Genomic DNA, 72089 nt, shown 5'->3' on the forward strand with positions numbered 1-72089 from the left:
GAAAGCGAAATAAATGTTTCAGGATTCTTACCCACACAATCCCACTCTGAATAAAGCCAACATCTGGATGTTCGCACAGTTCTGGGTGTGAAACTTTTGGAAATGGGGTCATGAAATGATTGGAAACAGCCCTGAACAGGTGGATGGGAATGGTGTGGTATATGAGTAATGTCCACAATAAATGTAATTTGGAAAGTTGGGACAAGTCTCCTTGGAGAGCAAAAGGCCGAAAGCTGGCGTTTTAAAACCTTTCCAAGACATGAGTGGGTTAGACGGAGGAAATAAGGAAGGGGGAAATGCATCTACGCCTGAAAGGATCGAGAACGATACGGCAGATATTTAAAGTCATTAGTAAAAGAAGAAAAATGTACATGAGGAGAAACGTTTTCACATAGGGAGTGGTTAGGGTCTGTAAACCCCTGCCTGATATTGACAAAGAGGCAGTTTCAATCGAGTTATTTTTTTAAAAAATCGATGTTTATGTTGAAAGTAAAAGTGTGCAGAGTTTCAGGGAGAACGCAAGAGAATGATACCAGAAGAAAAGCACATTTATCTCTGTAGAGAGCCAGCACAGCTAAGTTGGTTTGTGACACATTTGTAATTCTGAGTGGAATCACAGTTCGACCAACAGAACGTAAAGAGTTAGACCAGGGTGATATTGGCAAAGCCGGGACACATCTCCACAACAGAATCTGAGCCAGCACGTACATGTCACAGGGAGGATAGCACTGTCTGAAAATCCTGCTGGTGTCCTGCGGATCAGACACAGCACACTTCACTATTGTAGGGTCGCCAAGCAGTCTAAGATTCAGGTTCCGGTTTGGCAGGCGGTTTAGGTTCGAATCCCACCGTTGCAATTTCTGCAACAGCTGCAGCATGTTAAAGTGCCGTGGTCAACGCCAAACAAAAATCAGAACAGCAAGTCTTCAACTTGGAGAGTTAACTGCAGCGAGAGGGCAGACTCTCTCAAAGGGGTCAGTGTCCGTGCTGTCATGACGTGTTCGCCTCCCACACGATAAATCATAGGCTCAAGCAGCTCTACTGCTGCTTTATGTTCCAGGCAGGATGAGTTTTTACTGGATGCAAATGGAGACTGTTACTTCATCGCTGTTGTGAAACAAAGTCCTGCAGTGACTCTACTCGTAGTTATTTGGTGTTCTGGCGAATGGGAAAATAATTGCGATGTTATATATTAACTTTCTCTCATTTTCTTCATTTTCGTCCTGGAGACATCAGGGAAAAGTAATCTAATCGAGACTGTGATTGGTGACATTCACTTTTTATGGCCCATTCTTATTATGTTCTGTCTTTCCCTCTTTTCAGCACTTTCTTGGAAGTGGTGATGCACTAAGGTTCCAGTATGTTTGAAAGAGTAGTTTGGGATTGTCCTGTTGTTAGCTGTGAGATTAGTTTATAACTCATGCACTCGGACCGTCTCACATTTAGCATTCATGCTTCTCTGTGTCTGAAAATGCATTAGGTATGCCAGTTTTGTTTGTGTTCCATATTAAATGCTTTCTGTTTCGCGATTCGCTCAATATATTACGAGTTACCAGGGTTTCTGAGGTAATTTCCAGCAGCAAAATCCTCAACTGAGGATCTGGGAATATTTGACAGGGTATGGTCAGTCGGGGCAAAAGTAAGGAAGTTTTTCGTTTCTGCAGTGTTTCACAATACTACCTTTCCCGTGAGCAGTCGAACTATTGCGCCACAGCAAGCGATAGCAAGCAAGGAAAATTGGGCATTGTTTGGGAACAAGAATTCTTTGGAGGGAATACGAAACATGGCAGTGAGGAATAATAAGATTTCTGAGAGTGAAATTGAAATAGAAGTGTTCGAGAATAGATGTTCCGAGAGAAAATGGGAAACAGGAGGCGGAGAGAATGGGAACCACTGTTGGCAGCATGGGAGATCTGAGGCTGAATGGAAAATATAGGTGTGAGGGGGAATGTGAATTCTGAGTGGGAATGGGATACAGAGGAGTGGGATGAAATAGAAATTCCGAGAGGTAATTGGAAATGACAGTGGCATAGAATTTGAATTCTGAAGGGGAATTGGAAATAAAATGTGGAAAAGTTTAGGAATTTTGTGAAGGCATGGGAAATATGTGTGGGCTCGGTGGATGAGCAATGGGAAATGCAGGTGTCGAGCTGGGGAGGGGCGTCTGCATTGGCTGGTCTTGGGAGGGTTGGTGTGGACTCAAAAGGCCAAAACGCCTGCTTCGACACTTTCCCGAATCTCTGACTATCGATCTCTGCCCCAGCTCCGTTCTTCCACTGCAGAAACCTCGTCAATGCCTTTCTTACTTCGAGAATTGACGATTTCATTATACTACATGTTCTATTCCAGAAAGCCGGTTTGTGAAGGATAGAACCAATCATTGCACCACTTAAGTTAATGTACATGGTTGTACATTGCAGGCAAGGGATTTGCATTGCTTTAATTACAGTTTTTGAGAATTTCAATTTCAATTGCTTCATTAATGGAAGAGCCTTCAGTTACGAAGACAGTGACCTTTTTAATTTCTTCCCGTAACTTTGCTTCTGTCTATGTCGCTTTCCTCCTTCAATACCCTCAAACTGTATGAAAGATTTCACATCTGGCCTTGGATCTCTATGAGGCTCAGTAATATGTTTTATTCTATTTCTGTGGAGCGACTTGGCTTGTTTTATCACATGAAAGATTTATTGGAAATGCATATTTTTAAAGATAGAACAGGTGACTGCGAAATAAAATGGTCACAGTAAATTTCAAAAGTGATGACAATGCTTGAAAATCGAAAATTTAAGATGTGCAGATATGATGGGTGTGTGCATGCACTTCTTTAAAAAAAACACTATTTGAAAAGGTATCATCCATGAGATTAATTGGCACAGAATTAAGGCAGGGATAGAAAATTGGATTCAAACGAAGGGTGGAAATTTGAAAAAGGACTTGTGGAAGTTCCAGAGTGGTTCACGTAAGTAGTGGTGTCTGGTCGGGCTTGCTTCTCAGGGCACTTATCTTTTCGGTGTTAATTTCATAATTTTATTATGTGCCAAGAATGTGGCGTTGGAAATCAGAATATTGTAAATTAAAAAGTATGATTAGTGTTTTGGAATAGTTAACGAAGCTGTAAGGAGGTTTGTGAAGAAGCAGGAATTGTTTAAAGATGACAGGTAGAATTGTCTTGGCGGATGCGTGTGTGACAATAGACAATTGGTGCAGGAGTCGGCCATTCTTCCCTTCGAGCCTGCACCACCATTCCATATGATCATGGCTGATCATCCTTAATCAGTATCCTGTCCCTGACCTATCTCCCTAACCCTTGATTCCACTCTCCTTGAGAGCTTTATTCATTTTTTTCTTCAATGAATCCAGAGACTGGGTCTCCAATGCCCTCTGGGGGAGAGCATTCCACACAGCCACCTCTCTCTGAGTGAAGAAGTTTCTCCTCATCTCTGTCCTAAATGGTCTATCTGATATTTTTAAGCTGTGCCCTCTGGTACGGCACTCACCCATCAGCAGAAACATGTTTCCTTCCTCCAGCGTGTCCAATCCTTTAATAACCCTTGATGTGTGTGGCAGTATATTTGTTCACATTTTAGATTAAAAGTACCAACAGCAATTGTAATTTGAGTGGGAGCAGTCCTGCTGCTTTGTAACAGCAAGTTCATAGGGCAATAAAAGCTTTACCTCAAACGCTGTGCGTTTGATTATGGAGCGAATCAAATTCAAGAACTTAGGAGGCGAGATTGTTCAACTAACCCCCACCCCCGTATAATTCTGGGTGGCCTAGTGGTGGTGTCACTCATCCACCTAACCGCACATCTTTGGACTGTGGGAGGAAACTGGAGCACCCAGAGGAAACACACATGGGTACAGGAGAAATGTGCGAACTCCACATACAATTGCTCAAGAGAGAAACTGAACCCAGATACGTATGGCTGTGAGGTAGCAGTGCTAACCACTGAGCCACCATGACACCCAAGGGGAACTTTAAAATCAATCTCCTTTCTTATCCTTCCTTCTTCCTTTTTCATCAACTTAGAAAATAATGTCAGACTGGAATTAATGTTTCCTTTCTTCTCTGGTTTTTCATTCTCCTTCCTCAAAAGTGCCTGAGTGTACATCAAAGCCAGATGGCCAGTTAACCAGCTCCAGACTGTGTGCGCATGGCGGATCGAGTCTAAAATCCCACCAAGCATCTGCAGCTGGTCTGATCAGCCTGTTTCTGCGACACAGTCAGGAAGGACATTTCAAACATGACCAAGATTCACTGACGTTTCCTCAAGTCATTTGATGTGCTTCAAATTCAAATATAACGTGCATTTATTTTTATAATGTAGCATGGCTGAGAGTATAGCACAACACTGAGGAATGGTGATTCTCGAGCCTTTTGTTTTGTGTGAAAGTGAGAATGGCACCTGATTTGGGCTTGCTGTAGGATTCAGTAAGGGTGTTTTGTTACAATTTACTTGTGGGATATAGGCACTGCTGGGTGTCCAGTATTTATTGCCCTTCCATAATTGTTCACAGAGCAGTTAAGTATCAGTGAACCACATTGCTGTGGGTCTGGAGTCACATGGAGAACAGACCAGGTCAGGATGGCAGTTTCCTTCGCTGAAGAACATTAGTGAACCAGATGTTTTTTTTTTCCTCACAATCGAGAATGAAATCATGGTTTTCATTAGACTCTTAATTCCAGATTTTTAATTTTATTGAATTCGTGCTGGGATGATGACATGAGTTCTGTCACAGAAGGTTTTCCCTCCAGTTTTGCTGAATACTGTGTTGCCACCGTCAGAGAGGCCGAAAGCCCAAAGTAAGTCAGCATACGGATACTAGATTGTCTGTTAACATCCAATTATGTCAGTTTCCTTTGGAATCTCTTGAGTTCAAACAGTAAGAGCTTAATGCTGATGCAAGTTTGATTCATTGGTCTGTAACTTCGGTCATGTTGCATCTGTCAAAATTGGAGAAAGAATGGGACCAGCTTTTCAGAAAAAAATGAATGCAATGGGAGTATTCAACAAAGAAAAATCAACTAATACTATTCCTGTCTCTCCAGTTGTATCCCTTTGCCACTCCAGCCTCCCATTTGCTATCCTCAGCTAGCCCAAACCCTTTATATCTCAGCTACATAATCCAGCCTTTAATGAACCCAGCATTTACTGACCACAAATCTGTCTCTGTAAAGGTACATGTATCATGCGACATCATCCACAACTCTCACCAACAGACTTGATAATTCCATCCTCTTTTGGTCAGATGTTTCTCCTTATACTCCATAAATGTGAGCACTTCCAAAGGTCTGCTGCCTGTATTCTGGAAAGGGCTCTTATTGTGAAAACTATCAGTCTTCTCCAATCTAATTGTCACATTTTTGAAAGTCTTTCATGATGAATCCATGCCTTACTTTATGACCTTTAGTCTAACATTGTCCTCCAACCTCTTGTGGTTTTAAGTTCCCTGACTGGTGCACCCCTTCCAGAGTTAACCTAAATTCTGGCCATGTATCGTAGCCTGATTGCAGAATTCCTTTCCAAATCCCATTCCTCTCCTGTCCTTCAAATGCACATCTTTTGCAAGCTTTTAGTCTCTAGCTTCTTATTTTGGCTTTTTTCCTCAATATGTTTCTGACCGTAATTGCACCATTATTACCGATGCTGACTGCCCAAATAGTTCTGCTGTGTGATCGGCTGGTGTGTACGGTGATACTGCAATCTGATTCGTAGATGTGTATGGCTACACTGTGGCAGCCAAGAAGTCAGTGTGTTCATTGCGCGAGGGTTTTGTCAGTGGCATCACAGGTTTGATTAAATTTGTTGAACAGGGTGTGAGAAGTTTGACCAAGTGTTATGCAGATCTACATATATCTCTTATCCACTAATGTAGTGTCCAAATTCAGTTTGTTTTTAATGAGCCCTGTTAACATCCATTGGGTGGATCTTCTACAGAAACTACGTCAGTCCAGAGTGCACTGAGGGATGAACTTAAAAAGCACTCGACTATTGTGGACAAGCTGAAGAAAGAACAGAAGAAACGTCAAAAGGAGCGATTGAAAACACTGGAGGCCAGCCTCATCACACAACTAGAGGTGAAATTGAACCCACCACGACGCTGCAGATTTCAGCTGGGGATGTATGGAACATGCAAACTTGAAGAGATTGCAGTTCAGAACATTTCACATGTTTCCATACTGCGTTCCCAAAACCAAATCAGTATCCATCTCCTTTAATTAAAAATTGTTGGGGGCTATGAAGTTTGTTCTTGACATCTTAAGGAAAAGTGATCTAGCAGATTTCCTTTTTCTGTTTTTTTTTTCTCTCTGCCATGAATAAGCGTTTATATATTCTGCCTCACGTTCATTCAAACCGAATTCCTCAAATTCTTCTTCCTAGCCTCCTCTCTTCCTACTTTCAAGAGCTTCCATTTTCCAATGGGGTCTTGTATATTCTGATCTTATACTTCCTTCTTCCTGACCAATGTCTCACTATTCTTTAATAAAACAGCTTTGGGGCCTCGTTCTTGTTAAATGCTGCATATATGAATTGCTGTGATGTTGAACGATGTGTGCAAGGATTGAGATGAAAATGTGGAATAAATAAACTTGCTTTTGAAATCATTCAACCTACTGTGCTTTTTGTTATCCCTGTTAATCTTTCTTAATTTTGTTGTTAACGGATTTTACAGATTGCTAAAATTAGATTTGTTCATTCAGAAAAGTATTTGTGGTTTGTTTTGTGCAGTTAGCAAAGTAGTGTCATGCATACTTCTTTACATCCCAAAGTTTAATGTCATCTTCTCACCATGTTGCTTTCAGTCGTATGATGGGTTTATTAAGGCGGCACAAGCTGAACTCAGTAAAGATCTTGATGTTGCCAGCTCAAGTTAACCCAAAGCACAGATTAAAACTCTGTACTCGACTGCTACTGAGAAGCCAAAGATTAAACCGCTCTCTCTCTGCAGAGATAGCTTCAGTAATGTATGTTAATTGTATAACCTTATGAAGGGATGCCTCTTGTATTTCCCTTTCATACCCTAGTGGAACCCTTTTTTTAACCAAATTAGTGGGTGACTAAATGGTTCTTTACTTAAGGAGGCCAGAACATTTACAGGGACTTTACAGCCGAGAAACGTGCCTTTTGGCCCAACAGGCGAGTGCAGATATTTAGTCTCCATAGGAGTATACTCCCAATTTGTGTCATCCCATCAGTGTATCCTTCTGTATGTTTCTCCCTGAGGTACTTGTCCAATTTCCCCTTTAACATATTCATGATATTCAACTTAAGCATTACTGGCACTAGATGTCATGTGGTTCCATGTTGTCACCTTTGTCAGCGGAGAATGCTTTGTTTTGAATTTCTAATTTGATTCATTAATGTTAACTTCCAGTTCAGGTCAGCCTCACAAGTGAAAATATTTCTCCCTGCGTGCAGTTTAAGCACCTTCATTTTTAAATTTCACAATGAAATCTGGTTTTAAAGTTCTCCATCCAGTTACTATCTTGTACAGTTAATGGTAGGGCCTTGGAGACTGTTGCTGGAAAAAGAAAGACATCTCGGGATGCAGGTATATAGTTCGTTGAAAGTGGAGTTTCAGGCAGAAATAGTGATGAAGAAGTCGTTTGGCATGCTTGCCTTCATTGGTCAGAACATTGACTGCATGGGTTGAGGCAAGTAGACAAGTCCCCTGGGCTGAATGGGATTTATCCAAGGATTCTCTGGGAAGCTAGGGAGGAGATAGCAGAGTCTTTGGCTTTGATATTTGAGTCGTCATTATCTACAGGTTTGCTACCAGAGGTCTGGATGATTGCAAATGTTGTGCCCTTGATCAAGAAGGACAGTAGAGATGAACCAGTTAATTATAGTCCAGTGAGCCTTACTTCTGTTGCAGGAAATGTTTTGGAAAGGATTGTAAGAGATAAGATTTATAATCATCTAGCAAGCACCAATTTGTTATCGCATAGTCGACATGGTTTCATCAAGGGCAGGTAGTGTCTCACAAACTTCACTGATTTTTTGAGAATGCGACCAAGCATGTGTATGAGGGTAGGTCATTTGACGTGGTATACATAGACTTCTGTAAAGCCTTTGATAAGGTTCCATATGGTAGGCTGTTGGAGAAAATGCATAGACATAGAATTGAGTGTGATTTAGGAGGTTGGATTAGAAACTGGCTTTCTAAAGGAAGGCAGCGAGTGATGGTTGATGGAAAATATCCAGCCTGGAGTCCGTTTACTAGTCGTGTGCCACAAGGATCTGTTTTGCAACTACTGCAGTTTTTCATTTTTGTAAATGACTTAGACGCAGGCATAGTTGGATGGATTAGTAAATTTGTAGACGACTCTAAAGTCGGTGGTGTAGTGGACAGTGTGGAAGAATGTTACAGGTTGCAGGGGGACTTGGATAAACAGCAGCATTGGGCTGAGAGGTGGCAAATGGAGTTCAATGCAGCTAAATGTGAGGTGATGCACTTTGGGAAGAATAACAGAAAGGCAGAGTACTAGGTCAATTGAAAGATTCTTGGTAGTGTGGATGTGCAGAGGGATGTTGGAGTCCATTTACATAGATCCCTAAGAGTTGGCAACCAGGTGGATAGTACTGTTAAGATGTCATATGGTGTGTACAGTTTCATTCGTAGAGGGATTGAGTTCCGGAGCCGCAATATCATGCTGCAACTACACAAAACGCTGGTGCAGCCATACTCGGAATATTGTGTGCAGTTCTGGTGCCCATATTTCGGGAAGGATGTGGAAGCATTGGAAAACGTGCAGAGGTGATTTGCGAGGATGTTGCCGGGTCTGGAGGGAAGGTCGTATGAGGAAAGGTTGAGCAACTTGAACCTGCTCTCATTAGCAAGAAGGCTAAGAAGGGATTTGATGGAAATATACAAGATGATCTGAGGCTTAGATAGGGTAGACAGTGAAGGTCTTTTTTTTTTCCGAGGATGATGACATCATTGTGCACAAGGGGTCATAACTACAAATTGAGGGGTGATAGATTTAAGACAGATGTCAGAGGCAGGTTCTTTCGTCAGAGAGTGGCTAGGGCGTGGAATGCACCAATATAGTTAACTCAGCTACATTTGGTAGATTTAAACAATCCTTTGGTTAAGCACTTGGGTGACTTTGGGATAGTGTAGGGGGATGAGCTGAGAATAGTTCACAGGTCGGCGCAAAATCAAGGACCAAAGGTCCTGTTCTGTGCTGTATTGTTCTGTGACTGTAGTGCTACAAGAGATTTCTACTGTCTTAACCAGAGTGACAGATTTTGTATTGTGGGCTTACGAAATGTCACTGATCTCTACCAAACATGTACGAGGAGAAAGTGAGGACTGCAGATGCTGGAGATCAGAGCTTAAAAATGAATTGCTGGAAAATTGCAGTAGGTCAGGCAGCATAAAAAGAGCAGGAGAATTGACGTTTCAGGCATAAGCCCTTCTTCAGGAATCCTGAGTCGATTCTCCTGCACCTTTGATGCTGCCTGACCTTCTGCGCTTTTCCAGCAGCACATTTTTAATCAAACGTACGAGGTAGAGCCAGGCAATAACATGATGCTGAAACAGGAGCGGAACAGGTAACTTCATACACAACCTTTTCACATATTGTCACCTCGAAAATCGAGCGCCGTCCACAAAAGCACCTCTATATCCCACCACAACACTTTGCCCCACAGTCGTGGTATCTGGTTATGCGCTAGGAGTGCAACCGTCTGTTCAGGGGCCCTGAAACACTTGGTGATGACTAAAATCATCTGACATTGAGAGCCCCACCGCATTGCATGCATTTTCTATCGTTTTAACTCTGTTCCTAACTTCCCTTGTTTTTCCTAATGAGCCTGTTCAAAGATGTTATTACACACACCTGCACAAGCTGTGAATTGAACCCAGGCCTCTCGCTCCAAGATTCGGGGTATTTTCACCGCATCACAAGGCATCGACTCTAACTTTCCTTGTCCCTTAGCCTGTGATTCACGCCTGAATCAACTCTGCAATTAGGAGGAAGGAGCGGAACTGAAGAACCGAGAAGTGCCCAGTCCTCCAAGCAGAGTGAGTGAGGAGCGGGGCCAACGCATTCTCGGGGAGTGAACGCTTCAGGGTTATTCAGAAAGTAAACTGTTTTGCAGGATTGACCATTCTCACTACATAGTGGAGCATAAATCAATGTGAGACTTTAAGAAATAGTTGAGATGTAAATCTGATAACGTACATGTTTCCAATCGATTTTCACAACTCGAGTAAGAAATGTATTTTCAAACTCTCAGAACGATTGGTAATGTACATACCTGGCCGTTATGGTTGAGTTGGGTTGAACAGTCTGTTTGCACTTTGCAAAACAGAATACAAGCATGGACTACTTTCTAAACGGTGAGAAATTTCATAAAGCCAAAGTACAAAGGGATCTGGGAGTGCTAGTCAAGGATTCTCTAAAGGTAAACATGCAGGTTGAGTCCGTGATTAAGAAAGCGAATGCAATGTTGTCATTTATCTCAAGAGGGTTGGAATATAATAGCAGCGATGTGCTACTGAGAATTTATAAAGCTCTGGTTAGGCCCATTTGGAGTACTGTGTCCAGTTTTGGGCTCCACACCACAGGAAGGACATACAGGCACTGGACAGTGTCCAGCGGAGATTCACATGGATGATCCCTGGAATGGTAGGTCTAACATACGAGTAAAGGCTGCGGCCCCTGGGATTGTATTCATTGGAGCTTAGAAGGTTAAGGGGAGATCTAATAGAAACTTACATGATAATACATGGCTTGGAAAGTGTGGATGCTAGGAAGTTGTTTCTGTTCGCGAGTGGAGGCCGTGACGCTAAATGTCTTCGAGGCAGAGATTGATAAATTTTGATTTCACAAGGAATTAAGGGCTACAGGGAAATGCGTGTAAGTGGAGTTGAAATGCCCATCAGCCATGATCAAATGGCGGAGTGGACTCGATGGGCCGAATGGCCTTACTTCTACTCCTATGTCTTATGGTCTTATGGTCTTATGCTAGACACTTCTATGACTGTAACTCGAGAGAGCAATTGTTAATGTCTACGATTTCACCCATGATTCTGTGCGGATATGAATATTCTCTATAAACTCACCGATAATCTCAGACGCATGAGTAGTTTGGTTTCTATGGAGACCATGCGCAGTGTCACATTGATCAGGACAGTGAGAGACTGTGAGAGAGAGAGAGACATGGAGCTGCTTTCTCCGGCAGCGGCTGCAATCGGCTTCAGAGAGCAGCGCCCAGAGCTGGTGTGTGAGAGCCTCCCTGGGAGAAAGGAGCGGAGAGAATTCACAAATCCCGGAAAAAGTTTAAGAAAACCCTCTATGCCCGGGTGAGGAGTTTGCGGTCTCTGATCAGAGGAGTGGCCCAGGATCACGGCGGCCATTTGTTTGAGGGAAGAGGGCGCGCAGGCCTCAGAACTGCCATCTTGAGAAGGTCAAGTTGCGGGGGGCGGGACAATCGGGGTCTGTCGAACAATCAAAGGAAAGGGAAGACCCATTTTTATTGATTAATTCCAAGAACATAACTCCACTGGGCAATCTCGCAGGAATATGCTCTCTCTGCACTGCTGGGATGTTTCACCCAATCAGAACCAGCAGCTCTCCTCCTCTCTCAGCTCCCCTTCTGTCCTTCCTGCAGCATCTGTCCCCTGGAACATTGAGCTGTCTGTCCTGTCCCTCCCTCAGCTGTTGTTTCTGTAATACCTGTGATGTCCCAGTCCCATCTTATATTACTTCACGAAAGACTTGAATGCACCCGATGGATTTTTGTTAACATCAGCATTTGTTTAGTACTCACTTAGAGGTTTTTCATTACATCTTTTTTAAGCATTTATTCACATTCAATCATTTGCAATGATGGGATTTGAACCTGTGTCCAGAGAACATTCGTTGCGTTTCTGCATAAGTTGCCTCACAATAATACCACACGGCCTGCTCACAGGTTGCTTATCCCAGTGCAAATGAATCAAAACCCCTTCTTCCTGCTCACTTATTTGATACTGAAACCTTCTTGCACGCTGGTGACGTCACTCAGTATCTCACCATGAGGTATCCATCACAGTGCGGTTCTAATTGCTGCCTCTGTAAGGTCCTCTCGCTCTTGCAGCTACTTCAGATCCTGAGCCAACAGAATTCTCCACTCCAGAGAGCCGAGGCTGCACAGGCCAGGGATGGAGCTTGGGATTTTCCAGTTCTCTGTGGGACACAGTGCCGTTCGACATGTGTAGCCCTCACTGCATCAGTCTAATTTCCCATTCTGTCCATTCTGCTGTCTCCTGTACGTACTCAGTAAGTTCCCAACTGCTGGGTGTCTCGTCCATCACCTCATTGAAGATAATTGGTCAGCCAGAAATACGAAGGGCAGGGAGATCTGGAGCCATTAATAAATCGTGCAGCGAGGTAAGATCATTCATAGTGTACAGAGCGGACAGCAATGAGAGGGCTTCAAACATTGGCTAACAAAACATGATACAGATACAGTGCTGGAGGGGTATCACAGTACAGACACACACCAGACTCAATCCATACTTGAAGTATTGTTGTACTCGGACAGCATCGGGAGTGTCACATTTATCAATCCAGGCCTGTGCTGTCTTAGTGAGCATCAGTACAACAGGGGGGAAAGCAGGCCTTCCACGTGAGGGTGAGAATGCTGCCTGGGAACTTTCTGCTCTGTGTTCCCTCTCCAACACTGTATCTATGCATGTCTTGTGGATCAGTGACTTTGATCATTCTAACGCCAAAAAACAGATCCTGTATCTGTCATTTCCCCCCCTCTCACCAATCCCTTCACATATTTGAACTATGCTCCAGTCCAGGCTACCATCCATTTCTCTCGAACTCTCTTCAGTCTTGACAGCATGTCCTGATAGTCTCTCCTCCAATAACTGGAGACGTAGGGTCTGTTTCTGGGCTGCATGACTCTTTAGCTGAACTTGTCCATGCTGCCCAACTTTCCTAAATGTGACAAGTCACGTTTCTCTGCATTTGGCCCATGGCCCTCAAACCATCTCCTCTCCATGAGTCTGCCCAAGTGCCTTTTCCATGTTGTCATTGTACTTGTTTTTACCATTTCCTCTGACAGTCCGTTCCATCTATGCACCATCCTCTGTGGAACATATTGTTCCTCAGCTGGTTCTTTAAATCTTTGCTCTCTCACCTCACACTTATACCCTTTGAAGTCATCTACCCTTGTCTGTTCACCTTACTTATGGCTCGCACGGTTTTACAAACGTGTATACGGTCACCCCGTAGCCTCCTCTGCCCAGGAGAAATATTGATGACAATGTTACAAATATCTCCAATTCATGTACTCAATGCTCTGACCCATGAAGTGCACCAAATGCTGCTTTCACCACTCTGTCCACCTGTGATGCCACCTCCAAGGAACAATGTCACTGCACCCATTGGTCTCTCTCTATTCGACCTCACTGGCCAGTGCCCGACCATTAACTGTGTAAGTCCTCCCTAGTTTGTCTTAACAAAAATCCGACACCTGAATTAAATTTCATCTTTCACTCCTTGGCCTAGTGGCCTCATTGATTAAGACCCCCTTCAATAACTGTAATCCCTGCTCACTATCCCACTAATCCTGGTATCCACAAACATACTAACAGGGACTCCTATATTTTCACTCATATCGTTTCTGTAAATGATGCAAAACAGTGGTCCCAGCACCAGTCTTTATGGCACACCGCTGCTCAGAGGCTTCCAGTCTGAACATCAACCCTCTACCACCACCCTCTGCCTCCCAAGAATTATGAACCTGAACCCCGAGGTGTCTCTGTTTTAACATACTACCGAAGGTCCTGCCATTTATTAAATAGGATCTACCCTTGTTTGCTGTACCAATTGCATTACCTTACATTTATTCAGATTGAACTCCATCCAAGGGTTTTAAGCCATTTCACCCAGATCCTTAATCTCCATTTGTAATCTTAGCAAACCTCCTTCACTGTCCACTATTCCACCCTCCAGTCTTCCAGTACATCACGCACATGGTGTCAATGGCACAAATATATTAGATCATCTTGCCTCAATTTCTTCCCCAGCTTCCCAAATGTTCTGAGATACTCTGGATCAGTCCTGGGAATTCATCTACCTTTGAGGTTTAAAGCCTCCTCTTCTATAATGTGGACTCATTTCAAAACATAGAGTCATAGAGATGTACAGCATGGAAACCGACCCTTCGTACCAACTCCTGCATGATGTTTCTAGGTACATTTGCCAGAACTTTGCCAAAATCCCTGCAAACCCTTCCTGTTCATATACCCATCCAGATGCCTGTTAAATCTGTACCAGCCTCCATCACTTCTTCTGGCAGCTTATTCCATACATGTGCCACCCTCTGTGCGAACCAGCTGTCTCTTAGGTCGATTTTAACAGTTCTACACATACTTTAAAGCTATTCCCTGTAGTTTGGACTCCCCAAGTCGGGAGAAAATGTCTTGACTATTCACGCCCATCATGATTTTAAAAACCGTTATAAGATAACTCCCCCACCTCCCATGTTCAAGTGGAAATCGCACCAGTTAATTAAGTATTTCCCTGTAGCTCAAACCCCCCAACACTGGCAACATCATTGCTCATTTTTTCTGAACCTTTTCAAGTTCCACAGCATCCTTCCAATGGCACTGAGACCAGAATTGCATACAGTATTCCAGAAGTGGTCAAGCCAAACACTGTGTTGTTCCCAGAGCTCCTCAGTCTTTATCCACAGTAAGTCGCAAAATGAAATATTTGTTTAGGATCTTGTAGTTTCACACACCATTGGCTTCGTTGATCATTATGGATACTGGTTTTGTTAACACATGTGTAAACTCTCTTTGGATTCTCCTTAACCCTATCTGCCAAAGCTATCTCATGACACTTTTTGCATTCCTGATTTCCATCCAAAGTATATTCGTGCAGCCCCTGTGATCCTCAGGGATTCCCTTGATCCAGCTGGCTCTACCTGACATTGCTCTCTTCTTCTTGACCAGAGCATGAACAGTCAGCCAGTGTTTCCTCATTCTGTCAGCATAGAGCTGCACACTAACGGGAACATGCATTTTATCTCTCATTTAAAATATTCCCACTTGCTAGCTTCCCTTTACCTGCATATAGCTTCCACTTTTCAAAATCATTATGTCTAACAACATCAAGACTGGTCTTGCTCCATTTTCTAACTTGAACTTGTGGACCCGCACTGTGATTCACCAAAGCTATTTATAAACTTATACAATTATGGTGACTTTCCAAAGTGCTCCCCCACTAACACCTCAGTCCTGTTACCTACTTTGTTTACCAAGGGGCGGGCAGGTTTAGCCCCATTCTCCAGTTGGGGCGTTTACTTATTGAATGGGAGTTTCTGGAACGCACTTAACAAATTCTTTCCATCCAAATATTTAACACTGCAGCAATCCCAGTCCAGGTTTGGAAAGGTTGAAACCCCTACGATGACAACTCTCTTATTCTAACAGATATCTGAGATCTCCTGACAGAATTGCTGCTCCATCACCCAATAACTACCGCTGTAGTATAATTTCAGTACAATCATAGCAAACTGATGAACTTCTTTTCTCAGTTCCACTAATATTGTTTAACTGGGTGATTCCATGTGAATATTCTCTCTAAGCACTGCTGTGATGTTTCCCCCAATCAAACCCATCACCGCTGCTCCTCTTCTGCCTCCTGTTCAATCCTTCCTATAGCATCTATTCCATGGAATAATGTGCTGCTGCCAGTCCATCTGTTGTGCAATTCTACAATACCTATTATATCCCATTTCCAGGACCCCATCCGTGCACTGGGTTCATCTGCCTTAACTGTTGAGGGCCCCACAGCCCTGCCAGACTAGTTTAAATCTTCTCGAGCAACTCCAACAACTCACCCCATCAAGATATGGATCACCCTCCCGCTCCCAGTTCAGGTGCCTTCCCCACCCGGTCTATTTGTGCTGACACCTTCAGGGAACTAAGGACTTGGACACCAAGACCCCTGTGTTACTCAATACTCCACAAGGACTTCTGTTAATTCTGTCTAACCTTCGCTTATCATACCTTCCACAGGATTTGACCTCACACTGATCAGAAGTAAACTACATCTGAGTTTACTCTGCTCAGTTTATCATCTGATCGATTTTAGACTGGAACTTGAGACCAACCTCCTGACTGTAAACAACACCCTCACCTTTTATGACATCTGCAAACCTGCTAATGATAGCTTCTGCTTTCACATCCAAGTCATTAATGCACATAATAACCAGCAATGCTTCCTGCACAGGTCCCTGTGGTACACCGGCTGGTGAAAGGCTTCCAAATACAAACACAGGCCTCCACCAGGTGCGGGTCCAACTTGCCAACTTGTCTTGGATCCAATGGACTCTTCCCTTTTGGACCGTGTCCAAGACCTTTCTGACCTCCATGTAACCCACATCATCAGCACTGCTCTCCTCAATATTTTGAGAGGCCATTCCAAAACATTCAACTGAATTCCTGAGGAGGCATCTTCCTCTACCAAATCAGTGATGACGCAGCCATGTTGACCCCTGCCTTTCCAAGTGTTGATACATCCTGTCCCTCAGAATTGTTCCCAATAATGTCCTTGCCACTGATATCTGACTATCTGCTCTGTAATTACCTGACCTATTCCTGCTGCCCTTCTTGAACAGCTGAACCATATTAGCTATCCTCCAGTAATTCTGCACTTCACCTGTGGCCAGTAAAGTATTACATATATCCACCAGGGCCCCAGCAATCTGCTCCCTTACCTCCAACAGCACTCTGGGATGCATCTCATTGAGCACTGGGGATTCTTCCACCTTTTTGCCTGTTAAAACTTTTAATACCTCCTTCTGATTGATCTTAACATGTCCCACAACCTCACCATCCCAACTGAAATATCTAGCTACAATGCCTTTCTCCTGTGTGAATACAGATGGGAAGTATTCATTGAAGATCTCACCTACTTCCTCTGGCTCCATGCACAGATCGTCCCTTTGGTGTCTAACAGGCCTCACTCTTTCAACAGTAATCCTCTGACTCTAACTGTACTGATACAATACCTTGTGGCTTATCTGCCAAGGATATTTCATAACCATTGTTTGACCCTCTTTTCTAAGGACCCCCGTGCCCTCTCTATACTTGTAAAGGGCTTCACCTGTGTTTATTGCACTGTATTTTCTTTATCAAACTCACGATATCACTTGATCAGTATTTGCTTGATTTACTGCCTTTGCCATTCACTCTTCAAGGAACACACTGGCCATGGATCCTCATGGTATCACTTTAAAATACTCCCACTTTGCAAATAAAGCCCCAACTGCTGGCATTTCCTCCCAGTCTCTGTTTGTCAGATCCTGTCCAATGATAGCAGTAATGACAGGAGACTCCGTTATGAAGGGGACTGACAGGAGATTGTGTGGCTGCAGAACCAGGATGGTGTGCTGCCTCCCGGGTAACAGTGTCAAGGATGTCTCTGAGCGGTTACAGAACTTTCTGAAGGTGGAGAATGAGCAGCCAGAGGTCATTGTGCACATCAGTGCACATGACAGAGGTAGACAAAGGGAATGGGATCCTGTAAAATGAGTATCGCGCGTTAGGTAAGAAGAAAAAAAGCTGACCTCAAGGGTAGTGATCTCCAGATTGCTCCCAGTGTCACTCACCAGTGGATATAGAAATAGAAAGATCGGTCGGATGGATGTGTGGCTGAGGAGCTGGTGTACGGGCAAGGGTTTTCAGTTCTTGGATCATTGGGATCTCTTCTGGGTTAGGGGTGCCCTGGACAAGGGGATGGGTTGGACTTGAACCAGAGGGTCACCAGTATCACTGCAGGGAGATTTGGTAGTGTTACTCTGGAATGTATAAACTAGTTAGGCAGGAGTTTGGGACTCTTAATAAGAGAGGGACAATTGAAAAGTCAGGGTAAAATACATTAGCCATCAAGAGCAAGTTTCATATTCAGGATATGCTGGGGCACAGTCAAGGGAGGGAAAAGACATTTGGTTTAAAGGGCATTTATTTCAACACACGAGGCCTGACTGGGAAGGCAGACGAGCTCAGAGCATGGATTAGCTCTGGGGACTGGGATATTATAGCCATAACAGAAACATGGCTGAAAGAAGGGCAAGACTGGCAGCTCAATGTCTCAGGGTACACAAGCTACAGGCGTGACAGAGGGACAAGTAAGTGAGGAGGGGGAGTTATTCTTTTGATAAGGGAGGACATAAAAACAGTGCTGAGACAGGATACTCTTAAGGGGTCATCAAATTAGGACACATGGTGAGAAGTTAGAAACAAAGAGCGGATGGTCAGTCTACTAGAATGGTGTTCTAGCCCCCCAAATAGCCAGCGAGTACTAGAGGAGCAGATGTGTAGAGAGATTGCAGGTACCGATAGAAATAATAGACTGTACTGTTTGGAGATTTGAACTTCCCCTGTATTGACTGGGACACTCAGTGTGTAAAAGGCCTGTATCGGGTGGAATTTGTTCAATGTGCCCAAGACATTTCCTAGATCAGTATATAGAGGGCCCCACTTTACTCAGGCGGGAGCAACTGGACCTCCCCTCAGAAACCGAAGTCGGGCAAGTGACTGAAGTGTCAGTCGAAGAGCACTTTGGCTCCAGTGACCACAACCGTCTTCGTTTTAACATAGTTGTGGCAAAATATCAGACAGCTCCACAGATTAAAGTCTTAAACTGGAGCAGGGCCAGGTTTGGGGCCATTAGGCAGGATCGAGCAGAGGTCGATTGAGTGAATTAAAAATCACACAACACCGGGTTAGAGTCCAACATGTTTATTTCAAAACACGAGCTTTAAAAGCGCAGGTGATCATTCTAAAAGATAAAATAACACTAAATTTGTTTGATATTACATTCCATGACACTACTACACTGTTGCTATAAATTCTATGTCTTATGATTGGGCTCCACAACCACCTGATGAAGGAGCAGTGTTCTGAAACCTAGTGCCTCCAAATAAACCTATTGGACTGGAAGCTGGTGTTGTGATTTTTAACTGTGCCCACTCCCGTCCAACACAGGCTCCTCCACATCAGGCTGCCATCAACTGAGTGAGTCTGTTTGAAGAAAAAGGAATGGCTGGTAAATTGTAGGCTTTTAAATGTGTGATCTCAAGAACCAGCGTCAGTGTGTCCCTGTTAGAGTTAAGGGAAAAGCTGGCAGGTTTTGCGATCCGTGGCTCATGAGGGATATTGAGGCTCTGTTCAAGAAAAAAGAAAACAGCATCAATTGTCTTCAATGTTTCTGTCTCAACGTAACCTCTTCCAGTCATAAAGACACGATCACTCGCTGGAGACTCGACAATCCTTTCAAGACCCTGCAGCACTTCCAATCTGCAGAACCCAATGAAAGCCTGTGACTCTCCTAATCGAGATTCAACAAGACTCACTATCTGTGTGACATTCTCCTGTCGCCAGCAGCCCTCCCTATCAATGTAAGTTTCTCCTGTATCTCTATGCATTTACTCCATAACCTTCTCCAGTTCTTTCACCCCTATCTGTGTAAATGTCACCCTCCCCTACAAACCTTCCCAAATTGACCAAACCGGAGGATGTTACTTATGCTTCCTTATCTGTGAAACTGTATCCAAGCAGAGTTACTGTCCTTCTGGAAGATCCGTCAGACTCCACACCCTCCATGTCTAAATAATCTGCAGAAGTAAAACTTCCAATATCTATGAACATCTTCAGTCACGACTACCCTCCATATCTCTGTTTGGTCCTCCAGTGTATACGGCGCGCTTTATAGAACTTAGAACATAGAAAAAAATACAGCGCAGTACAGGACCTTTGGCCCTCGATGTTGCGCCGCTCCAAGCCCACCTAACCTACACTTACCCACTATCCTCAATAAGACTATCCAATGCCTGTTTAAGTGCCCAGAAAGCGGGAGAGTCCACCACTGCTACTGGCAGGGCATTCCATGAACTCACAACTCGCTGAGTAAAGGATATACCACTAACATCTGTCCTATACCTACCACCCCTTAATTTAAAGCTATGCCCCCACGAAATAGCTGACTCCATACGTGGAAAACGGTTCTCATGGTCAACCCTATCTAAACCCCTAATCATCTTGTACACCTCTATCAAGTCACCCCTAAACCTTCTTTTCTCCAATGAAAACAGCCCTAAGTGTCTCAGCCTTTCCTCATACGATCTTCCTACCATACCAGGCAACATCCTGGTAAACCTCCTCTGCACCCGTTCCAGTGCCTCCACATCCTTCCTATAGTATGGCGACCAAAACTGCACACAATACTCCAGATGCAGCCGCACCAGAGTCTGATTCAACTGCGACATGACCTCAGGACTCCGGAACTCAATTCCTCTACCAATAAAAGCCAGTACACCATCTGCCTTCTTCACCGCACTATTTACCTGGGTGGCAACTTTCAGAGATCTGTGTACATGGACACCAAGATCCCTCTGCTCATCCATACTACCAAATAACCGACCATTAACCCAGTACCCCATCTTTTTGTTACTCTTACCAAAGAGAACCACCTCACACTTACCTACATTGAACTCCATTTGCCACCTTTCTGCCCAGCTCTGCAACTTATCTATTTCCCGCTGTAACCTGACACATCCTTCCTCACTGTCAACAACTCCACCGACTTTCGTATCGTCCGCAAACTTGCTCAACCAACATTCTAGCCCCTCCTCCAGGTCATTTATAAAAATGACAAACAGCAATGGTCCCAAAACAGATCCTTGCGGAACACCGTTCGTAATTGCAATCCAAGATGAACCTTTACCAGCAACTACTACCCTCTGTCTTCTTCCAGCCAGCCAATTCCTAATCCAAACCTCCAACTCATCCTTAATGCCATACCTCCGTATTTTTTGCATTAGCCTACCATGGGGAACCTTATCAAACGCCTTAGTAAAATCCATATACACCACATCTACATCTTTACTCTCATCGACCTCCTTAGTCACCTTCTCAAAGAATTCAATAAGGTTTGTGAGGCATGACCTGCCCTTCACAAAACCATGCTGACTATCCTTGATCACAGTATTCCTATCCAGATGTTCATAAATCCTATCCCTTACAATTCTCTCTAAGTCAGTGCCCACAACAGAAGTGAGACTCATCGGCCTATAGTTACTAACGTTATCCCTACTCTCCTTCTTTAACAAGGGAACCACATTTGCTATGCTCCAGTCTTCTGGCACTATTCCTGTAGACAACGAGGACATAAAAATCAAGGCCAATGGCTCATTTTAATCTCCTCCCTTGCTTCCCAGACAATCCTAGGATAAATGCCATCAGGCCCAGGGGACATTTCTATTTTCACCCTTTCCAGAATTTCCAACACCTCTTCCCTACATACCTCAAAGCCGTACATTCTAATTAATTGTGACGCAGTATTCACATTGGCAACAATGTCCTGTTCCTGAGTGAATACTGACGAAAAGTATTAATTCTCCCCAATCTCTTCAGCCTCCACACGCAATTTCCCACTACTATCCTTGACTGGACCTATTCCTACCCTAGTTATTCTTTTATTCCTGACATACCTATAGAAAGCCTTAAGGTTTTCCCTAATCCTACCAACTAAGGACTTTACATGTCCCCTCCTTGCAGCTCTTAGCTCTCTCTTCAGGTTCTTCCTGGCTACCTTATAACTCTCAATCGCCCAAATTGAACCTTCACGCCTCATCTTTACATAGGCCGCCCTCTTCCATTTAAGAAGGGATTCCAATTCCTTATTAAACCACGGCTCCCTCACACGACCCTTTCCTCCCTGCCTGACAGGTACATACTTATCAAGGATACTCAATAGTTGCTCCTTGAACAAGCTCCACATATCAATTGTGCCCATGCCTTGAAACCTACTTTTCCAAGCCACGCATCCTAAGTCGTGCCTCACCGCATCATCATTTCCCTGCGACCAGCTATAACTCTTGCTCTGTAGTGCACACCTATCCCTCTCCATCACTAAAGTAAAAGTCACTGAATTGTGGTCACTGTCCCCAAAGTGCTCACCTACCTCCAATTCTAACAACTGGCCTGGTTTGTTACCCAGAACCAAATCCAGTATGGCCTCACCTCTTGTTGGTCTGTCTACATAATGTGTCAGGAAACCCTCCTGCACACATTGGACAAACACCGACCCATCTAACGAACTCGAGCTATAGCTTTCCCAGTCAATATCTGGAAAGTTAAAGTCCCCCATAACTCTGTCATTTGTTCCATTCACCCGCACTCTGGGGATTAAAAAGCTTTTTATATCCACCCTGTCTGTACATCCCATGATTTTGTAGACCTCAATCAGGTCCCCAGTCAACCTTTGTCTTTCTAATGAAAATAATCCGAATCTATTCAAACTTCCTAAATAACTTGCCCCTTCCATACCAGACAACATCCTGGTGAACTTCCTCTGCACCCTCTCCAAAGCATCCACATCCTTTTGGTAATGTGGTGATCAGAACTGCATGTATTATTCCAAATGTGGTCGAAAAAAAGTCCAATACAACTGTAACATGACCTGCCAACTCTTTTACTCAATATCCCATCCAGTGAAGGAAATCATGTTGTATGCCGCCTTAACCATTTTACTGTCCTGCGTTGTCACCTTCAAGGAACAATGGACCTGAATACCCAGATCTCTCTGTACGGCAGATTTCACCAGGAGTTTTCCATTTAGTTTGGTTTTGAATTTGCATCTTCTCAAATGCATCACCTTGCATTTGCCTGGATTGGACTCCCCATCTGCCATTTCTCTGCCCATCTCTCCACTGCTGTGTTCTCTGACTGTCCCCTTCACTATCTGCTACTCCACCAATCTTAGTGTCATCTGCAAACTTGCTAATCAGGCAAACTATTCCTTCCTCCAAATAATTTATGTATATCACAAACAACAGTGGATCCAGCACGGATCCTGTGGAACAGTACTGGGCACAGGTCTCCATTTTGAGAAATTCATTTTACCATAATCCATGTGCATGTCCAAGAGTTAAGTAAATGTCCCTAATGTAGCTATCTCTACCACCAACGCTGGCAGTGCATTGCACACATCCACCACTCCGCATAATGCACCTACCTCTGACATCTCCCATAAACATTCCTCCAATTACATTAAAATTATGCCCCATCGTAATAGCCATTTTCACAATGGGAAAATTCTCTGGCCACCCACTCTCTGTACGCCTCGCATCATCTCGTACACCTCAATCAAATCAGCTCTCATCCTTTTCATTCTAATGGAAGAAGGCCTGGCTTCCCCAACATTTCTTCATTAGACCTACCCTACAATCCAGAAAACATCCTGATAAATCTCTTCTGCGCTCTCTTCAAAGTTTGCACATCTTTCCTATAATGAGGCGACCAGAACATAACTCAATATTCCAAGAGTGGACTAACCAGGGCTATATGGAGCTGCAGCCTCACGTCACAGGTCATAAACTGAATCACCTTGCTAAAGAATGATAAGACATCACACGCCTTCTTCACTCCCTTTCCACACAGCTGGCATATGTGAAGGATCTATGGACGTGGACTCCAAGATTTTTCTCTTACTCCACACTACCAAGAACCCTGCCTTTAACCCAATAAACATTATCAGCAGAAACCTTCAATCGTAAACCCTCCCTATTTTGGAACCTTCCTCCAATCCCCACAAAACCCATAAACTGTGAAACGTCTTCCAGTCCCTACAATCCTCCTTAGCTCTGTAACCTCCTTTATTAGCGTGAACTGTCAAAATTATCGAAGCCAATTTTAGCCACTTCAATATTACTAATATCTGCAAAATCCTCCAATCCTGATATTCCTCCCTAACTCTGTAACCCCCACCATCCCACAGTACCCTTCTAGGGAATATTGCAGAAGAAGGAAGAGTTTTAGAGTCCGGGTCATGTTACGAGGTAGGAAGGGCTGCAGAATCTGGAGGGTGGTCCAAATATAGGAGGGGATAAGGATTTTGCAACACGTTAGAGGGAGCGAGATTCATAGAACCCGCAGGATGAGACCGGGAATGGGTTGTGGAACCTGAAGGATATTTTAGTCTGAATGACTGATTTATTTTTGATTAGACTTTTAGGCCGACCTTGATGACCTAATTTTGGAGATGTTTACCAGAATGTCTGTGCACAGCTTCAGATTGTCAGGCTTGGAGATATGAGTTCAGATGTGAATCTCTTTGCCCATTCTGTCTGTGTGCCTGATACTTACCTGAAGCTGCTCTGATGGAAAGCACTCTCCGTGTATCTGGTGGCCTCCAGATCTACATGGCTGACCAGAGCTCACCTCATCAAAGCCTTCATTTAGAATGTGCTTTATTTTTTCATTATTTTCAAATGGCAGTTTCGTGAGATGCCGGAATTGGGGATTGGGAAAATGAAACCTTTATCATTGGAAGATGGGAAGCCTTCAAAAATTAAATTCGGGCTTTCCAGAGACAGTATACGGTATTCCTATTAGGTTGGAAGGAAATGCTGGTGGGTGTCGGGTATGCTGGATGACTAGAGAACTGAGCTTTTGGTTTAGAAAAAGAAGAAAAAAATTGTCACGTATAGACTCGAGAAATCAAGTGAATCCTCAAATTATAAAGCCAGGAGCAGTGTAATTAAGAGGGTATTCAGGAGGGTAAAAAGGGGACACGAGATAGCTCTGACAAATAGGGTAAAGGAGAATCCAAAGGGTGTTTATCAATACATAAAAGACAAGAGGGTAAGGATGGAGAAAATAGGGGTTTATCCCCTGGCCTGAAGGCCAAGGTAAAGTGGAGCATTTGCCAGGCAGTGACAATGAAAATTGTACTGGAGTACAATTCTGTGGCTGTTGGTAATGACCCAAATCACCTCACATAGGTCAGTGCTGAGTTCTAGATCTCTTCGAAATCTGTCCCGATTAGCACGGGGATACTATCTCTCACATGTGAACACGCGTATACACACACACACTATTCACAATGTGTCTTTGTCTCCAGAAATACTGTGTGCGGTAGTCTTTGTTCCCAATATGTTCATCGATCAATGTCTCTGCAGCCGTGGAGAAGATGAGGTCAAGTATGTTTCTCCCTGTCAGTCGTTCCTTCCCCACCCGGTGCAGACCCAGTCTCGCAGCTATGTTCTTTTTGACACGACCATCTAGATCAGGAATGTTGCTGCTGAGCCCCTCTTGGTGATGATTTTGAAATAGCCCAGCCAGTATACATTCTCCAGCTCATTCACTTTGTCAGTGCGTCCTTCAAGTGTTCAATATAGAGGGACACTGATCCATCAGCTGAGGGAATGGAGTCAGCAGGAAGTTTCCGTGTCTGTGTTTGATCTGACACGTGAGGCTTCGTTATGTCACATTGTTGCTTGAAGAGTCTGTAGGACGTCTCTCCCAAATTTAGCCCTAGCCCCCAGACATTAGGAAAGAGGGATTTCCAGTGTCTGCAGGGCTTTTACTTTTTTGTCACTATCAATCGAAGGGCCTCTTCTGTGCTGCATGACACTCACTCTATAACTTTTATGATTGGATAGTCCAAAGTCTCACTCCTTCAGTTCCTCCCAGTGTCTTGTCTATTCCACAGCTTTCTACAATATTTTCTCTATTAAGACATTGCACAATTCCATTTTAATACTATCTACATGTATCTCTGTATCTTTCCCTGTCATCTCCTCCTACATCCATTTGTATCTCAGTACCCTTCCGTATCACTACAACATTTATATCATACTACAGCCCCATTTATCACTGTACACTCCACCAGCCATCTACACCCCTCCCTATCTCTGTAAACTCCAGCTGCTTCACCTCTCCCCATACCCTGTGAATGAGTTCAAAAATATCTCACTAACCTATTCTAGCATGCACAGGCCACGCTATTTCTGTAATACCTCCAGTCTTGCTTTCCTATTTCTGTAACATCTCCAGCGTTCCTCTCCTATCTCTGTTACATTTCCAGCCTTGATTTCCTATCAGTGTAACATCTCCAGCCTTGCTTTCTTCTCTCTGTAACATCTCCAGCCTTGCTTTCCTCTCTCTATAGCATCTCCAGCCTTAATTTACACTCCCTCTGTAACATTTCCATCCTTTCTATCCTCTCCCTGTAACATGTCCAGCCTGGCATTCCTATCTCTGTAACATCTAGAACCTTGCTTTCCCATCTCTGTGACATCTCCAGCCGGCCTCTCCTATCTCTGTAACATCTCCTGCCTTGCTTTCCAACCACTGTAACCTCACTGGTATTGCTTTCATGTCTCTTTAACAGCTCCAGCCTTGCTTTCCTATCTCTGTAACATCTCCAGACTTGCTTTCCTCTCTCTGTAACATGAGCTGAAAATGTGATGCTGGAACAGCGCAGCAGGTCAGGCATCATCCAGGAAACAGGAGAATCGACGTTTCGGGTATAAGCCCTTCTTCATTCCTGAAAAAGGGCTTATGCCAGAAACGTCGATTCTCCTGTTTCCTGGATGCTGCCAGACCTGCTGTGCTGTTCCAGCAACACATTTTCAGCTCTGATCTCCAGCATCTGCAGACCTCACTTTCTTCTCTCTGTAACATCTCCAGCCTTGATTTCCACTCCCTCTGAAACATTTCCATCCTTTCTATCCTCTCCCTGTTCCTTGTCCAGCCTTGCGTTCCTATGTTTGTAACATCTAGAACCTTGCTTTCCCATTTCTGTAACATCTCCAGCCGTGCTCTCCTATCTCTGTAACATTTCCAGCCTTGCTTTCCTATCTCTGTAACATCTCCTGCCTTGCTTTCCTATCTCTGTAACATCCCTGGTCTTGCTCTCCTGTCTCTTTAACATCTCCATTGCTTTCCTATCTCTGTAACATCTTCGGACTTGCTTTCCTTCACACCTCAGTGAATTGGTTTTTAAACACCTCAGTGAATTGGTTATATATTTGCTCCTGCATTTTCTTCTTTCTGAGGCTCTATAAAATATCCCCAGCAGTGTGTCTGTCATCGTTTGGAACCTCACCTCGACCCATAAAGCCTCATTTGAAGACATGTCCAAGGTATTGTCCCTCCTCACTGCAGTAACTGTTCTTTAATAAATAATGCAACACTACGTCCTCTGTAACACCCTTTTCTGTCCTGCGTATAGTTCCAGTACAACAGTATATTGAGTTGTTAACCATGACATCTCTCAAACACGTCTCTGTGATGGCAAAAATGTTCCACCTCCAAATGTCAACTCATGCTATTATCACGACAGTCTGTCTGGTAATATTGCCAGTATTTACGTAAGCTGGAATATAACACCTGGAATACTCTGTACCTCGGAGTTCTTCAATCATTCACTATTTGTTATCAGGCTGCCCAAACCATGAACCAAAATTGTAACTCTGGGACTGAATGAACATTTGTTGAATTGTAATTTCTTTATTTAAAAACTGTATTCATGAAGTGCAACTTTCCAGAACTCAGCAGTCAGCTTTACATACAATGAGCTTCTGATGGTTAATTCCCCGCTCGAGGTGCACAGTAGTGGAGAAAGTGAGGACTGCAGTTAATGGAGGTCAGAGTCGAAAAGGGTGGTGCTGGAAAAGCATAGCAAATCAAGCAGCATCCGAGGAGCAGGAGAGTCGACGGTTCGGGCATGAGCTCTTTATCAGGAAGGGAATGGTGCATTCCTTTTTCTTTGATTCAGTGATTCGCAGGATGTTGGGAACCATACTTGTTCAGGAAGGCAGCACTGTATATTGCACTGAAATGGAAAGCATTGAATCAGTTGGTTGGACAGGGTGTAGACAAGTTGAGGGGAAGTACAGACTGATTGAATTGCAAACATAAGGATAGATAAATATGTTGGATCAGATGGGGTATAACCTAGGTTGCTCTAGGAAATGATGGAAGAGATTGGGGTGCCTTTGGTGATAATCTTTGTATCCTCGCTTGAGTAGTGGTAAATTATTGGAGAGTGGCAAATGTTATTCCCTTGTTCAGGGAAGGAAATAGTGATAACCCTGGGAATGATAGAACAGTCAGTCTTACACCAATGGTGGGTAAAGTATTGGAGGCAATTCTGAGAGACAGGCTTTACAATTTCTTAGAAAACAATAGTTTGATTAGATATAATCAGCATGGTTTTTGGGGAGCACGTCATGCCTCACAAATCTTATTGAATTCTTTCAAGATGTGAAAAAAAACATGTTGGTGAAGGAAGATCAGTGGATGTGGTGAACAAGAATTTTAGAAAGGCATTTGATAAGATTCCTCATTATAGGCTCATTCAGAAGGTAAAGAGGCATGGAATGCAGGGAAATTTGGGCTGTCTGGATACAGGCGTGGCTGGCCCATAGAAGGGAGAGGATGGTAGCAGATGGAAAATATTCAGCCTGGAGCTCAGTGACGAATGGTGTTCCACAGGTATCGGCTCTGGGACCTGTGCTCTTTGTGACTTTTATAATTGACTTTGCTGAGGAAGTGGAATGCTGGGTTAGTAAGTTTGCCAATGAGATGAAGGTTGGGGGCAGTTGTGAATAGTGTGGAGGGTTGTTGTAGGTTGCAATAGGACTCTGACAGGATGCAGAGCAGGGCTGATAAGTAGCAGATAGAATTCAGACTTAATAAGTGTGAAGTAATTTATTTTGGAAGGTTGCATTTGCATCCAGAATATTGGGTTAAAGGCAGAATTGTTGGAAATGCGGAGGAACAGAGGTATCTTGGGGTCCATGTCAATAGATCTCACAAAGTTGCCACCCAAGTTGATAGGATTGTTAAGAAGGTGATGATATGTTGGCTTTCATTTTCGGGGGGTTGAATTTAAGAGCAGCGAGGTTAATGCTTAGCTCTATAAAACTGTGGTTCCACCACACTTGGACTATTATGTTCAGTTCTCGTTGCCTCATTATAGGAAACATGGGGAAGCCTCAGAGAGTGTGCCGAGCAGATTTACCAGGATGCTACAGGACTGGAGGACATGTCTTAGGAAGAAAGTTTGAGGGAGCGAGGACTGTTCTCCCTGAAGCGAAGATAGAGCTGTCTTGATAGAGGTGTACAAGATGCTGAGAGACGAAGATTGAATAGCAAGAGTCTTTTCAACAAGGGGCGTAATTTTAAGGTGATTGGAAGAAGGTTGTTATTTTCTGTGTAGGGACAAGCCAGGGAACTATAGACCGGTGAGATTGACAGGGGTGGTGCCCATGTTGTTGGAGGGAACCCTGAGGAACAGAATGTACACATATTTGGAAAGGCCAGAACTGATTAGGGATAGTCAACATGGCTTTGTGAGCGGAAAATCATGTCTCACAAACTTGATTGATTTATTTTGCAGAAGTAAAATGATGATTGATGAGGGCAGAGTGTATTTGAACTTCAGTAAGGCGTTCGACAAGGTTCCCCATGGGAGACTGGAAAGCCAGTTTAAATGTCATGTAATGCAGGGAGAACTACCCATTTGGATACAGAACTGGCTTAAAGGTAGAAGACAGAGGGTGGCGGTGGAGGGTTGTTATTCGGACTGGAGGTCTGTGGCCAGCGGAGTGCAACAAGGATCAGTGCTGGGTCCCCTACGTTTCAGCATTTATATAAATGATTTGACTGTGAGCATAAGAGGTATCGTTAGTAAAGTTGCAGATGACACCAAAATTGGAGGTGTAGTGGACAGCGAAGAAGGTCACCTTGGATTGCAACATAATCTTGATCAGATGGGCCAATGGGCTTAGGAATGGCAGATGGAGTTAATTGACATACATGCGAGGTGCTGCATTTTGGGAAAGCAAATCTTAGCAGGATTCATACTCTTAATGGTGAGGTCCTAGTGAGTATTGCTGAACAAAGACACCTTGGAGTGCAGTTTCATTGTTCCTTGAAAATAGAGTCACCCGTAGATAAGATAGTGAAGAAGGCGCTTGGTATGCTTTCCTTTATTGGTCAGAGTATTGAGAAAAAAACGTTGGGAGGTCATGTTGAGACTGTACAAGACATTGGTTCGGCCACTTTTGGAATATTGTGTGCAATTCTGGTGTCCTTCCTATTGGAAGAAGTTGTGAAACTTGAAAGGGTTCAGAAAAGAAATACAAGGATATTGCCAGGGTTGGCGCACTTGAGCTAAAGGGAGAGCCTGAATAGGGTAGGGCTGTTTCCCTGAAGCTTCGGAGGCTGAGTGGTGACTTTATCGAGGTTTATAAACTCACGAGGGGCATGAATAGGGCAAATAGACAAGGTGTTCTCCCTGGTGTAGGGGAGTCCAGAACTAGATGACATCGGTTTAGGGTGAGAGGGAAAGATATAAAAGAGACCTAAGGGGACACTTTTTCACGCAGAGGGTGGTACGTGTATAGAATGAGCTGCCAGAGCAAATGGTGGAGACAAGTACAATTTCAACATTTAAAAGGCATCTGGATAGGTATACGATAGGAAGGGTTTGGAGAGATATGGCCCGGGTGCCGGCAGGTGGGACTCAATTGGCTTGGGATATCTGGTAGGCATTGACAGGTTGGACCAAAGGGTCTGTTTTTATGCTGTACATCTCTATGACTCTAATTTAGAAATGACAATCATTTAGCATGCACTGTCAAATAAATGAATGGTTTATGTTATTAAATTTGAGCAAACTATAAGTTGAAAACTTGCAATTTTTAGAATGAATAATAAAGCACGAAGAACAAAGAAAATTCCAGCACAGGAGCAGGCCTTTCGGCCCTCCAAGCCTGCGCCGATCCAGATCCTCTGTCTAAACCTGCCGTCTGTTTTCTAAGTATCCCTCTGCTTCCTGCCCATTCATGTATCTGTCGAGATAAATCTTAAATGATGCTAACACAAAATACTCCAAATACGGTCTGATCAGAGCCTTGTAAAGCCAAGAAATCCATTCCTGCTTTAATATTCAAGTCCTCTCAAAAGAAATACCATCACTTTATTTGTCTTTCTGACAGGATAGGCCACCCGAAACAATGAACGTATGATGGACATTAATAAACTTGTCATGGAGTTATAAAAATGAACAATGATTAAAGCATGCTGGCAAATGGATCCCAGCCTTAAGTAATGTCTCTGTGCTAATTCATAGCTGCAGAATCCAAACAGGCTACAGATCCCCACAGATGGTTTGCAACCAAACCTGACAGCGAAAGACCCTGCAATACCCACCTGAAGATGGACTTTAATGAGACAATGGAATCTGCCAGCCCTTAGTTGGGACTGATTGATCTGGGTAAATGAACTTGATCATTCCATTGGAAGATCCTCTATACTCTTCCAAGGGCTTGAAGACTTGAAAGGATAAGAATCACAGAGTGCGGTAACTGGAGAATAACCACTGAGAAAGAAGACAACACCAAGACCATCGGAAGAGTAAGAAGGCATCACCACGTGAAGCGTGGCCAATTTGTAGTGTGGTAGTACACAATCAGTCAAAGTTAAGTTAAAGCATAAGGCAGTTTGCAGTATTTTTCATGACTTTATAGTAAACTTCATTGTCCTAACATTGATCATGCTCAATAAACAAATATAATTATTTGTAAGAGTTGAGTCAGTTCTTTTGCTGAAAAGAAGACTTTAAACACACTGTGCAGCAGATACAACACCTTCCCAACTCAACATGCAAGTTTACCTTGAAACAATCCTATACGAGAAGTCGCAACTCTATTTGGACTTCATACTTCTGAATTTTCTCTCCATTTTTAAAATAGTCCATGCCTCTCTCCCTCCTCACAAAGTGCATCACCTCACGCTTTTCCAAGATGTACTCCATCTGCCACTTCTTTGCCCACTCTCCTATCCTGTCTCAATCCTTCTGCAGCCTCCCTGCCTCCTCAATGCTACCTATCCTTCTACCTACCTTTATATCATCTAAAAGCCTAGCTAGAATACTTTCAGTACATTAATGTAGATCGTTAATGCTCAAAGTAAAAAAAAAATGCGCTCCCAACACTGAGCCTTGTAGAACAACAGTTGTCATCGGCTGCTATCCTGAGAAGGACCCTTTTGTTCCCATTCTCTACTTGCTGACCGACAGCCAAGCTTCTGCACACACTAGTAACTTGCCTCGAACAAAATGGGGCCTTATTTTACTCAGCAGCCTCCTGTGCGGCACCTTGTCAAAGTCCTTCTTGAAGTCCAGGTGGATAACAACCATTGGCTTTCCTTTGTCTCACTTGCTTGTTACATCCTCAAATAACTCATACTAATTTATGAGGTATGACGTCACATTGATGACACCATACTGACTTTGCCCAATTTTACAATTCACTTGCAAGTATTCAAAATCCCATTCTTCTCAATGGATTCCAGGATCTTACATGCGACTGAGGTTAGGCTTAGTGTTCTATCACTTTCTGTTTTTTGCCTTCTTTCCTTTTTAAAGAGGGTGTCATGTTAGCAACTTTCTAGTATTCTGAGCCTCACCCTGATTCTATAAATTCAAGAAGGATCACCACAAATGTATCCACCATTTCTTCAGCTATCTTCCTTGGAACTCTGGGATATCATCCATCTGGTTCAGTTTATTTCCCCATTTAGTTGTTCGATTATTTTCTCCTCTGTCCTCTCGCTATCTTGAATTTGTGGGATACTATCCGTGTTTTCACTGTTAAAACTGACATGAAATAATTGTTCGGTTTCTCAAACATTATTTGTTCCCCATTACTATATCTCCAGCATCGTATTCCGCGTCCCGATATCCATTTCTGCCTCACTTTTGCACGTTGTATATCTAAAAAAACTCTTACAGTCTTTAATATTACTGGCTGGTTTACCCTCATATTTAATCTTCTTCCTCCTATTTCTTATTTTGTTGCCCCCGATGGTATTTTTAAGCTTCTAAATCCTCTGGTTTCCCATTGCCATTTGCCATGTTATCTGATTTCTCTTTTGCGTTTACGCTAGCCCTGATTTCCCCAGTCATCCATTGTTGCTTCATCCTCCCTTTAACACGCTTCTTTCAGTTTGGGATGAATCTCAGCTGCGTCTCTTGACTTACTCCCAGAAACTCCCGCTATTACTGTTCCACTGTCTTTCCTGGTAGCCTACTCTCCCAATCAATTTAACCCAGTTCCTCCCTCATGCTTTTGCATTTGCTTTTATCCAGTGGTAATATTGTTAACTCTTCTTTCTTCTTCCTGACAAATTGAAGACGAGGTTCACAGATATTATGATCACTGCCTCATAAAGTTTACTTTACCTTAAGCTCTCTTATCAAGTCTGCCTCATTGCACAACATTAAATCCAATATTGCCTGTTCCCTTGTTACCTGCACCATAAGCTGCTCGAAAAAGCCATCTTGTAGACATTCCACAAATTCCTTTTCTTACAAAGCACTACCAACCTGATTTTCCCAGTCCAGCTGCATATTGAAATCCTCCCAATCATTATAACTTTGCTTTTTCTACACGTCTATTCTACCTCCTGATGTGTCCTCTGCCCCAGCTCCTGACTACTATTTGTAGACCTGTACATAACTCCAGCTATGTTTTTTTCACCTTTGCCGTTACTCCATTCTACACACACTCATTCCACACCATTTGTCCCTATTTTGAGTTTTGGGCACTGAGTGATGGGACTGCATTGTCACAAGTTCATAGTTTAGACATTGATTAAAATATTACATTGTCAATTCCATTGGAATGTGGCCACAATCTATTTCTTTGTGCAAATATTCTGTCTGTATTAGGGAGGATTTCAGACAATTGAAACTGTTAGAAAAGCAAGATGTGAAGAGGATTTGAAACTATAAAGAGATTAAGGTAGGTCAAGTGAACAGAAAAATATTGTTGTATGGAGTATTGTAGGGAATATTGTTTGTGCGCTCATAGATGTTGGCGGGTTGAATTAAAAGGCAGTCTATTATTTCAATGCAGAGATTGGCTTGAGGCATAGAGGAATCGGGCACCTGGATGACATAATAAAACATTTATGTGTGCATAAAGCTTTGAGGGAGGTAAGATAAATGTAGAAACTTTCTGAAACAGAATATATGCAAAATTACAGAAAATTTTCAACAGTTTTGCAGAGTAGTGGCAAGACAACATCGAGAGAACAATGGTCATACTGACATGCAAATCATTCCAGAGAACATTCATTCAACTGACTCCTGTATAGAACGTTTATTTCAGGAGGACATCTTGAACTGACTGGCTCTGGATTTGCTGGAGTTTAGGTGAACAACATGTGATCTTGGTAACGCCAAAAAATTCCAAGTAGTCTTTGCAAGTTGAATTCTAAAACAATATTTCAGCTTGTGTGAGTGGACTGGCTGTAAAACTGAAGAATGTCACAGTAAAGTAAATGTTGGTTGTTTTAATTCTCTCAAAGTGCCGTGTATTTGTGAACTCTCTTCCCAGGTAGCAATGGAGGATAAACATTGAACATTCCTAAAGCAGAGATAGGCAAATTCTTGACTAAGAACGGTGCACTAACAGTGTAAGGGCAAAGGAGGAATAAGAGGGACATGTCGTAAGTTTGCAGATGAGACCAAAATTGGAGGTGTAGTGGACAGCGAAGAGGGTTATCTCAGATTACAACATGATCTTGACCAGATGGATAAATGGGCTGAGAAGTGGCAGATGGAGTTTAATCCTGATAAGTGCGAGGTGCTGCATTTTGGGAAAGCAAATCTGGACGTATAGACTAAAGTGTATAAACAGGGCTTATACACTTAATGGTAAGGTTCTAGGGAGTATTGCTCAACAAAGAGACCTAGGAGTGCAGGTTCATAGTTCCTTGAAAGTAGAGTCGCAGATAAGATCGTGAAGAAGGCGTTTGGTATGCTTTCCTTTATTGGTCAGAGTATTGAGTACAGGAGTTGGGAGGTCAGGTTGCTAACATTGGTTAGGCCACTGTTGGAATATTGCGTGTAATTCTGGTCGCCTTCTTATCGGAAACTTGAAAGGGTTCAGAAAAGATTCAGAAGGATATTGCCAGGGTTGGAGGATTTGAGCTATTGGGAGAGGCTGAGCATCTGGGTCTGTTTTCCCTGGAGCATCGGATGCTGTGGAGTGGCCTTATAGAGGTTTACAAAATTATGAGGGGCATGGATAAGGTAAGTAGGCAAAGTCTTTTTCCCATGCTCGGAGAGTCCAGAATTAGAGGGCACAAGTTTAGGTTGAGAGGGGAAAGATATAAAAGGAGCAACGTTTTCATGCAGAGGGTGGTGCGTGTATAGAATGAGCTGCCAGAGGAATTGGTGGAGGCTGGAACAATTGCAATATTTAAGAGGCATTTGGATGGGTATATTAGTACGAATGGTATGGAGGGATATTGTCCGGGTGCTGGCAGGTGGGATTAGATTGGATTGGGATACCTGGTCAGCTTGGACGGGTTGGACCAAAGGGTCTGTTTCCATGCTGTGCATCTGTATGACTCTATGACTGTGTGATTGAGGTCACAATCAGATCATCCAATATCTTATTGCATGACGGAGCTATATTGGTGACTTACTCCGGATGCCAGTTTCTGCATTTCTGTTGTCTTTCGATACCGAAAAATTATGAGATGGTTCTCATGCGTATGAAGACTTTTCCTTTCAGATTATTGGGCACAGCTTTCCATATGTGACTTTTAAACAGCACTCAGAAGCACTCAGGGAAGTTTCATGGTTTTGGATAAAGGTCGGGAGCATAGCGCAAAGTAAAAGCCTGCCTTGAAACTGTTTTAGAAATCAGATTGGGTCGAATGGATAACTTTAATTCTGCACATTCCTTTCAATTCTTCTTGTGAGGTGAGTTTTATTAGCAAGGCCAGCATTCTGTTTCCTATGTCTAATTTCTATTCAGAATATGGTGATAAACCCCAGGGGTTCTTGTGGTGCAGGGACACTAACAGGTATGTAAAAAAGAGAGAAACGGGGTTCTGAACCATTTGCTTGTGAATGGAGAATGATAGCTTCAAGTCGGTGTGCTGTGTGACCTTGGAGATTGTATTCCTCACCAGTTGATACACGCAAGCTATGGAAATAGTGAGAATATATTCTCTGTGTTCAACAATTAAAGGGAGAGTCATACAGCATATAAATAGACCCTTCAGCCCAATACATCAATGCCAGCCAGAAAACACGAACGGATATTATTCCCAGTTACCTGAAGAAGTATAGCCTACTATGCCCTGGCAGTTTTTGCTAAATGTTGCATTGCCTTGTATTATCTGTGACCTAAGTGTTTTTTGTTCTTTTAACATATGCACAAAATGGTTTCATGGACGTAGATAACACAACTATAAAGACAGCAGCAAGCTCATCAGATCAATAAAATTTTCAAAAATTATAGAAAATCCGATTGTCTTTTCAATTGATTTGGGATTCTAATGGAGCTAGACCAGTAATAATTGCCCTTGAGACGTAACCGGTCCATTTGATGTTGGTCCATCCAAGTGGCTGGTAGATGGAGTACCAGTAGTGCATCTCATGTGCTGGTTTGGAGTAAATATTACTGGTGGTAGATGGACTGTTACACAAGCCGCCATGCTGCGATGAACAGCTCGCAGGAAAACAGGAAAACTGACTCATTGTCAAAGCGAACACATAGGATGCAATTTATTATATTTTCTAAGAAATAGCAATCTTGCAGATACAAGTCGATATAATAATGAAGGGAAGTCTGTTTCTATGTTATTGGTGTCCTTAAAATAATGGTGTGAATCAGCTGGAATAATGTTGGTGCTGTCGTTGGAGGATTCTTGCACTGAGCATGTGAATTACCATGGAAGTTTTCATAGATGGCTGGGCTGTCCTAGATTGGTAAGTGCTGATAATCCATGGGATGAGGCTCGTTTGTAATTTTGCCACTTACTGAGCACAGTTTGTTAGAACAAATTAACAAATACCTTTTGTTGGAGCTTCAGAACGTATCAGAGCTTTCCTGGCTGCCACCACATGGAATGTATATAAAGACAAGGACTACTGAGTCTGCACAACCCAGTGCTAATGCAAGTGCTTTATAATTTTTTTTGAAGTTACCTTCCTGAACCATCCTGTAAGGCAATGCATTCTAGACTCAGACCATCCTCTAGATTCAAAACATATTGCACAACTCCTCTGTCAATATCTTCTCTTTCACTTTAAACATGTGTTTCTTGTTTTTGACCCTTTGACTAAGGGGAACTACTGTTGTCTGTTCACACTGCCCATACCTCTCATGCTCTTATACACCTCTGTAAGGTTCACCCCTAACCCTTTTCTGCTACAAAAGCAAGACTAGACTATCTTCATGGTTTGAGTTCTCTCTTGTCTTGTTACTTCTTCCAAAGTGCAGCATCTCACATATTTCGGTGTTAATTTGTATCTGGCCCTCTGAACGATCCGTTTGTACTCTCCAAAAATCTAACACGTTCCTCCTCACCGTGACCCATCCGGCTAATCATTGTGTCATCCACAACATTGTTTATCATCCTCCAACCCCCACCCCCCATTTCCCACATTAATATCATCAACATTTATGAATATCAGAAAGAAACCTTCATTTCCTTCCTGTTCTACAGATCTATTGCAGAGGAAGAAATGGAAATTCCAGTCTCTTGTTTTTCATATTTTGGTGAATTGTCAGCGTGATGTAGTTGAGGTCTTTTATGACAGAGCCACAAATAATATTTTGGACATGGAGCTGAATTCTGCTTTTACACTTCACCCCTCTGCATGTATTATTCATAAGGCTTGTATATCATTAATTTTGAAAGAGCCTTTGGCACTGTGCATTGAAACGTTGTATATGGGCCTGCAGCTTATTCTATAAAACATTCACTGCAATAGTCAGAGCTGAAGTTTTTTTTCATTTACAGGATAGACGCAGGTTCATTCATTAAGTTTGTGTGAAAGAGCAGGAGGGAGGAGGATAAAGATTAAATTAAATTCTGTATTATAAACACGCTATAGAAGATCAATTCACATTCTCATTTCTACGTTGAATTGGAAACAAATTAAAAGAACAAGCACCACAGTTCTGAATATTGTTTTAACAAGTGACATCATTTTGCAATAATGCATTGGGGAAAAAAGAAAATGTCTGCACTTGATGGAGATACAGAAATGCAGAGTGAATGTACAGAATGAACAAGAATCAAGTGTTAATAAAAACTTATGAGGAGCATTTTCTTAATTTTCAAAGGAAACCAGAGACCAATGTTCTTGCAGTGATGTTTGATTTTACATCAATCTCACTTTTTCAACTCCATGCTTTTCCTGCCACTGATGTTTTCTGCCACACCTCCTCCTCCCCCTTCCTACTCTTTCCTTACTCACCTACTTCCCTTACATTGCCCCTTCCGATGCTACATAACCTTCTACTGACCATCTCCCTTCACCCTTCTCGCACTGTCTGTCACTCCACTTCCCCTGTTACTCCCACTTTCCCTGATACCCACCCCCTCCCCGCCTTTCTCTTTTTGCTGTCACAGTAGAAGCTGTTGATTTCTGTGCGACTACTTGTTATTAGTGAATGGTGAGCTTGGAATGATCAATGTCAAACAGCTTCCGATAATAGGATGTTTGTCACTGTCTTATGCACCGTTAACAGGATAGTTTTCTTCACTGTTGGTGCAGATTGGAGCTTTTTCCTGTCCGTCAGTCACAATGTTTAACCAAACAACCTCATCACCAACAGGACAAACAACTTCTGACAGAATCGGAAGGCCATCTATCAATTTTCTTTTGAATTTTGTGAGGACATTGTTCTAACAGATAGTGTTCTTGTCTTTTGCTCTTTATTCTTTCAAGTGATCTGACTGTGCAATTTGAGGTGAGATCAGAGTGACTGCCCTTTCAATCGAAGCAGGACTTGACTGAGGGCGGAATCAAAGACCCTGAGCAAAACTGTGGTTAATGGGAATTAGAGAACATTCTGCACTGGTTATGGGAACAATGGAAAAAGCAGTCTCTGCAAGTTATCTTCCAAGTTGCATATCATCCTGACGAGGAACTAATTTGCTCTTCCTTCGCACGTATTTGCTAAAAATCTTGGAATGTCCCTACAACAGCTCTGTGTGGATCTGCATTACTTGAATTGAAGAGGTTCAAGTAGCAATTCTCTGGCGACTTATCCAGAGCTACTGGAGATGACAAACAAACTCTGCCCTTGCTAGTGCTTTCCAAAATCCTGGATGAATATGTCCTATTAAAGAAAAAAAGATATTTTATGTTTGCACATTTTCATCTAACGTCTCGGAAAGGTAAGGCCTTTCTGGATGAGTGCGAAGCCAGTGACATCAGGAGCATGACAAGACATTGATAACAATTGGAATCGTTAATTCAGTTAGTTATTTACAGATGATTGATTGTGTGATGTCAGTGTCACTGAGGTCAACATTTTCATAATGCGTAACGGTCCTCATTTTTAAACTTTTCATTCAGAAGCCATAACCAAATACTCGAGAGCCAACAGAAATGGCAGCTTGACTGCTCCTTTTCAGATCAGACAAACATCCACAGTCAAAAAGACTAAGTTGAAAGTGCTGAAAAACTTAACAGTTCTGAGCAGAGAGAAAAAGATTTACTTATTGAGTCGAATATGAGTTTTTCCCAATAGGGTAATATCAGGCTTAATATTCTAACTCTGTTTCTCTCTCCAGATACTGGCTCATCTGCTGTATTTTGCCACTGTTTTCTGTTTATATTACAGATTTACACTTCCCCTAGTATTCCCTTGCACAGTGATTCATTGGGGTGGGGGTGGGGGGACGAGGGTGGGAGTGGCATGGTGTCTCAGTGATTAGCACGGATGTCTCACAGTACCACTCTCCACACTCAAGACTGTTTGTATTGAGTTTTCATGTTCTGCCCCTATCTGCAAGTGTTTCCTCCAGGTGCGACAGATTCCTCCCACATTCTAAAGACTTTCAATGGATTGACCATGCTAAATTTCCCATCTAACGCACTTTTGAATAAAGACAAACACACAGATACCATAGATCTGTGGGGAAGTGAATTCAACTCAATCGGTCCTCAGAGAATTTCTCCTTATCCCTGTTCCTACCGAGGTTGGAGTATCATTGTTTCTTTTTCTGGTCCCACTCCTCCATCGGTCACGACAAACTATCAGTGTAACCAAGTGTATGATATGGCAAATGATATCAGTCTCAGACTGGGTCAGGTACAGTGTTAGGAAAATATCAGGCAGGTTTCTTAAATTTGTAAAAATAATTCATCCAATATAAAAACAAAGTTACTCAAAAAACGATGGAAAGATAAATGACATATAGTTTGGACATTGACAATATGTGTATCATAATTTATTTTCCTATAAACCTGAGACACACACACACACACACACACACACACACACACACACACACACACACACACACACACACAGACACACACACACACACACACACACACACACACACGTCTGAAAGCAAACAGATGAGAAACAGTCTGCAGAATATTAGTTTGGAAGAGCTTTGTAGAAATAATAGTTGATTTCATGGCAAAAGGAAAATTGAGATGGTCTCAATTGTTCTGCCGCACAGATGCTGCTGGCAATGGGGTTTCTTCCTGGAACAGTAGGACTTGGCTGAATTCCCTTCTCTGCTGGCAGTGGGGAGATTCCAATGAATCCTCAAAAGGAACCCTCCATGAGTGATAAAGATGACTGATGGATTTTCTGCTCTCTGTTAAAAAGGCATACAGTGTGTTCGGTTTCATTTGTGGAGGGATTGAGTTCGGGAGCCACAATGTCATGTTGCAAATATACAAAACGCTAGTGCGAATATTGTGTACAGTTCTGGTCCGCATATTACAGGAAGGATGTGGAATCATTGGAAAAGGTGCAGAGGAAATTTATCAGGATGTTGCCTGGTCTGGAGGGAAGGTCTTATGTGGAAAGGCTGAGAGGGGGTTTGACAGAGACATACAATATGATCAGAGGATTAAGTAGGGTAGACAGTGAAAGTTTTTTTTTTTCCCGAGGATGATATCAGCTTGTACGAAGGGGCATAATTGCAAATTTAGCGGTGATACATTTAAGTCAGATGTCAGAGGTAGGTTCTTTACGCAGAGAGTGGTAAGCGCATGGAATGCCCTACCTGCTAATATAGTCAACTCAGCCACATTACGGAGATTTAAACAATCCTTAGATAAGCACATGGATGATTTTGGGATGGTGTATGGGGATGAGCTGAGAATAGTTCACAGGTCGGAGCAACATCGCAGGACGAAAGGCCTGTTCTGCGCTGTGTTATTCTATGTTCTATATGTTGCTGTCCAGATGAACAAGTAAAGCGATGGAGCAATGACTGTGGCTTCTCAGACAAGTTACATTTTCTCCCTCTCTGAGCTGAAACATACAATAACGTTACCCGAGCACTAACTTGAACCATATAAGGTCTGGTTGAACATTCCCCTGAATGCATACCCCATCCTTGTTATCTGCTCCATTTCGGAGTGATTTGTAATTTATCATTTGAAAATATTTTTATATGTGGTTTCATAATTATTGCACAATAATTTCATGTCTTCAAAGTGCTGTGTTAAAATGAATATATTGTTTTATTAAATTAAATCCTTAGTTTTATTCTCTCATCCCTCTGCGAGCTCAGTACACTCTCCTCAGGGTCCTTTATGATTCAATGTGAACATCTCTTAATCTCAGGCCTGAAGTGCCCTGACCTTGCAGACATCGTGAGGGGCATGCATACGGTTACTTTTCAAAGTCGGAGGAGTCCAAATCAGCGGGCATAGATTTAAGGTGAGAGGGGTAAGATTAAAAAGATACCTGTAGGGGCATTATTTGTACACAGAGCATAGTGTGTATATGGAACGAATTGGCAGTGAAAGTGTTGGAGGCTGGTACAATTACAACATTTAAGAGGCAATGGATGGGCATGTGAAAAAAAACACATTTAGAGGATTATGGGTCTAATGCTGGCAAAGGTTACTACATCAGAATGGAATATCTGGTCAGTGCAGATAAGCTGGACTGAAGGGTCTGTTTCCGTGCTGTATGACATTATGATTCCATCAGGCCTTCATTCTAGCAAGGAGTAAAGTGAAACATCAGTGAAAAGCTTCTAAAACCATTGCATATTTTTCTTTCAGTTTCTGGGTTCATTACTAGACACGATACATCAGATGTAGTCTCAGCATTGTCACGTACAAATGCAGTAATACATCCTAATGATTATACCCAATAGACTTTACATAAACAGCAAGATCTGATACCCTTTTCTAAGTATTGGCTGAATCTGCTGACTAGGTTTATGTGCCTCGTGTACCAGAATGCACTAATCCTTCAGTACCAATGAGTTCTGTGATTTTCTCTCCATTTAAGTAGCTTACTCTTATTTTCTCTTTTCAACACAACACTGACTTCACTTAACCCACATCATACTGTTTTCTGCCAAAGTTTTGCTCTCTTACCCCCCCCCCCCCTCTCTTTATCCCATTGCAGAGTCTCCATATCCAGTTAAATTACCATCTTGGAGAATGAACTAACTGAGCTCCAAGCCAATCAGTCCTCTCATCCAAGTCATTGGTATAGATTGTAAATAGTTGATAATCTCACACTGATCCCTGAGGAACTCCACACAATTACAACTTTACAACCTGAATATCCCGAATGTTTATTCCCTGATGGTTAACCGCGTTTCCCCTGTTGCTGGGCAGTAGGCTAGAAAAGTTACATGGCCTCATCCTACACTGCGTAATGTACTTAGCGAGTTGAATGACTTCAATCTATTCATGCGTAAATCCTTATAGGGCAGAATGGTCTCCTCCTGCCTGATTATAACGATGCTGACTGGCTGAATGGGATTTTTTTTTTTACCTCTGTAACATTACAGGGTGCTTGAGAGAACAACACATGGGTTAGGAGCAGCAGCTAGTCATTCAGCCCCTCGCGCCTGCTGCACTATTCAGAATGTGCATTGTTGATGTGATTGTAACTAAACATCACTTTCCTGTCTGTTCCTAATAAACATGGATTCTCTAGTTCATCAAAGTTCTATGGAACTCAACCTTGCATGTTTTCAGTAACACAGTCTTCACTGCTCCCTAGGGATGAGAACACCACAGATTACACAACCCTAAAGAGAAAGGAACATCCCTGTCTGAGTCTGAAATGGAAAGGTCCTTATTCTCAAAATGTGTTCCCCTCAAATAAACCACCACTCTTTTGATGCATAAGGAGTCAACAATTAGAAACAGATATTGACCACTCAGCCCCTCAAACCTGTCCACATGCCCATTAGCTCTCCTAAACCAAATACTTACCAAATTCAGTCTCCACAGACCTCGAGGAAAGACAATTCCAGGAAAGATCATATGAACAATGAACAATGAACACTGGAGCGGAGTGAGGCCATTCAGCCCAGCTTTTCTGCCATGACATGTGGTCACGGCACCCCATTTTCCTGCCTTGTCCGATGAACCAATGATAACCTATTAATTAAAGAATGTATATATCTCTGTATTAAGGGCAGTGTGTGCCTGTATGCTGGGTTATGTTCGTGTGTTTGTGTGTAAATGTCCATATCTACGTGCGTATCTCTGTGGGCCTGTGTTATGTGTGCTAGTGTCAGTATCTCAGTTTGTGTGTACCTCTGTCTGCATCACTGTGCAATGTTGTTGTTGAATTAAATAGATTGAACTTGGAATCAAAGTCTTCTTCCTCCTGTCTCTCTCTATCTGTCCCTGTTGTTCATTGAGTTCATAGAATCGCTACAGTTTAGAAACAGGCCCTTCGACCCAACAGGTCCACACTGACCCTTCGAAGAGTTACCCACCCAGACACGTTCAAATGCTATCCTACATTTACCCATGACGAATGCCCCTAACCTACACTTACCTGGGCACTATGGACAATTTCGCATGTCCAATTCACCTAACATCCACGACGTTGAACTGTGGGTGGAAACCACAACACCCAGTGGAACCCATGCAGACACAGCGAGAATGTGAAACTCCACACAGACAGCCGCCTGAGGGTGGACACGAATGCAAGTGCCTGGTGCTGTGAGGCAGCAGTGCTCCCCTCTGAGTTTTGTGCTTAGATTCATACCATACCTCCCTCTGCTGGATCCCCATACCACTGCATCGATGGCACAGTTTGTAACTCTGAGAAGATAATAAATCCTTTTGCTGTGAATCTGTGAAATTGCATGGCCGTTTGATTTTTCAAATAGTAACTTTGAAAACACAGAGCAGATTTTCTGCGATACTAAGTGATGTTGTTCCTGCATCATTACCACCAGTACTGGGCCTTTTTCAGGAGTTTTCAATACATTCTCACGTAACTTTTAAGCATTGCAAGTCACAAGATGAGAAATAAATTAATCTCATCTCCTGATAAAATGGTTCACTCGGAGGTGAGCATTTCCATTGTGTGTGTGTGTGTGTGTGTTGATGATGTTGTCAGTTTGGATGGTGCTGTGAGCTGCTGCCCTCTCTCCCTCCCAGACTGAATCCTCGAAAGTTATCACCCTATGCCGCTGTCACTGCAGTAGGGTGGGAAGGCCAACTGAGGGAGAGATTGTGTTATTTTAAGCAAGGCAGAGACTGCCAGAGCTGCACCCATATACAGATATTCAACAAGAGTCAAGTACAGACACACAGGTACAGACGTTGTGGGGGAGATGGATATTGGGCACTCCACCACCCGGCTTGGCACTTTCTGTCCTATTCCAAGCTGTCTCTCATGGAATAGGTGACGACGAGGGATGGAATGAGGGTGGGATTGGGTGACCCTGCAGTTAGTGCTGGTGTAGGTGGAGGGGGAGAGATGGTAACGTGTTCAGAGGGAGTCGGTCAACAGTGTTATATCTATGTGGTGCTATTAGTGAGGGAGATATAGTAGAGGGGAAAGAGAGAGCGAGAGAGGGAAGATGATGCATGCTGCAGTGAGAGTATGGAGCATGAGCCTTGTTCAGGGGTCGGTGCTGTAACAGATATACAGTGACTGTGAGGGGGCAGGGAATATAATGACCCTTATCCTGACAGTGCGGGAAAGGTTATTGATGCTTGTCCTGTATTGCTGGACATTTCTTCAGAAAGCAGACACTGCACTGACCTGGGTGATGAGCTCAGACCAAGCTCGATGGGTCTGCTGGTGTGACCCTCTCGGGGAAGAGAATGGTCCCCCTCCTTTAAAGCACATTCACCAGGACCTCCGTGCCCCTGTCGACAAACTGTGGTGTAATTGCCCCTTATCTGCCATGCTCAGGGCAAACTGTGCAAGGCAGCTCCAATCTGAGAAAGCTCAACCATGTGCAAATTGGCCTTTTAAGACGGCACCAGTGCCAGGCGTCACAGAGTATTCGGGGCATCCAGGTTATAGTGAGTACCTCCTGCCATTATGGGAGGGAGAATCGGGCTGGCATTAAATAAGAGGGACAACCTGGGGTGGGGTGGGTAGTTAATGAGGCGAGATTCATAAGCTAGCACCAGGGATCTGGCTCAGCATCGTGAGGACAATCCCTTTGTCACACTCAATGAAAATTTCATTGAGTCAAATTATTGTTACATTCAACCCAACGATTCGAAGACTCTGCTGATCCCAAACCTAGTTACAGCGCTGCAGCTGCTTGACCAATACTCTCCATCACAGAGAAGGAGCTAAAGTCACCTTACATTTTGGAGATAAGGCAGTGGGGAGGGGGTGGTTGAGGTATCATTGGGGAGCACTTTATGCCAATTCATCATAATTCTATTAGTTTTAAAATAGAGATTGAAAAGGGTGAACCAGGTCTAAAACTTAAAGTTCTAAATTGATGAAAAGCCAATTTTGGTGATATTGATCAAGAATTTTCCAAAGTCGATTGGGACAGATATTCGCAGCCAAGGGGGTCAGTTGAGAAGCGGGAAGTCTTCAAAAAAGAGATGTCAGGAATACAGAGACACTATGTCTCTGTTAGGGTAAAGAGTAAGGATGGTACGTGTAAGGAATGCTGGAGGATTGGAGAAATTGAGGTTCTGGTCACGGATAAAAGGGAAGCATATGTCAGGTATAGACAGCAGGAATTGAGGGTTTTTTTCTTAATTCATTCACGGGATGAGGACGTCCCTGGATAAACAAGCATCTATTACCCATTCCTAATTGCCCAGAGGGTAGTTTGCTGTCAATCACATTGTTGTGGGTCTGGAGTCACATGTAGGCCAGACAGGTAAGGATGGCAGATTGTTTCCTTAAAGTGTGATCCTGAACGAGATGGACTTTTCCAACAATTGGAATGGTCATCATTCGCCTCTTAATTCCTGATTAAATGTGAATCACGAAAAGAGTCTGAATGCAACAGAGTATACTTAAGAGGGAAATTGGGAGAATAAAAATGGGACATGTGATAGCTTTGGCAAATAGAGTTAAGGAGAATTTCAAAGTAATTCTATAAACACGTCAAGGACAAAAGAGGGACTGTGGAGAGAATAGGATATCCTTTAAGATCAGCAAATCTGCCTTTGTGCAGAACCACAGGAAATGGGGGTGGTACTGATATAATATTTTATATCAGTATCAGTGCAGGAGGATATGGAAGCTAGAGAACTTGGGAACTAAGTAGTGACATTTGGAAAGTGTCTATAATACAGAGGAGCTGCTGGATGTCTTAAAACATGCAAAGTAAGGAAAATGTCCTGGCTTTTATTCAATGCACGCTCGAAATCTGTGGTAAGCTAGGGAAGTGATTGCTGTGCCCCTTGCTGTCATCAATAGCCACAGGTAAAGTGCCAGAAGACTGGAGGCTGGCTAACGGGTTGCCACTACTTAAAGGATTTTAGAAGGGTAATAAGGAAAAGCCAGTGAACCTGACGTTAGTGGTGGGTGAGTTGTTGGAGGGGATTATGAAGCATAGGATTTTCTCGCATTTTGAAATGTAACGACTGATTAGGGATAGTCAATATGTCTTTTTGCAAGCAACATTGTGTCTTACTGATTTGACTGAGATTTTTATGAAGAAGCGATTCAGAAGATTAATTGAGATAGAGAGGAATACATTGTTGATATGGAATTCAGTAAGGTGTTGAGCAACATTGTGCATGGTCATCTGTTAAACAAGGTTGGTTCATATGAAATACATGGAGAACTAGCCATTTGGGTACAAAACTGGATCAAAGGTCGGAGACAAAGTGGTGATAGAGGGTTGAAATATCCTGGCACAGGTTTGCAATGCTCCCCTGCTGTGCAGATAATCCAGTTTATCGAGTTATCCACTAGTATGGTCTGCACAGCTCTGTACTTTAGCCGTTACCTTACCCCAGTTTATGGTGTCTGGGCTGGTTCTGTGAGGCAGATTCAGAATTTGAGGCAACAGACCAGTCTAGCGGATCTGGGAATGTCTCTATTCAATGTTTGCTTTCTTGGGCTTGGACTCACCATTGTCTCACTTATCCCGTTATTCCAATCTCCCATCTCCTTAGCCATATTTTCAGTAAGTTAGCAGTTAATAAATCACTTGGTTTTTTTTCTGTATCTTTCCCTGGCCTTAGTTTTTGACTCCCTCATGCATTGTGAAGCTCAGAAACATTGAGATGGCGTGTGTCAGGCTGTTGTTCACTTCCCGATGTGTCCCACGTGGTGCTCCATGGACAGGGGTGTTCCAGCAGCTCTGACTCACGTGTTTGAAACTTGGTATGGGACTGCCCGTGGAACGTCTCTGTTTGTCTCTCTCAGTTGATTGTGCGTCAGTAACACGAGGAAAATCCTGGAGTATAATTGTAAAGGAACAGGCATCTCGCTTGTAGCTGCGCGACTTCTGACTGCCTCCTGTTATTGAAAAGTTAGTGGTGATGCTGGGAATGGTTTGCTGGAGGTTGTGCTGTGAGTTGCCTCAGATATTCAGGGAGACCTGAGGATTTGGTGACCCGACTCTGGATGGAGCATGGGGACTGTAGTTGCAGGATCTGGGTCTGTGACATGAACAACAAATGGAACAGAGGCTGCAGAGAGGAGACGCTCTGAAACCATGGAATGAGTGCATGTGGAGAAAGCCATCTGCTGTATCTGCCTGTGTATTCGCCTGGACAAGCACACCCACTCACTTTCCCCGTTACATACACTGATGCACACTCTCCCTATCTGCTCCACACACACACACTCACACTCCCCACCTCTCACATTGCACATGCGCACTCCACTCTGTCACACATGCATGCACTGACAGCCTCTCTCTCTCGCTCCCGCACTCGCGCACACACTCCCCCTCACTCTCTCTAACATACACACAGTGTCTCTCTCTCTCCCCTTCACACAGACACGCCCCCTCCCTCACACATATGCACACACATGCATGCAAATGTAAATCTGAATTTTTATTTGCCCATTTGTATTTGCAGACGCATTTTATTTTGTTCCAAATACATACAATCTGTAGACAGTCAGTCAATGTGATATTTTACAAACTCCTACTTTGTACATAAAACCAGTCTGACTCCAGGTGAAGACACAGACAGCATCCAAACAAGGCCTCATGCTTAGAATACTTTGTCTGACCACAAGTGTTACTGCATTTACCTGAAGGTACCTCCAGGTAGTGACTTGAAATTAATTCTGCGATTTGCATATTAATCAGTCAAACTTGCACCTCCAGTCAAAACGATTAAATATTTAAGATATTTTAGGTGTGTACAATTCATAAGTTATAAAACCCTTTGATCTTTTCCTAATAATTTATATGTTTAAGATCTTACTCTCTCTTATACCTGATGAAGGAGCAGCGCAATGAAACCTTAACTTTACAAATAAACCCATTGGACTCTACCCTGGTGTCGTTTGATTTTTGAGCTTGTCCAACCCAGTCCAAAACCAGCGGCTCCATATCATAGCTTTTACTGGTTAGCTAATCCTCTCCTCAGCAAGTAAATTGTTCCTAACCCCATGTGTTCTTGTCTTGCACATTAATCTTCTGCGAGGCGCGTTATGCACTGATGTCTGGAAGTCCAGATATAATACATCTATATGATCCCCACTTTCTACCTTGCTTGTTACATTTTATTTAAGGAAAGATAGTCAAATCATTCAAACATGATTTATCCTTCATTAAAACTATGTTGACTGTGCTGGATTGTGGCCTGACTTTGGAAATCTCCTGTATTAATTCCTTCTAGACAGATTCGAACAATTTGTTTTCACTCCCAATGGTTATTCAACGTCCTTAACCTTTCTATAACCTCGACATTCCCTTTCACAATTCCTGTGTAACAGGCACAAGGCTGTAAAGGATCTGATCCAATAGCTGTGTAAGAGGCATGAGTAGCTGACTGGACTCATTCTATTCCTGCTTTACACACTCGCTAGCCTGAATGTCCTCCTGGTGTTCCTGCATTATAGTTTCAGTGGACTTGCATGTCCTTCTCCTGTTCCTGACCAAGCTGCTTAAGATCTTAATGTCCACCTCCTGTTGTTCAATGACAGGTTTAGGGACTTATGGAATCTGCATGCACAAATGTCACTTTTCAAGGGCTGAAATATGCTGACAAGTTGTGTTGCCCAAACTGGGTAGCTCAGTGGTTAGCACTGCTGCCTCACTGCACCAGAGATCCCATTTCAATTTCAGTCTTCACTTTCCTCCCACAGTTCCAAGATTGCAGGTTAGGTGGATTGGCCAAGCTAAATTCCCATAATTAAGGGCTACGGGGAGATCGCTGGTAAGTGGAGCTGAAATACACATCAGCCATGATTGAATGGCGGAGTGGACTCGATGGGCCGAATGGCCTTACTTCCACTCCTATGTCTTATGGTCTTATGGTCTTATAATGTCCGGGGATGTGAAGGCTAGGCGCATCAGTCATGGAAAATGCCAGGTTATAAAGATTAGGTGGGGTGTGTGGTGGGGATTGGATGGGAAGGTCTTCGGAGTATCAGTTTGTTGTTGATGAGTCAAATGGCCTGTTTCCACACTGCATGGATTTTATGATTAACACTTTTTTTTTGCAGAAATCAGTTGAGAAAGTCTTTGAGTTCATTCCAACATGCTTTCCTCAGTGACGAGATTAAATCGGTGTGCACTACTCCAGATGTGATTTCACTAAGTTCCTGCACAGCAGCACCAACACTTCACCAGCCTGTTGTAAAGTTCCCACGAAGGTTAGAGCTGTCTCAGCTCTCTGGGGAATACACAGCATTGCTGAAAGATCATTTTCCTTCTCTACTCCACCAGCATAATGGGAGATCTGGTGACAATGTCACAATGACACTTATGTATAACGGGTTAAGTGTGGCGAGATGATATCAATGTTGAGATATGCATCGCCAACCATCTCGCCTGAATATACCATTAACTTCACCAGAGCCCACGTAACTCAGATTGCACAGAATCTGGTAAGGTGGACCTTAGAAACAGCAAGGAGAAGCAAACATTGATCAGAGCTATATATCAAAATCAAAATTATGATGCAAATGGTGGGTATGGTCTTAAACAGGAAATTAGATGTACAAGTTTGTGGGTACTGCAGTAATAATGGACAGCTTCAAATTAAATTTAAAGAGTGTTAACCCAAGTGAATGTTAATGCTGGGAAAATGGATTTCATGAGCATCTATGAGATGGGTTGCTTGAACGATATGTTGAACACCGAACTAGAGATCAGGCTGTTCTGGAATTGATGATATGTGATCAGAAGAGTTAATTGAAGACTTTGTTGTAAATGAGCTTTTGGCAATAGAGATCTTAATATTTTGAATTTAAATGACATCTGAATACAAAACAGTTTGTTTTTCTTCTATTACTGTTACATACCTGAGATGGAAATGTGTTGCTGGAAAAGCGCAGCAGGTCAGGCAGCATCTAGGGAACAGGAGAATCGACGTTTCGGGCATTAGCCCTTCTTCAGGAACGTCGATTCTCCTGTTCCCTAGATGCTGCCTGACCTGCTGCGCTTTTCCAGCAACACATTTCCATCTCTGATCTCCAGCATCTGCAGACCTCACTTTCTCCTGTTACATACTTGAGTCATGCAAGCCATCAAGATACGAGGATAAAGTTAGCTTCAGTGAATTTGAAAAGTACATTAAAATAATTTAATGAAATACAGGCAATGTATCTTATTTATACAAACACTGTAAGGTTTGTAAGGACATTCTCGAGATTAATCCCTCAGATGACAACATTGCCTGATGAGGGAACTCCGCCTGTGTTCCAGAGAGTTTCAGAGAATGAGAGGCGATCGAAATGAAACGTTAAAAAAATCACAACATGGGAGTGACGAACATGGGCATTGACAAGTGAGAGCAATACTAGCGAGAATCCCAAGATATTCTACAAGGACACCAAGAAAAACAGAATAACCAGTGAATAAAAGGGCCCATTAGACACCAAGGGGGCAATCTGTGTGTGAAGCTGGAGAAAATTGATAGATTGTGACATGAGAGCTTCACATCCGTTTTACTTGGGAGAAGAAGGAGGCAGGTGCATATTTCAAGGAGACTGGACTGGGAAGCTCTGAGCAGATTGATATAAGATGCGAGCAGGAAGTTTTGGCTGGTATAAAATTGGACAAGTCCCCACGTCTGGAAGAGATGTATCACAGGCTGCAGTGGGATAGAAGGGAGGAAATGTCCCGACTCAAATGCTTAAATATAATCTGATCACAATAGAGTTGCCAGAGTTATGGAGTGCAACTTTTACAGGAAGGGTTGGTGCAGGTAGACCAGGGAACTATAGATCAGTGAGTATCAGATCAGTTTCAGGGAAACTACTGGGGAAAACAGGGAAGGAAACAATTGATCTTCATTGAGCGAGGCAATGTTTGATCAGGGATCATCAGCATGAAGTTCTCAGAGGGTAGTTATGCTGAACAAATTTTATTGTTTTTTTCGAGGAGGTCGTTTATATGTTTTCTTTTTCAGCAACACCTTTGACAAAGCCTCACATGCGAAACTGACAAAGAAAGTAAAATCTCATGGTATCAAGGGTAACTTGGTAAGTGACATTCAAATTGGTTTAGAGGCAGGAGAAAGAGGGTGGTGGGAGAAGACTGTTTGTGTGATTGGAGACCAGTGACCCCTGGTGTACTCCAGGGATCAGTGCTGTACTCCTTATTATTTGTGTTATTCATAAATAATGAAGATGTGAATATGGGGGGGGGGGGGGGGGGGGGGAGAGAGATGGGGAGTGTGTGATTCATAAGTGTATCTTTGACACAAAATTTGCCGGGTTGTTGTCAATGAGTGGGAAGGTCTTATGTTCCAGGAAGATACAGGTGGAATGGTAAGATGGGCAACTCAATGGCAGACGGAATGTAACCCTGGTAAATATGAGGTGATGCATTTTGGAAGCAGGAACCTGACAGGGGAATACACAATGAATGGCAGCACATCTGGAATCTCAAAGGGTGCTTCTTCACACATGCCTGAATGTGACTGGCCAGGGTATTAGATAAGGTCAGAAGGCATTGGGAAGAGTAAATAGCCTTTACTCATTGGGACATAGATTATTAGAGCTATACAGGACTTTGGTTCGGCCAAGATAGAATACTGTGTGTAGTTCTGGGAGCCACATTACAGGAAGGATGTGGTTCCACTGGAGAGGGTGCAGGGGAGATTCACCAGGATGTTCCCTGGGATTGAGCATATCAGCTTATTGAGCATATCAGGAGAAGCAAACACTGGGAGATGTGCATGGAAGTCAATACTGCAGGAAAAACTTTGCTTATTCTATAAACAGGAAATTAGATACACAAGTATTTGCAGGAAATAGTCAACGGGTCTGATTACATCTGAAGGATGAAAGTCGAAAAGTGGGCCCCCCAAAGAGCACTGCCGGTCAAGCAGAATCCGAGGAGCAAGAAAGAATATGTTTCAGTCATAAACCCTTCATCAGGAATTCAATTTAGAATTCACTGCATTTGCAGACGTCACTTTCTCTCGTCGGAAGAGAGCAGAGTCAATATTTCAAATCCAGGGAGTCTTCATCAGAAAAGTATTGGTTACTGCTCTCCAGTGTATAGAGCTCTTTATTTTATTTTAGATCAGCAATTATCTTGCATGCTGCAGTATTAATGGGACACTTGATCTGGAAAGGAGGGGAAGGGGTGAGGGCAGATGTGCAGGCAATGTGTCATTCACAGCTTAAGGGCCTGAGCATTAGAATGTGAATCCTGGAGTGAAGGTAAAGGAGGGTTTGTCAGAGGCACCACGCTGAAATTCGATATCATCTGAACAGGTGTGACAGCTCCAGAGAAAATGGGAGAAATCAGTCATTCGCTTCAATGGTCGTGAGGTGGCAAAGTGGCTAGTAATACTGCTCTATAGCACCAATGACCTGGGTTCGATCCCACCCTTTGGTGACTCTCTGTGTCGTGTTTGCAATTTCTTCCCGTATTGGTGTGGGTTTTCTTCGGGTGCTTGGTTTTCCTCTCACAGTATAAAAATACATAGGATAGATTCAGTGGCCTCACTAAACTGTCCCACAGTATCTAGGGATATGCAAGTTAGGTGGATTGACTAAGGGAAATGGAGAGTTACTGGGGTAACGTATGGGTGTGTTGGTTAGCAAGTTATCTGGAGGGTCAGTGTGGACTCGATGGGCCAAATGACCTGTTTCCACACTGCAGGGTTTCTATAGTTTCTATTTTTCTGTCTGTGTTTGGAAACACTTCCCATGGTCCTGCCTACAAGTGCTGACCCAATTTGGCTCAGAAAAATGTTACACCATCCGTTTGTCTGACATGAACTCCATCAGCCACTCCTCGGCCCTTTGGCACATCTTATCAGGGCCCAGGTTTACTCTGAATTAACCATCTTCACTGTCCACTTCCCTACCAATTTTGGTGTTATCTGTAAACTCACTTATCATTCCTACTAATATTCAGATCCAAATCATTCATATAAATGACAAAATCCATTAGATCCTTGTGGTACATTGCTGGTCACAGGTCTCCAGTCCAAATAAAATATCCCACACCAGCATTACCTTCATCTCTTACCTCCAAGAGAATTATCTTCAACTCTCCCTGTATTCCATGTGATCTAACCATGTCTAACAGTTCGCCACGCGGAACCGTTTTGAATGGTTTATTAAAGTCCATATACTATGCCACAGTTATATTTGTGTGCCTTCATCAACCTTATTCGTCACTTCTTCAATAAACTAAATCATATTACTGAGACAAGGTTTCTCACACACAAAGTCATGTCGACTATTGCTAATCGGAATTTATCTTTCCAAACACAAGTAAATCCTGTCCCTCAGAATCCCCACCAACAACTTACCCACCAATGACATCAGTCCCACCGGTCTATAGTTTCCTCACTTTTCCTTACCAAGTGTTCTTAAACAATGGCACAACCTTAGCTGTGGCTGTCCATGGTAAAAAAAATAAATCTCAGCCATATATCAAACAATGTCGTCCCTAGCTTCCCAGCAGATTCTGGGATACACCTGAACAGGTCATAGAACACATAACAGTGCAGCACAGTACAGGCCCTTGAGCTGTTGGTGTTGTGCCTGCAGTTTCTCCTACTGTAAGAGCAGACTAGCCTATGTGCCCTTCATTGTACTAACATCCAAGTGCCTATCCAAGAGTCACTTAAAAGGTCAGAGGGAGTTATGCACCTTAATGCATTTTAAGATGGCCAGCTCCTTATTTCGAAAATATGGACACTTTTTAAGATATCACCATTCATTCCCCCCAATTCTCTAACTTCCATATCCTACTCCACAGTAAATACTGATGCAAAATATTTATTTAGTATCTCACCAATCTCCTGTATTTCCACACATAGGTCACTTTGCTGATCATTAAAGGGCCCTGTCCTCTTTCTAGTTACTCTTCTGACCTCAATGTTTTGTAGAATCTCTTTGGATTGTCCCTTACCTTATTTTCGAAAGATATCTCATGCCGCCAGCTTACCCTCCTGATTTCCCTCTTGAGTATTAACCTACAGCCTTGATACTCTTCGATAGATTCATTTGATCCTTACTGTCTATACCTATCATATGCTCGCCATCCAGCATTCCTGACACTTACCAGCCTTGCATTGTTCATGAACCGGAACGTACCCTCGCTAGACTCTGTAATCTCATTTGTGAATGCCCTCCATTTTCTTGCCACGAGCTTCTCACAAGCAGCTTTTGAAATTGCCAATATAAAACGTTCAAAGTTGGCCTGATTCAATTTAGAACTTTGCCATTTATGTCAGGACTGTTCTTCTCCATAAGTGTTTCAAAACTGGTAGTTACAGTATAACAGGCTCAAGAAGCAGAATGGCCGCCTCCTGTCCCTCTGTAACAGACCGGAGAAGCTGAATTGCCTCCTACTGTCCCTCTGTAATAGGCTCAATAGGCTGAATGGCCTCCACTGTCCCTCTGCAACAGACCGGAGAGGCTGAATTGTCTCCTCCTGTTCCTCTGTAATAGGCTCAATAGGCTGAATGGCCTCCCCCTGTCCTCTGCAACAGACTCGAGAGGCTGAATGGCGTCCTCCTGTCCATTTGTAACAGACCCGAGAGGCAGAATGGTCTCCTCTTGTCCCTCTGCAACAGACCCGAGAGGCTTTATGGCCTCCCACTGTCCATCTGTAACAGGGTCGAGAGGCTGAATAGTCTCCTCCTGTCCCTCTGTTACAGACACATAGGGACAGAATTACCTTCTCCTATTCCTGAGCACCAGTCTCAATGCTCTGAATGATGTCACAAGGTGCACCACTGCACAACGCCAATGGGCAATAAATATTGTACACTGATTTATTGTCTCTGGAAATGTCCCCACTAGTCACCTTATGCAGCTGGTCTGTTTATTTATCACTATCTCCCTTTATAAACAGTATGTAATATAAAGAGTCCTGCAGTGTCCTTGCACTACTCATACACGGAAGAAAGAATAAGAAGATTGAAAGATTTATGGCCCATCCCTAGGCAACGCCCATCTATTCCACCCAGACTGAGTAAACGTTCCCTTTCATTGAGATAGGAAAAGTGACATAAAGAAGGGGTTAACTGAGCCTGTTTGTACAGTGTTTGTGATTAATGCCAGTCCCCATGGATTGTAATTATCCCAGTGGAGGGGTTTCATGTTTTAATGATAAATGGGTTCCGTTAAATGTGCTATTCCACAGTATGAGTGGGAGCACTACCGACAGCATCGACAGGGATTGGCAGCTCAAGAGGGGCAGTGGGGGGAGATTAGAATCTGAGCACAAGTGTCTGGAATGTTCCAACAATGAATCAGAATCTGAAAACATTAGACTGGAATGTTCCAACAATGTTTCACAATCTGAGAACATTAGGCTGGAATGTCTCAAGAATGGACAAGAGTTTATATTGGGTTGTTTGGTTTCTTTCTACACATTATGATCGAAGCCCAATATCGTGGCGGATCGAATATGCACTTTACATTATTCAATATTTTTATTATTCAATCCTGGATTTTGTTGGTGTCCCTGGTAAGTCTCAATGTTCAGTCATTAATTTTATAAATCATGACTGACTGTAAAACTGGCCTTTCATTGACTCTACTATCATTGTCGCTGTTATTGTTCCTGCTGAGACTCTAAATCCAGATATTCACTTTACAAACCATTACTAACCGCAGCAATAAATTGTTAATTCACTCTCTCCTTCCTTGTTTCTGGCAGCGTTACTCATGGGTCTCTATGTTGATCTGTCCAGTTTCATCTGTGAAACATGATTCGTTGTATCACTGCCCATGCTGTTCAAATATTGAAAGTATTGAGGTCACTATGCTCTGTTCCGGTTACAGACTGCATTTCGTTCATCTGACTACATCCCATCCCCGGCCAATACTGAGGCTGAAATAGACAGATGACAACAGTGGTGATCCCTTTGACTATGAGACAATTCCTGACACCATACCCTGACCATTCCTATTTGTAACTCTTGATAACTCCAACATATAAATCACTGGCTCATCCCAACTGCTATTTCAAGCATGAGCTGTGATGTACAATCTTTAAGATGGCATTCATCTGTTGCTGACGCTCACAGCTTCATTCCTGCAGAAACGTATCTGAGTCAATACTCCTTGGCTTGTAACTGAAATCACACAAACATGACCAGGCTGGCAGATAGTCTGTTTTACTGAACAATGCACTGTCATAGCCTGCACAACTCTCTATGCTGGGCAGATAGTTCAACTTACTGAGCAATTCACTGGCATGGTCTGCACACCTCCCTATGTGGGTAGATAGTTTAGCTGACTGAGCAATACACTGGTACAGTCTGCACAGATCTCAACGCTGGGCAGATAGTTCAGTTTACTGAGCAATACATTGGCATAGTCTGCAGAGCTCCCTATGCTTGGCAGATAGTCCGATGTACTGAGCAATACACTGGCATGGTCTGCACAGCTCCCCATGCTGGACAGTTAGTCCAGTTTACTGAGCAATACACTGGCATAGTCTGCATAACTCTCCACGCTGGACTGTTGGCTTGTCCCAGTTTATAGTGTCTTGGTTTGTTCTGTGATGCAGATTGTAAAATTGATGCAATACATTATATCATTTTATCTGGTAGTGCCTTTATTCATTCTTGTGTTTGGACCCTCAAAGGTCTCACTTCTCCAGTTAGTCCCACTGCCATGTCTTTTCCCCCATATTTCACCAATATGGCCTATTTCTATCTTAATTATGTTTCTATCTTTAATGTGAAATTTTCTGTCCCTCCGTATCTTTCTCTGGCCTTGGGTTTTGGCTCCCTAGTGTATCGAGTGCTGACATTGTGAAACTCAAAAACCAATGAGCGTGTGTGGGCTGTTGTTCACTTGTCCCATGTTCCATGTTATATATGCAATCCTGCAGTGCTCTTGCACTACTCCCACACACATGGAAGAAAGAAAAAAGGTTGATAGTTTAATGGTCCATGTTAGACAGGAGGGATTCAGCAACATTGACTCACGTCTTTAAAACTTAGTCTATGCCTATCCATTGAATGCCTGTGTGTGTCCCTCTCAGCTGATTGCCCCTCAAGTATTATTATAAATGAGCAGGCATCGAACTTGTGCCGGAGGCTGAGGGGTGACCTTATCGAGGTTTGCAAAATGATGAGGGACATGGTTAGAGTAAATAGACATTGTATTTTCCCTGGGGTTGGGGAGTCCAGAACTAGAAGGCATAGATTTAGAGTGAGTGGGCAAAGATATAAAAGAGACCTAAGGGGCAACTTTTTCACACAGTGTAGTACTTGTATGGAATGAGCTGCTGGAGGAAGTGGTGGATGCTGGTACAATTGCAACATTTAAGAGACATTTGGATAGGTATATGAATAGGAACGTTTTGGAGGGATATGGGCCGGTTGCTGGCAGGTGGGACTAGATTGGATTGGGCTACCTTGTCGGCGTGGACAGGTTGGACAGAAAGGTCTGTTTCCATGCTGTACATCTCTATGACTCTATGAAGATATTCTGACTGACTCCTGTTATTCAAACTTTAGTGGAGGTGTTGAGGACGGTTTGCTGGAGGTTGTGCTGTGAGCTGCTCCAGACATTCAGGGAGAACTGAGGATTTGGTGACCCAACTCTGGATGGAGCATGGGGACTGTAGTTACAGTATCTGGGTCTGTAACATGAACAACAAATAGAGCAGAGGCTGCAGAGTGTGGAAGCTCTGAAACCAGAGCGTTAGTATGTGTCGGGAAAGGGGTCTGCCAAATCTGTCTGTGTCTTAACGAGGACACACACACCTGCCACCCTTGCACGCACATGAACACACACACAATTTCTCTCTCTCTCTCACATACACACATACACGCTCTTTCTCTCTCTCTCTCTCACACACACACACACATGCACGCTCTCTCTCACTCTTCCCCCACCCCCGTGCAAACATTCCGCATTTCTCACATGCACGCACTCATAAATCTGTGGGGTGAAATTGAATTTGCAGACTTGTATTTGCAAATGCATTCTATTTTGTTAACAAAAAAAACATGCACTTTTGTAGGCAGTCTGTCAATGTGGCATTTTATAAAATCCTGCCTTGGAAATAAAACCAGTCTGATTCCAGAGGACAACACAGACAGACTCCAGAAAAAAGCCTTCCTTGATTTTGTTCTGGGGAGGTGGCATTTTCGCAAACGTAATAGATTTCTTTCTCCAAGTGAAAATTGATAGTGAGGAATAGGCTGTAGATGTTATATAATGGACTTCGGGGGGATCCAAGATGGCGGAGACCCAGCAAGACTGAGTCTATAGTGCTCCTCCCAAGACTTGGGTACAGTGGGTCACCCACCCCTACCACGCTCACCAAATCATTTATAATAGTTGTGTAATTTAATTAATTGTGTAACATTACATTTAAACAATTTAATCCTAAGTAAAAATGACTAAAGGGAAGGGAGCCCACAGCTCTCAGCAAGCAGGAACCCCTCCCCCACCCTCTCCAGCTGCAGCAGAGGCGTCCACAGCCGCCGCGGGGGACTTACCTACGGTAGCAAGCCTTGCAGAAATGATTTCCAACCTGGATTCGAAGATCGATGCCTTTATTGCAGAATCCAGAAATCGTTGGGACTCGCTCTCGGCCGCGCTGCAGAAGCACGACGGAGAAATCCAAGAAATTGAACGCCGAATCGGAGGGGCGGAACTAAATGCCGCGACCTCCGAGACTACCTCTCAATCGGCCGTGGATCAGGTCCGGACTCTCGAGCAGCGAGTCCGGACCTTCGAAAATTATATTGACGACCTCGATAATCGAGGTCGTCGAAAAAATATTTGTTTGCTGGGCCTTCCCGAACGGGAAGATGAAGGCCAGCTTACAGCATTCCTGGAGCAGTGGGTGCCACAACTTTTAAATCTGCAAGCTGGATCAGGCCAGGTCAGGGTGGAATGGGCCTACCGGGTCGCAATACGCGGGCCCGTCTCGAACCAGCGCCCGCGCCCGCTCCTGTTCCGGCTGCAGAGCTACAAGGAGAGGCAGATACTCCTAGAAGCCTCTAGAGATCTCGGAAAAGACCCCAAGCTATGATCTATAAAGGATCCAAGATCATGCTATTTCAGGACTTTTCCCCGGCTCTGATTCGAAAGAGGAAGGCATTCAACGAGGCGAAGAAGCATTTAAGGGACTTAAATATTCAGTACTCCTTACGCTACCCAGCGACGTTACGCTTTAACCATGAAGGATCCGTATATAACTTTGGATTACCAGAAAAGGCTAAGGAATTCTTGGACTCTATTAGATAAACTTAAGACATAATGGATGTTGGTCTGCCTTTCCCCCCGCTTTGGTTTATATCCCCCCTTTTTTTTCTCTTACCTTACTGTTTAACATTATCATTGGGGGTGGGGAGAGGGATTTGAATTTCTCCCCCCCCCCCCCCCCCCCTTGGGGTTGCTTTCTGTTATTATTTTATGTATATGTGTGAGGGATGAATGTATATGTGTGTGTATATATCTTTTAAAAGCTGGGGGTGTTGGTTAATGTTGGTGGGGGGAGGTGGTTGCCTTATTCAATTTTACCTCTGTCTCTAGGAGCGGGGTTGTTTTCCCATTGTTATTTTGTATTATTATATTTAATTATTATTTGTTGAGGTGGTACTTTTATAGTTATATGTTTATATATGGTATTAACATTTCCAAATATACCCAGGTGTTGGTATGGGTGGGGGTAGGGTGTTCACTGTTAACTCTAGCTTTGTATTATATTTGAATTCTCCTCATTTTATTGAGGAGTGCCTGGGTCAAGGGTGGGGCATTGGTTGGGAGAGGATATGATGGACTTTTGGAGAGGAAGTGACACCCCCTGGGAACAAGGAGGAAAGTCTCCACTGAGATAAGTTTTATAATTTTTTTATTTAGAAATAGTTTTGTTATTGTATTGTTGTGGGTGTGTTAAAGAGGTTTTATTTTTGTAAATTTTTTATGTTCTACGCTCGGGATGTTCTGGATAGGGTTCGCCCTCCTGAGGGGTCTCGGATTGGCCCAGAGCATTATGGTTGATCAGTCGTTTAAGTGGTGCACCTGGAATGTCAAGGGGAGTAATTCGCCAGTCAAAAGGAAGAAAATATTATCAAATTTTAAGAAGGAAAGAGTTGATACAGCTCTCCTACAGGAGACACACCTGTCAGATAAAGAACACTTGAAATTACGACAGGGTGGATTTGATCAGGCCTTTTTTTCTTCTTTTAGCTCAAAAAGCAGGGGAGTTGTTATTCTTGTTCGGAAGAATTTCCCTTTCAAAATCCTAAAGCAGATAAAAGACTAATCTGGACGATATATCTTGATCAAAGCCCTTTTAAATGGAGAGGATATGGGATTTTAAATTTGTACTGCCCCCCGGCACACCCCTTTAAATTTATAACGGAAGCCTTTTCAAAATTGATGGCTTTTGATGCCCGTCATATAATTATAGGGGGAGACTTTAATTGTATTATGGATCCAGAAATAGATAGGATTCCCAAGAGTACTGCAGGAGTATCTCCCAGATCTAGACAATTGATGGATCTGAACAAAGAATTAGGATTAGTAGATGTATGGAGATGTCTTCATCCACAGGGCAGAGATTTTTCTTTCTACTCTAATCCACATAAATGTCATACCAGAATTGATATGTTTTCTGCCCCCCCGAAATTTTAAAATTCCATATCATCCTGTAAAATAGGTAGTATAGCAATTTCCGACCATGCTGCTGTATATATGGAAACTAAGGCGAGGAACAATGGGGCATTCCCTCGGCATTGGCGTATGGACCCCTTCCTAATGAAAGATAGTAAATTTGTAAAGTACTTCTCTCCAGAATTTAAAACTTTTTAAGAAATTAATTCAGGTACAGCTAGCAACCCGTCAATGATGTGGGAGACCATCAAAGCTTACACGCGAGGCTTGATCATCTCCAACTCAGAGACCCAGAAGAAATTAAAGGGAGAACAACAGCGTCTGCTTGAAGCCCGCTTAAAAGCGGCTGAAACAGCATACACTGATAGACCTTCTATTATTAAATTGCAAAGGATTACAGCTCTTAGGACAGCACTAAACACTACGCTTACTCAAACGGCTAAGAGGGAAATATTATTTGCAAAGCAAAGGTTATATGAATATGGCGACAAACCGGGTAGGTACTTAGCATTTCTTGCAAAGAAAAAAAGGCCCCTCAGACGATTACATCTATCAAGGATTTTTGACTCATGATCACAAAAAGATTAATGCGATCTTTAGAGAATTTTATTTTGAGTTATATATATCACAGGATTGTGAAGATATGACGAAGAAGATGCAGTCATTTTTGAAAGATTTGACTTTTCCAGGCCTAACTCCGGAACAAGTATCGGTCCTAAATGCTCCTCTTACACTCCAAGAAATACTTGATGCAATTAGGCAACTTCAGAATGGTAAGGCACCGGGCCCAGATGGTTTTCAAGCTGAATTCTATAAAGAATTTACAGAAATACTGGCTGGTCCACTTATGGACATGTATAACTATGCATATAGTCAGGGCTATCTCCCGCCTTCGCTGAAAGAGGCAAATATCTCTCTTATCCTTAAAAAAGGAAAGGACCCAGAAGATTGTACATCATACAGACCAATATCCTTGCTAAATGTAGATTTTAAAATCCTCTCTAAAACTTTAGCACTGAGACTGGAAAGGATACTGCCACATATTATAAAGGAGGATCAGACGGGGTTTATTAAGGGCCGCAGATCATCCAATAATGTTAGAAGGGCTCTGAATATGATTCAAGCCTGTCATCAGGGAAAGATACCAGGAGTAGTGGTTTCATTAGAAGCGGAAAAGGCATTTGATAGGGTCGAATGGTCATATTTGTTTTACACATTGGAGAGGTTTGGCGTTGGACAGGTGTTTACCAAATGGGTCTCAACATTGAATAGTGATCCCAAAGCAGTTGTGGTTACCAATGGATTAAGCTCGGATAGCTTCAGTGTGGGTCGGGGCTGCCGTCAGGGATGTCCCCTCTCGCCATTGTTATTTACGCTAATAATTGAACCACTAGCAGAAGCTATACGAGCTGATCCTAATATAGTGGCCCCAAGGATTGGTACAGGTAAACATAAAATTACCCTTTATGCAGATGATGTTCTTCTATTCCTCAGTAACCCTTTGATGTCTGTACTTCGCCTAATCCAAGTTATCAATACATTTAGTGCATTCTCAGGCTATAAAATTATTTTTTCAAAATCGGAGGCTATGCCAATGTGTGGCCTTGCTATGATACCCCGCTTAGCGGACGGATCCCTTTTTCCCTTTCGCTGGTCCCAGGAGGGCTTCTTATATTTAGGCATTTTTATTACTCCAGTATTTGGTCAGTTGTATAAGGCTAATTTTGTGTACTTATTGGAAAGGATAAGGCAGGACCTCCAGCGATGGGGAGACCTACCAATTTCCTGTTTGGGTAGAATAGCACTAATCAAAATGATTGTCCTGCCCCGTCTCCTATATCCTATGAGAATGCTTCCGGTGATGCTGCCGAGGACGGCTTTATGTAAATTATATGGCTGGCTGGGTTCCTTTATCTGGAATCATAGGCGGCCCCTCATTAAGCTGAAGAAGCTACAGCTTCCACAGGCAAGGGGTGGATTGGATTTCCCATACTATAGGAAATATCAGTTAAGTTCCCTATTAAGTTACATAGCTGATTGGGTCTTTTCTGATCCACAATCAATCTGGTTGGACATCGAGGCCACTCAAGTAAAATACCCACTTATTAACCTTTTATTCTCAGACAAGAGGAAAATCATTACAGATCACTGTAAAAACCCTATAATGCGAAATACAATCAAGGCTAGGAATATAATGCGGCAAAATGAGGGCGATTCACATAAAACATCCCCCTATACACCGATAGTGGGAGCATGTGGATTCCAACCAGGGTTAACAGATGCCACCTTTAAACTCTGGAGATCCAGGGGTATCTCATGTCTAGGGGATCTATTTAAAGACGGGGTCCTGATGTCTTTTGAACAGCTGTGTCAGAAATTCGGATTACCCAATGGAGACCTCTTTCGATACTTCCAAATTCGAGATTATATACAGAAGAAGACTACGTTATCAGATAGTCTTTATAAATCCGATAGAGACTGTAGTGTCCTACGACCAGTGGGGGTATTTTCCATCAGTACTATTTATCATTTACGACATGATGAATATCGGGAGATATGGATAATCTGCTTAAAACATGGGATCAGGATTTGGGACTAGAAATCTCTACAGAAACGTGGAATGATATTTGGGAAAATGCTAGAAGAATTACTATTTGTAACAGAACCCATGCTATCCAGCTGAAGATACTTCATAGGGCCCATATAGCACCGGTTCAATTGACAAAATGTAAGGCAGGAGCATCTCCAATGTGTCCTAAATACAAATTAGAGGTGGGGACTCTTGTACATTGCTTATGGACCTGTCATAAGATCCGTAGATATTGGACTGAAGTAGCAAGTACCCTGACAGAAAGTTTAGGAACGGAAATTAAAGTGGACCCTGTATCTCTCCTCTTGGGCTTTTCGAACTTTCCCTCCCTGGACACGTACGGGAAGAAACTATTTTCTATTCTTTCTTTCTGTGCAAGGAAAAATATTTTGGTGAACTGGGCGGCTGAGGGCCCCCCTGGAATTTCAAATTGGCACAGACTAATTATGGAATGTATTCCCCTTGACTTCCTTACAAATATGGTGCACCGAAAGACCGAATTATTTTATAAAATATGGCAGCCCTTCTTGAATTACATAAATACAGATATTTCGGCTATCCTAACAAGGGCTTTTATTTAACTGAGATTACAAATCTGGCTGGTCCGGGGCCCTCGGTGGAGGAATCCCACACGAATACGGGTTTTATTACATCTGATGCTAACACATTCCGAGCATGTAAGTGACTTAAATATACACTCTGGTTAGTTGTAGGTTAGATTAGTAGATAGTTGAGTTTTGTTTGTTTTTTTCTTTTTTTCAGTTTTTCTGTTTTGTTTTTTTTGTTAACTTTTGGCTATTGTATATTTGAGCTAATTGTATATCAATGTTTATATCTGAGAGTTTTGTTTATTTTTGTAAACTTGTAAAAATGTTAAATTTCTAATAAAAAAATCTATTAAAAAATAATGGACTTCGGTAATGTTTTGATGAGATAAGCTGATGGAGAAGGTGAAGTTGCAAGGGACCCATGGTCTACTACCTAAATGGACGGAGAACAGGCTGGGCAGCAGCAGACATCGAGCAGCAGTGGAAGGGAGTTTCTCACAGGGTTTAGTGCTGGTACCACTATTGTTTATGATACACATAAATGAACTAAAGGAAGGTAAAGGTGGTCTGATTAATAAGTTTGCAGATGCAACTAGGATTGGTGGAGTAGCAGAAAGTGAAGGGGACTGTAAGAGAATGCAGCAGAAAATAGATCGATTGGAGAGTTGTGCAGAGAAATGGCAAATAGAGTTCAGTCTGGACAAATGTGAGATGATGCATTTTGGAAGATCCAATTCAAGAGTGAACTATAGGGTAAATGGAAAAGAAGGCCCGGGCAAAATTGATATACAGAAATATCTGGGTGTTCAGATCCATTGTTCCTTAGAGGGGCATGTCGATAGAGTGCTCAAGAAGGCATACAGCATACTTTGCTTCCTGCATTCCACCATTTTAAGAAGGGAAGAAAAGGGAAAGTGGCGAAAAACAGACTAGTTAACTTGTCATCCACAAGAGGGAATCTGTTGGAATTTATTGTGTACAAGAGATGACAGGTCATGTTGCAGTTGTGTATGGCTTTGGTTCGACAACATTTGGAATAGTTCGTACAGTTCTGATCGCCACTTTACCAAAAGGATGTGGATATTTTGGAGAGGGTGCAGAGGGATTTCACCAGGATGCTTCCTGGTATTGGAGGGAATTGGCTATGAAGAGAGGTTTGGTAGATTAGGATTATTTTCATTATAATGACAGAAGTTCGGAGGACCTGTTTGAGTTCTACAAAATCATGAGAGGTATAGACAGGGTGGATAGCAAGATGCTTATTCCCAGAGCTGGGTACTCAATTCCTCAGGGTCAGGAATTCAAGATGAGAGGGGAAAGGTTTATGGGAGATATGGTCAGAAAGGTCTTTACATAGAGACTGGCAGATGCCTGAAACGCACTGCCAGCAGAGGTGGTAGACGTGGTCGCGATAGCGACATTTAATATGTATCTAGTCAGATACATTAATGGGTAGGGAGTAGAGGGATACAGATCCTTCGAAAATAGGTGACAGGTTTAGATAGAGGATCTGGATTAGTGCAGGCTTTGAGGGCCCAAAGGGCCTGTTCCTGTGCTGGATTTTTTTTTGTTCTTGGTAAATACTGGCGCAAAGTGTCTGTCCATATTTGAAAGAAAAATGAAAACAATGCCAAATGTGGCACAGTGAATGAATGGACAGGATAATTTATTGCAGAGAACAGAAAATTGACAGGGAGACGAAACTGTTCCATTATGTCTGCCTTCACGGAAGAGGATCCAGTAAATCTCCCAGAAATACCATAGGACTTTTGTAACTAAACACTAAAATCATTCATACTCGTGACGCGGTACTATATGACAACATACCTGGAATGAGGATTGATAAGTCTGACAGACCAGATGTACTTCATACTGCAATTTCAGAGGAAGCAACAATACACAGATGGATTGTATTGTGGATGACTGTATTTATCTGTATTCACTTTGAAAGGATATAAGTTCATTCCAACGATTTTAGAAGGGAAGAAGAAGGAGGGGGAAAGCCACAGACAAGTTTACTTTTCATCCGCAGTAAGTAATCACTTGCAATCTATCATTAACGAATGTGATACTGTACACTGAGAAAGTAATAGCAAACTTAAAGAGAATTATTCTGCATTTGTGAAAGTGAAGTTTTAATTTACAAACGTTTTGTTTTGAAGATATATCTTGTAGACATAAATATAGGGAAGCAATGGATGCCATATAGCCAGATATTCAGGAAGATTTTTAATCAGCACACACAGAGGTCAGCAGAAAACATTAACGCAAAGGGTATTGGGAGGAACATATACAAACTGGGAAAATATGAGTTAAGTTTGCCTTCATTTAAAGTGAATCCGAATACAGACGATGAAGGGTCAACTAGACACAAAGCTGTAACTTGTTCTCTCTTTACGGATGCTATATGATTCACTGTGATGTCTGGCATGTGTTAGTTTCAGGACAGATTCCAGCTTCTGCAGCAATTTGCACCGACGATCAGTAAAAACATTCTGCACTAGTTACACAGAGTGTTGGTGAGACTGTGCCTGGAGTATCGTATATAATTTTGATGTGTTGATCTAAATAAAATATACTGATCCCATATACTGAATGGACATTCTCAGATTAATCCCTCAGAAAGCAAGGTATTCTGCTGACGAAACGTGGACTGAGATCAAGGCGGGAATCTGTTAGTGAAGCTGGTGAACATTGATAGATTGATATATGAGAGCTTTATGTCTGTTTTACTTGGGAGAAGGAGGATGCAGGGACAGAATTCGAGAAAATGGACTGAGAAGCTCGTGAGCAGATTGATGTAAGATGTGTACAGGGCTTGATAGTTTTGGCTGGTATAAAATTGGACACGTCTGTAGGTCCAGTTCAGTTACATCTCAGGCTGCTGCTGGTGAGAAGGGATGAAATGCGCTGATGCAAATGTTTAAATATAATCTGGTCACTGGTAAGGTGCCGAGGACTGGAGAACACCCTTTATGTGAAGGTTTGTAGAGATTGACCAGGTAACTACAGACCAATGAGTATCAGATCAGTGTTCGAGAAACTATTGCAGAAAATAGGTGGTTGTCCAAGACTGCTCGTGTGTCAGTGCTGTGTCCCTTATTACTTGTGGTATTCATAAATGATATGGATGTGAATGTGAAGGGAAATTGGGTGAGTGTAATAATTAAGTTTGTGTTTGGCACATAGATTACTCGGGTGGTTGGAGTGAGGAGGAAGGTCTTACGTTACTGGAAGATGCATATGGAATGGTCAGATGGGCAGATCAATGGCAGATGGAATGTAACCCTGATAAATATGAGGTGATGCACTTTGGAAGAAGGAACCAGACAGGGTAGGACCCAATAAATGGCAGCAGACTCGGAAGTTCAGAGTGTGCTTCTCCACACATCCCTGAGTGTGACGGGCCTGGGTAATAGATTAGTTAAGGAGTAATTGCAGACAGTAGGCATAGCATTTCCGAATCGAGGAATGGATTTCAAGAGCTAGATAGCACTTTGGTTAGGCCAAGATGGAAGACTGTGTGCAGTTCAGGGATCCACATTACAGGAAAGATGTGATTGCACTGAAAGTGGTGCAGAGGAAATTCATCAGGATATTCGCTGGAATAGAGCATATCAGCTATGGAGAGAGGCTGATACGCTCGGCTTGTTTACTTTGGAGCAGAGAAGGCTGAGGGAAACGTGATTCAGAAGGGTTAGATTATGAAGGGCATGGACAGGGTGGATAGAGAGCAGCGAAACCTTTAAGTCAGAGGGTCAAGAACAAAGGAGCACACTTTAAAAGTGAAGGGTTTGAGGTTTAGAGATGATTTCAGGATGGCCTTTTAATCCAGAAGATGTTGGTGTCTGGAATGCAATTTTTGAGAGGGCAGTTGTTGTGGGTCATCTCACAGCCCGTTAAAAGGTACGTGGACAAGGACATAAAGTGTCATAACACTCACGTCAATGGGCCTAATGTATGAAAGTGGGACTAATATAGATTGTATTTTTGACTCTACAGAGTATGCAATTTGCTAAAATTTGATGAACTCTGGGTCAGTCCCAGCAGATCCCAAAATAGCACATGTGACGCTACTGTTTAAAACGGCAAGTAAACAAAATATGGGGAATTATAGACCAGTTCGCTTTTCCTGTGTAGTGGGGAAACTGCTTGAGTGTATTATCAAGGAAGAAATAGCAAGGCATTTCGAGAGAAATCGTCCCATTACACAGACGCAGCATAGGTTCATGAAGAACATGTAATGTTTAACAAGTCTTTTGGAATTCTATGGCGACAATACAAGCAAGATGAACAATAAGGCCCCACTGGCTATGGTGTACCTAGATTTCAAAAAGGTCTTCAACAAGTTGCCGCACAAGAAGCTGCTGCACAAGAAAAAGGTGCTACGGGTAAAGTATCTGCATAGAGGATTGCTTGACTAACAGGAAGCAAATTGTGAGTTTTAGTGAGTGATATTCTGGCTGGCAATCAATACCTAGTGGTGTGCTTTAGGGATCGGTGTTGGGGCCACAATTATTCACATTTTATATCCATGATTTGGAGTTGAGGAAAACGTGTAGTGTGTCAAGGTTTGCACATGACACGAAGATGTGTTTCATAGCAAAGCATGCAGAGGACTGTGAGACTTCGTAGATTAACATAAATACTTTGAGTGAGTGGGTAAAGGTCTGGCAGATGGAATACAATGTTGATAAATGTGATGTCATCCATTTTGTTGGGAGTGCCAGTAAAAAGTATTATTATTTGAATAGTAAAACGATGCAGCATGCTGGTGTACAGAGGGACCTGCGTGTCCATGTGCATGAATCACAGAAGTTTGGTCTGCAGGTACAGCAATTACTGAGGAAAGCAAATGGAATGTTGCCCTTCATTGCTAAAGCGATTGAGGTGATAAGCAGGGAGGTTATGTTGCAGCTGTCCAAGGTGCTGGTGAGGCCACACTTGGATTACTGCATGCAGTTTTGGTCTCCTTGCTTCAGGACGGGTCTTCTGGCACTGGAGTGGGTTTAGACGTGGTTTATTTGGACGATTCCATAGGTGAGGCGGTTGGCCTATGAGTTGTTACTTAGCAGACTGGAACTATATTCATTGGAATTTAGAAGAATGAGGGGATGATCTCATAGAAACATATAAAATTATGCAGGGAGTATATAAGAGAGAAGTAGAGAGGATGTGTCCACTGGCAGGTGAAGCTAAGACAAGAGGGAATAGCCTCAATACTAGAGTGAGTAAATTTAGGATTAAATTGAGAAGGAACCTCTTCACCCGGAGGTTTGCAATCTTTGGAATTCCCTGCCCAGTTAAGTAATTGGTAATACTTCAGTAAACGTTTTTAAAACTAAGGTAGATACTTTTTGAACAATAAAGTAAGTAAGGGATATGGTGAGAGCGCGGGAAAGTAGATCAGAGTCCATGAGTAGATCAATCATGATCTTATTGAATGGCAGAGAACCGGATGGCCGACTCCTGCTCCTAGTTTTTCTGTTCTTATGAAAGGGGAGTGGCCAGTTATCCCAGTTCCGCTCCTCTGCTTTGGTTTCTTTGGTCTGATTTTTCACAGTCTGGCTGTTTACTTAAAGCAGACAGCCAGTTGTGAAGTTGCCGGACCCAAAGAAGCAGGTCCATGTTGTTCCTCCCTCTCTCTGACATCTTTCCTGTTAGAAACTGGGTTTGATTTTTTTTCCTTTCGGTTTTGCCATGGGGTGTTTATGGGGATTATATCAAGTACTTGGAACACCATCATTAAGGTGGGATAATCTGTTGGATTTTCGGATTGGTTAAGCCATTCTGTATTGCATCCTCTTGTGTTTATGTCTCACTCAGTAGTCTTGCAAAGACATTCTGGTTTGTTTAAACCTAAGTGATTTGACCAGCTGCATCACTCCTGGAATATCCGCCTTGCACTTGCTTAAGTCAATGAGCAAAAGTTGGGTCTGCACTATTTCCTTGAAATTATTTGAGTGGGTCTGTCCTGGCCCATAACAGTGTGTAACAGCCAAATCAAATATACTGGCATGGGTTGAGAATGGGGGAGCTGACAGGAAAAAGATAGTCAGCATAAACCTTTCCATATATTTAGCAGTAGAAAGCAATGACCAGCGGGATAATCCAGGAATTGATATTTGGGCCCCATCTATTTAGAAAACAGATCAAATATTTGTTCATGGGTATTAAATGTAATCTTTCCAAATCAGCTGATGGTACCAAACTGAGATTGTTAGTGGGTGGGGAGGATATAAAAAAGTTTCAAGGTGATTGAGTCAAGTGGTCGAAATGGTAAAATATGTTGCAGTTGAAGAACAATGCGGATAGACGTAATATTGAGCAATTTGTTGGAAAAATAGACGACCAGGCTAACAGTTCAAAAGGAATTAATGTAAAAAAGTTGCTGCATGAAGATATTTATGTGTATACCTTTGTTGACTTCTTCACGAAACTCCAATGTCTATTCAGGGCAGTAAGTTCTGAAGTTACAAGTCAATACTGCGATTGATAATGGAACACTGACCAATACTGCTGCAACAGAAAGCAGGTAGGAAGATAAATGATGTGTTGACTTTCATTTCCGGGGTATTTGAGTCCAGGTGTGCCTTACTGCAGCTATAAAGGGCCTTGGTGAGCTCCCATCTCGAACATTGTGCAGTATTCTCTATAGTTTTGGTCTCCTTATCTAATAAAGGACAAATCTGATATTGAGGGAGAGCAGCGAAGGATGACCAGACTGATCTCTGCGAAGATGGGCTTGTTGTGGGAGCAGAGTTTGAGGCGACTGGGCCTGTATTCAGTGGAGTTTAGAAAATTGGGTGGAGATCTCAGTGAAATATATAAACCTCTGACAGGGTGAAACAGATTGCCACCCAGGGATGATAATTGCTGGGACATCTAAAACAAGGCTCACAGTATTAGGTACAGGCAAGCCACTCTGCATTGAGATGAGAATAAATGTCTGCACTTGCAGACTGGTGAACCTGGGGAATTCCGTCCCACATAAGACTGTGTACACTAAGGCACTGAATATAAATAAGGATGTCTAGACACTGAAGGGGTGAAGTTGCAGCAGGAGTTTGGTGTGGAGGTACAGGATCAGCCATTGTTATATTGAATGGGAGAGCAAAATTGACGGACCAAAGTTCCTAATTCAGATATTTAAGGGAAAAGTTAATTGAAAAGTTGTTTGGCCAAAGCCTAGAGAGTGGAATGCTCAATGTTTTGAAAGGCCTATTCATTTCGCGATGTTTCAGTGCAGTCTGTGGGAAAGCTCTGTTAATATTGTCAAAAGCTCTCAGATGTAAGGAAGGAGGGTTTTGCAGTGTCGACACGACTGTGCTTCCTATTCACTTTTCCGATAGAGGCTGGTGAGGGTGTTATGTCATTTTTATCCGTTAAGACCTTGGAGAAGTTTGAGATAACGGCCTTGCATGGCCGCTTCAGAGACCATTGAAGAGTTTATCACATGTCTGTATATCTGGAGTCACTTTTTGGCTCGACTAGTAAAGCACAGGAGATTCAATTCCTGAATGTACATTGCGGAAGGAAATTTACGTTGACAATGGACATGCGCTTCAAGGTCAATATTACTGGCTCCAGATTTTTGATCTCGATATTTTATTAATTATATCTAACTTCCACCAGCTTCCAAAGCATTATTCTGGTCTGGAT

This window comes from Chiloscyllium plagiosum, unplaced genomic scaffold (assembly GCF_037043375.1).
Source record: "Chiloscyllium plagiosum isolate Xiang-an unplaced genomic scaffold, Cpla_swu_hap1 HiC_scaffold_36, whole genome shotgun sequence".
Lineage (NCBI taxonomy): Eukaryota > Metazoa > Chordata > Chondrichthyes > Orectolobiformes > Hemiscylliidae > Chiloscyllium > Chiloscyllium plagiosum.